Here is a 72,089-nt window from a genome sequence, read left to right on the forward strand (position 1 = left end):
CATCTCTCCCTGCTTTCGATTTCGTTATAAAGTCTCATCCTGCACGCCGACATCGTTATAACATTTCTCCCTGCACACCGACTTCGTTATAACATATCTTCCTGGATATATGTACGAAGTTAAACGCCGCACTCAGTAATATTCCAGCTGTATGAAGGCGGTGTGGTAATAATCGAGACAATCCAGTGATTGACATCATGAGCATAGATTCACGCCATTGGGACACGATGACATGCATCAACCGAGTCAGCGAGTCTGACCACCCGATCCTGTTAGTCGCCACTGACGACAAGCGTAGTCGCCTTTTACAGCAAGCATGGGTTGCTGAAGACCTATTCTACCCCGGATCTTCACGGGTCCTATGATTTAAAGGGCGGTCTGTTTGGACAGATACAGGTAAAACCCAATTCCCTCACCCACTTTTCGATCTACAACCAAGGACAAGTTACCTAAGCAAGTTACCTAAGGTGAGTTCCGATTGACTTCTCAGCGGTGCACATGAGCGGGCTTCAGGGAAAATAATTGCTCGCTCCTTAACCAATCAGCTAATATTTTAATGAAAGGTGAGATAAGTATTCATCGACCTAGGGACAAGACCTCCAAGTTCAAATAATGGAATCATACAGCGCCTCGTGAACTGCCCTGTGCAGCGTGAACACTTGAAGGGAGATAACTCTAGTGGCTATTATCAGTGAACTCTAGTGGCTATTATCAGTGGAGACCAATTCACAGAAAATAACTCATGGCCTCCCCACAAACGCGTTGTTGAAGGATTTCCACTTACTGACTGTCTTTTAACTCGAGGCCCCATGTGAATTTTCATGTGTTCTGCATTAACACCTATTTAGTGAATATTTGAAGAAATACAATTTTTATCTTTATTTGCTGTTAATTAAATTAGTACATACCGTGGGGTAATGGAGAGACTGGTCATTTGTCTGTCATCTTCAACACCAATATACTCCGTTGTCAGAATGATGAGATCTGATTGGTCCACGAGATCTTGATAAAATACTGTGTAACCCGCCTTGGGAATACATTTCTTTGCGGGGGAATCAATCTTTTATACCCCACCACGAGCACTACAGTCTGATGGTGCATTTTTTATAGACAGAATAAATCCTTTATACCCCGCTTCAAAGCAAAACGCCGCTAGCTTTTTCCGAGCCAGTGGATGACAAGTGAAGCTGACCTCAGTTTAATCGAATAGTTGTTTTCTATCAATTTGGAATTAATTTGAATTATTTTACAATGTTATATTAAATCATTTCGGTAAGTTAAATTCGTTGCAGCAGGATTACGGCGTCCCCCCTCGCCTCCAGCTCGTGTTATAAAACCTAACGCGGGACGCATAAAACCACATCAACACCGATTTAGTGACTATTTGAAGAAATACAATGTGTATCTTTTGGGGGTATTAATTAAATCACTCCATACCATGACCATGGGCCAATGGGGAGATTGGTCATTTGGTTGTGCATCTGCAACACCAGTATACTCATTCTATGTATTTCTGTTCTTTTCCAAATCGACCGTGATTCATTGAACATACAATCTTCACATCTTGACTATTGTAATGCTTTGCTTCTTGGCCTACCATAACATCTCCAAAGCTCCAAAGCTCCAAAGCTCCAGCGCATCCAGAACTGCCCTGCACGGCTAGTCACTAAGATCAAAAGACGAGATCACGTGACACCAATATTAAAGGACCTTCACTGGCTAAAGGTGGTGGACCGTATCAAGTACAAGGTCTTCACATTGATCTTCAAATCAAGACACGGTGCTGCACCAGCATATATCAAGAACATGATTTGTGAGTATGAACCTAGACGCAATCTGCGTTCAGGTGATCACAAATTACTGTGCATATCCACGTCACGAACAAGCAGATTTGGTGATCGCTGCTTTGCACGAGCAGCTCCAATGTTATGGAACAGCCTACCACTTGACATCAGAAGTTCCCAAGAACTGGGCAGCTTCCAGCGCAGACTGAAGGCCTACCTCTTAAGGAACACACTTACTTGCAGTAGAACTCCATCAGTGTTAGAGTTTCCTGCAAGCGCTTTCGAGCAGTTTTCTCAACTGGATAGCAGCGCTAAGGAAATGCTCAGTTATTTTAAATGTGAATTGATAAAACCTAACTGACGAAAGCAACTATTGTCGAGACTTTAGAGCTGCTTCGGTCAATATCAATTTTGATAAATGATGTTCAACGATCCCCTAAATCAAACTCATTCACGCTAATGATAAATACAGTGGATCAATTCGTTGCCAAACCTTTTCGAATCTGATTCGACTGGCACAACGCTAAATTGTGCTGTCACTGTTCCTTCTAAACTGAAGACCAGTGAAGATCCGGGGTAGAATAGGTCTTCAGCAACCCATGCTTGCCGTAAATGGCGACTATGCTTGTCATACGAGGCGACTACCGGGATCGAGTGGTCAGGCTCGCTGACTTGGTTGATGCATGTCATCGTTTCCCAATTGCGTGGATCGATGCTCATGATGTCAATCAATGGATTGTCTGGTCCAGACTCGATTACTTACAGACCGACATCAAACAGCTGAAATATTGCTGAGTGCAGCATCAAACAACAAACAAAGAAACAAATATGTTTTCGACATCATTGGCCCATGAGCAAGCCTTCCATCGCTGCTTTTACTTAAAAGTCCTTGCCACGTGAAACGGAATAACGAATTATCGGGATGTATAATTAACGAAGCTAACTGCATATGTGATATTATTATTCCTCAAAGTGAGATTGACCAGTCAGAGAGCAGAACTACTGATCCCACATGAGCCCATATACCGTCCGTTAAAATCCAAGATGGTTGATACTGACCTAATATGAGACTGTATACCGTCAGTAACAGCCATTTTGGATTTTCCAACACCCACCTCACATATTTCACATGAAAATTCGGGTACAGAAACTCGTAATTCGACACTGTTTTGTGTTTTAATATCATTAATGTTGATGTGCAAGGACGTTAATGTTTTTTTTCGGATCACGTTCGTGACTTTAATAAAGATGATATAAAGTTAAAATTATCAACAAAGTCTGGCCTCTGAGGTTTGAAGAGTAGTCTCCCTTTGACCCTTAACGTCCTAGGTTCTAAGTATTAAGTTTTGAGTTTCAATACTTATAAAGTGAAAACAAACCATTCCGCCTATAAGTACTATTACTTGCAGTAAACATTGGAAAGTGCGCTTTTCAAGAAATGTCCATTTTCGAAGCGATAAACATCACCATTGAGTTTTGATCACGTGGTTATAATCCGTGTAAGAATCAACAGTCAGATGACTGCGAACGGCTATATTTACAAGTGACCTTGGTCATTAGCGCTCTAAATATTACATCCATTTCAAGTATCGAGGGCAAAATGTGCATGCTCAGCACTTTTAGTGCTTTTAGCCAACAGGCAGAGGCCCCCAAATATGGCACAATTGCAGATCTGTATGATATCCGGTTATATGTGCGCATGCGTAATGTCCTCATGAACTGTGCCGATCTAGAGTAATTATTTAACGCTAATTTTTTATAAGATCTTAAAAGTAAACGTTGTGCTCTGCTCTGCTGTTTATTTTGGCAAGAGCACTTTACGTCACAAACAAATTTCACCTAGTCCTCTATTTCCTTTCATTCGATACCGACGACCAATGAAAGCTGTGTTTAGTGTCGTCCAATTGCACGTGGAGGCTACAAACAGGTGAGCTTTGTCCCACAACGACACGAAAAAGCTCATTTCTTGGCGTTTGGAATAGAGTTGATATTAATGTAAATGCACACATCGGAACATCGCCATAGGACGTATGCAAAATGTCTTCTGTTGCACGACTCTTCAACGTCTTCCACAACACCACTTGCCGCCTTTCTTGCCGGCCACTGCAGACCGTCCGAAAACCGGCCGACCAAGGGTTACCCCTGCACAGGATCGCGATATTCGACTGTTCCACCTACGTCATCGCAATGCCACAGCTCCGGAGACTGCAGGACGCATCCCTGGTTTGAGGAGGATATCGGACCAGACTGTCAGGAACCATCTTCGCGAGGCTGGAATCCGACCCAGAAGACCAGTTATCGATATCGTCCCTTTTTTTAAACAGATCCATCGACAGAGACGCTTGCGTTGGTGCCATACCTTACAGCCTTACATACCAGAATCTGAGAAACTGGAGACGAGTGTGGTTAAGCAATGAATTACGATTTCTTCTTCACCGGCAAGATGGGAGACAACGTGAGAGTTTAGCCCCACATTGCAATTGTGTACGTGAATTCGACAATTTCAGTTTTCAGTGGCGGTAGTGTGTGTGTTTGTGTGTGTGTGTGTGTGTGTGTGTGTGTGTGTGTGTGTGTGTGTGTGTGGTTGGAGGGCATATCCTACACCTCGAGATCTGACTTGGTTGTGGTTCAGGAAAATGTGACAGCAAATCGCTGTACTGTACTACACACTAAGGTGATCGCCATATGTTGTATGGGGGCAATACACTTCAGCTTCTTCACTGTGTCTGTGTTAAAACTGTCCTCAATTATTTGGTGCAGTATATCTCCATTCTAACTGGTCAAAATACCCTGAAATCATTCGCAACCACTCCATGGGGACTGAAGATTAGACTAGGACCCCGTCTTACAAGGTACGTTTATCCCTAAGGTGATCGTAATTGCCATGTTTAGCATAGGCTTGCGATAGTTGTAGCGCTGAGGTTGCTTTGTTGAACAGAGCACTGGTCGTCAGTTGCCTATACTGATCCTGTACTGGATTGTCTGGCCCCGTCTCGATTATGTTACAGGGTGCCATGAGAAAACGTAGTCATAAACATAGAACATAGTTTGTTTGTTTATTTGTTGATTAACGCCGCAGTCTGGCAATGCAAGGATTTATGGGTAGGTGAAGTGAGGTGAAATTGGGTTTTATGTCGCGTACAATATTATTGCACTTATATAGTGACGTGCATGAAACGTGTGTGTGTGTGTGTGTGTGTGTGTGTGTGTGTGTGTGTGTCTGCTTGTACTCGTCCGGATTTATGCCGATTTATAGTGCTAGCTCACTAAGATACCATGCCTCAGTTTTACATGAATACCCCACTCAGACACAGTATACTGACTCTGAGCCGACCAGTTTCAGCCCCTTAATGCCGAGCCCAAGAAAGGGTAACAACAAATACTAAATCTCTAACGTCTTTTGGTATGTTGCGGCCGGGTATTAAACCCCGGACCTTCCGCTCTCCAGGCGGACGCTCTGCCACTTGACCATGGAAGTTGTCTGATTTATGGGTAGACATGTCAGTGATGTTAACCATAGCAAAGACCTCGTTTGGGGTTAACCCGCTCCTTGAATCAGCACATGTTAAAGCCTATTAAGAAATCTATACTTATCACAAAGCATTATAAAGTATTATCACGCGTTAGCTTTATGAAACATAATCAGGGTGAATCTGGAATTCTTCCACGATCAAAGGTTAATTGTTAGCCTAATGGAAGCAACTCTGCATGGCGAATTGCAACACCTTTGACGTCTTGGTCACCCGTACTATCATAATACTATAACAAACATTGTACTGTGCATTGTATTCTGTATGTACGCGAACTTAAAGATACAGACTGTCTGATCAGAGAGTTCCGACAACAAGAGCAACACTTGACATCCGCCCTTCCCGATTGGGCAAAGTGGTACTTGGCCACGTTCTGGTTCTGCTTCAGGAACGAGACTGGAACTAGATATTGCATCGTCATACATATTGTCTCGTATTTACCGTTGTTTTGCCGATGTAGGAAATAAAATGAGTTGAGGGAATTGCCGTTAAGCTGCACCGATGTTGGTTTTGGATTGCCGGTCTTGTCACCGAGGCTAATGCAGACTCGCAGATACGCGTACTGGATATTGCTCATATGGCCAAGATTGATGCTGGTGGTGACAACGTTGTTCTGTATTGGTTTAGCAACATCTTGTCCGTAGTGGACAGTTTCCGTGATCGTCTTGCTGTGAGCAAAGTTGAAGGCAGTTTGGAATTTAAGATAGCAGCTTGCCTCAGTCGGCAGGCTGACGACTCTGTTGTTGAGGTGGACGTTTGATTCCTTGTCCCGTATTGTAACCTTGTGGGAGTTCAAGTGGACACAGGACATCACTGCCGTAGACGGATTCATCCATCCGTGATCAAACTTGACCTTGACCTGGGTCGGGTGCGTGTCAAAGTTATGCAGAAGAAGTACAACCCTCTTTGAAGTTGGATCCACTAAAGCATGCGATGCCACGAGTCTCTCAGCTCCATGGAATTGACTGTCTGTTCGCAGATACGTCATGCGATTTGAAAGCACCTGCCAGAAGTGATACGCCTCGGCTGTTTTTCTCTCGTGGTTGTTGGTGTCCAAGAGACTGTAATCAATGCTGGCTTGCCCAAAACTTTCTCTTTGTCCAAGCAAGAACGCCACAGCTCTGTCGACCACTCCACGATGATTCAGCATGGTAAACATTTCTGCATCAGTGGGTTAGGCTTCTGCATATTCACACCTATGATAGACCCCAAACCAAAGGCTGAACAGATGATGGGAATATCTTTACCTGTTTTCGAATGGGCATAACTTTCAATTAGATCTATTATCCCAACAAAGCGGGCTTCATTCGAACCTGAGAAGTAGTAGGATTCTCCTGTGATGTGCATATGGCTGAAAGGGTGAAAGGAAATGAAGTCAAGGTGTTTGACCGCCATGTCCAAAAACTCCTTGATATTTTCCCAAACCTTAAAGTCGTGTTTGTCCAGCTGACCAATGGCACCGGAATATGCCGGACCTCCAACTTTAACGTGTGGTAGAGTAGCCTTGACCTTTGCATTGGCGGCTTTGTGGTAGTCAGTAATCTGTGTCCAGTTAACGTTGTATTTCCACATACCGTCGACTTCGCTGATTGGTTCAAAGTATGGCGGTGTGTCAACCTTGGTTCCATCATGGACGGCCTTTAGCAACATGGCAGCCATATCAGCAGCGGCATCCACGTTGTTAGGGAAGTGGCCTTTGTGTTGAGATGTGTCCATCCAGTGTGGCCAGGCATCGGCTAGGGGAGATACATAAATAAAATTTAATGCATTTAACTATGGTGTTCATTAAGTATCTAAAAGTATCCCAACAGATTTAATATTGCTAACATTTCTTGAGGCCTTTTTTCTGTCTTTATTTCCTGTTACATTATACTATTGGCTGTGTTATATCTCGAGTTCGGGCCACTGGTTGTGGTTCAATGAGAATCTCTCCTGCATGAACGTCAATGTCATATCTTGACCACTTGAAAATGATTCCTTGGCTTGTTATAGACTAACGTTTAGTGCCGGATTTAGTCTTGTTAAGAAGATTATATGTACAAAATGCATGGTAAAAGGCGGTTGAGACTTGCTAAATCATTCTAGAATGAGTTTGATTAATCGTTCTATGGGACACAGACAAGCATAGTTTGTCTCCCAGACCTTTTAATTTCTGTCAAACATTAGTAACTACTTCGAAAACACAAGCTGAATGTTCACAAGCGAACCATCAGCTACACTGTCTTAAGATGAGTATTCTTATGTTCTCTCAAACAAATTATGCATGACGATATAATAGATATTATCATTTTCATTTTTGGTCTTTCTATTTCATGGGAATGATGTGTAAAAGCAAATGCAGCTTTTGCATCGTTAAAAGCTGTATGGAAATTAAAATTTTTCAGAATGTCATCAAGGTTAAAACTGATCTGACCTCTAAGATCCATCATGATTTCTCTCCCCGGGGTTCGTCCGTATCCATCTCTGTTGGCAGAATATATAGAAACTATGTTCTGCTGGAAGCTTGCATTCCGGAAGTAAGCTGGATCAGCATAACCCTTCCGGTGAGGATCTTGTGGTGCCTTCACACAGTGTCATGATCATGACATTGTTGTAACTCATAGGGATGCTAACGTGAGTGTGTTGTACGTCGGGGTGTGCTGACGTGTGTGTTGTACGTCGAGGTGTACCAATGTGAATGTGTCGTTCATCGATGTGTACTTCGGTGAGTGTGTTGTTCACCGAGGTATGCTACATTGTGTTGTTCCTCGAGGTCTGCTGACGTCTGTGCTATACGTTGAGGTGTGCTGACGTCAGTGCGTTGCACATTGAGGTGTGCTGACGCGTGTGTGTGCTGTACATCGGGGGGCTGACGTGTGTGTGTGTTGTAATATGAGGAGTGCTGACGTGTGTGTGTGTGTGTGTGTTTGTGTTGTACATCGAAGTGTGCTGACGTGTGCGTGTGTTGTACATTGAGGTGTGCTGACGTGTGTGTGTGTGTGTGTGCTTGTGTTGTACATCGAGGTGTGCTGACGTGAGTGTTAAACATCGAGGTGTGCTAACGTGTGTGTGTGTGTGTGTGTGTTCTACATCGAGGCGTGCTGACGTGTGTGTGTGTTGTACATCGATGTCTGCTGACGTGAGTGTTGAACATCGAGGCGTGCTGACATGTGTGTGTGTGTGTGTGTGTGTGTGTGTGTGTGTGTTGTACATCGAGGCGTGCTGACAGGTGTGTGTGCTTTACATCGGGGGGGGGGGGGGGGGGGGGGGGGGGCTGACGTGTGTGTGTCTTGAACATTGAGGTGTGCTGACATGTGTGTGTGTTTGTGTGTGTGTGTGTGTTGTACATCGAGGTGTGCTGACGTGTGTGTGTGTTGTACATCGAGGTGTGCTGACGTGTGTGTTGAACATCGAGGCGTGCTGACGTGTGTGAGTGTTGAACATCGAGGTGTGCTGACATGTGTGTGTGTGTGTGTGTTGTACATCGAGGCGTGCTGACGTGTGTGAGTGTTGAACATCGAGGTGTGCTGACGTGTGTGTGTGTGTGTGTGTGTGTGTGTGTTTCTGTTGTACATCGTAATGTGCTGACGTGTGCGTGTGTTGTACATTGAGGTGTGCTGACGTCAGTGCGTTGTACATTGAGGTGTGCTGACGTGTGTGTGTTGTACATCGAGGTGTACCAGCATGAGGAGTGTTACGTGTGTTGTACGGTGTCCTGACACTGATTGTGTTGGTCATCGATGTGTATCACCGCCAGTATGCTGTACATGAGTATTACCAACGTCAGTGTGTTGTACATCGAGGTGTGTTAGCATGTGCTGTACATCAATTTGTGCTGGAGTGTGTTGCATATCAAGGTGTTTTGACGTGTGTTGTACATCGATGTCTACTAACGTTAGTATGTTGTACGTTGATGTTTGTTGTCGAGGATGTGTTGTATGTAGGGGCAAAATAAAATATGTACATTTTTTTTATTATATGGGGCTGTAAAGGCATTCTTTTTTTTTTTTAATCTTTTTCAAATCCATTGCTAGGATTCGATAAGAGTTGCAGTGATATATGAACAATATCTGTCCATGATCCTAGCACACAAATAACGATTTGTAAAAATAAACTCGATCACAAAATTCAACGTTTGTATCAACACCTCGATCTTCATCCTCGTGTTTATTCAGGTTATAAAAGCTTGTACGTCCCAGTACTTACTCGGGTAAATATATAACATCAACACTAACGAATAACCGGTCTCGATTTTCCCACAAAACATGTTCCATTGGGGGAAAAAGGCAAAATTGCGGTGAAGATTAAATGAATGGATCACTACAAATCAATGATAACAACGGGTGTTCGCGAAAAGGGTAAGCATGTCTTGCCCTACCAGCAGCAGAACACTTAATATGACCACACCATCTACCTTCTCAAAGGCTCCAATATCTCCTTTGTTCCAGCGTGCAGCCCTGGCACCAGTTTTCTTCACGTACTGGATGATACTGGGCTTATCAAACCCCATCTTGCCGTTCCAGCGATCAGGATCAAACGTCTTCCGTCCTCCTTTGAGGACGAAATCCTGAAAGATTGTCACTTGATACTGACCAGTGACTAGGCACAACATATAAACTATGATTGCCACACAGAGTGACATCTTGGCTGTTGAGAACGACATTGTTTGCCGGAATGTAGGATAGACGGCAGTTGTCCTGTATATCAGGTGAGGAACGCAGGCGGGTCAAGGTTTATCTGATATAAAGTTGGCTGGTTGTGTAGGTCAAGATGACATTTGTACATGAGAAAGAGACATTTGTTTATGAGACTGTAATGATTCATGTTGTTTTTGCAATGAAAAAGTATGCAACTATCTAACCCTGATTGTAATTTTGTTTGTCAACACTATGCCATGTGTGTGTGTGTGTTTGTTTGTATGTGTGTAGTTGTGTTTATGTATGTGTGTATGTTTGAGTGTGGGTATGTGTGTATATGTGTGTATTTATGTGTTTGTGTGTGTGTCTTTGTGTGTTTGTGCATGTGTGTGTTTGTGTGTGTATGTGAGTGTGTGTATGTGTTTATGTCTGCATGCATGTATATGTGTGAGTTCGTATGTGTGTGTTTGTTTGAATGTATATGCGTGTGTTTGCGTGTGTTTGTATGTGTGTGTTTATGTATGTGTGTGTGCGTGCGTGTGTTTGTGTGTGTATGTATGTTTATATGTGTATGCGTGTAATTGTGTGTGTTTGTATGTGTTTATGTGTGTGCGTGTCGTGTGTTTGTGTGTGTATGTATGTTTATATGTGTATGCGTGTAATTGTGTGTGTGTTTGTATGTGTTTATGTGTACATATGTGTGAGTTTATGTGTTTGCATGTGTGCCTTTGTGTGTGTGTTTGTGTGTGTATCTGTTTATGTGTGTGTGTGTTTGTGTCTGTTTGTATGTGTGTGAATATGTGTGTGTTTGCCTGTGTCTGTGTGTGTATGTGTATGTGTTTTTGTGTGTGTTTGTTTGTGTATGTGTATGTTTGAGTGTGTATGTCATAGATTGTTCAGTGAGAGGAGGCGGCGACCATTTTCATGTGACCTCACAACTGTGAACTTACGCCGAGGGTAAACTTGAAGGTACAACTGTGGTGGGCATTCTTGTAATTTCGACATAAACACAAGTAAATAGGCCGAGAGTAAACAAGTAAATACGCCGAAAGTGCATAACACTTGCATTGAATTTTTCAAAAGCATAGCCCCTTGCAAGAAATACTATGTATCTGCACTGAAATGTCACCACTTTCTTTAGAAGTAGCTGACGAGGTTCCAGTTTGCTGTTTTTTAAAGGGTAGTGGTTTGATAACGAAATCGAGGTCACCAGCTGTCCCTACTGATAATGAATGAGATGTTTTCTTCAAATTGTTCTTCCAATTTATATGGAAAAACATATTTTGAGTTTGCCACAAGAAACTAATTTGGGGTGAACAAAACTTGTGACAAAATTCTAGGTGATTTCTTTGGCCTAATTTGCGGCATGACGTGGCTGAAATTTGCAAACCCTTCCACATATGTCCAATGATTGGCAGATCTAATCAGGATATCTCAGCAGCAACCTTGAAACACATGCCGGTAGGGCCATCATTGATTGCGTGGTCATTTTCTTAAAACTAGGTCAGGTAATCAGTCCATGCTTACTTTCATGTGTGCTTTCAAAGAGCTATCACTTTATGGAAACTTATGGCTCAGGTGATTATCTAGATAAAGTTCTTCACTATGGTTGGTTTTGCAACAAGCTATGCAACAGTTAGGCATAACTCAGTTTAAGTCTAGTGCCTCTCATCCCGAATCTCAGGGAGCCAAAGAGAAGTTCATATGATGAGGATTTACTGTTTTGAGACTGAGAAGGATTGGGGTGAAGGCATTTATTTGTTGTTGTTTGCTGTTTTGGAGTCAGTGTAGGTGTCCTTAGCTTGTCTTTGGCCACACTGTTCATGGACCTTTCAATCACTTGAAGGAGCATTGGGTCAATGATAGCTCTGAAAGGACTTTGTTGGAGTATGTGTATCATTCCAGGCATGGCTTTTTATCAAGCTTGTGAGTTGCTAGGAATCATATAAAATAATCTCAGGACAAAATGAAAGTACACTATGACAAAAAAGTCATATCTAATCAGAACAGGAGAGAAGTCACAAGAGAGGAATTTCAGTGATAAAATGTTGGTGTTTGTGCCTGGTCTACCATTACGTGCTAGGTACAAGGGTCCATGTGTCCAACTTGACTTTTGTTTGTTTATTTGTTTGTTGTTTAATACCGCACTCAGCAATATTCGAGCTATATGACGGTGGTCTGTAAATAATCGAGTCTGCACCAGACAATCCAGTGACTGACATCATGAGCAGCGATCCATGCAATTGGGTTGGTTGGTTGGTTGGTTTGTTGTTTAACGCCGCACTCAGCAATATTCCAGCTATATGACGGCGGTCTGTAAATAATCGAGTCTGGACCAGACACTCCAGTGATTGACATCATGAGCATCGATCCACGCAATTGGGACATGCATCAACGAGCCTAACCACCCGATCCCGTTAGTCGCCTCTTACGACAAGCATGGGTTACTGAAGACCTATTCTACCCAGGATCTTCACTGGTCCACTGCCTCGTGGACATTGTATCAGACTGTGATACTGATGAGAATTGTGGCTTTGTCAAGTTTGATGGCATTCTGGTGAGGATCTTCTGGTGCCTTGACGCAGTGGCATGATCATGACAGAGTTGTAAATCTTAGGGATGCTGACGTGCGTGTGTTTTACATTCAGGCGGGTTAACGAGAGTGTGTTGTACATCGAGTTGTGCTGACCAAATTATGTTTTATACTGAAGTATGTAAACGTCAGTGTTTATACTATGAATTGTGCTTACATGAGTGTGTTGTACATCGAGGAGTTTTAACACGGATGTGTTGTTTGTTGAGGCAAAATAGCACCTGTCAATTATAAGGTGTTCATAAAGGCATACATCCAGCAGGTTTTGTTACAGATTCATTTCTAGGATTCGATAAGCGTCATACAATCTGTCCATGGTTCTTGCCATGCAGTTGCCATCTTGTTGACGACTAGCAGAAAAATACCTTTATAAATATTAACTAATCGCATGTATAAACTAAGGCGTTCAAGGGATATTACGAGTTTAGCATGTGTGTCATCCCCTCGACCTTCATACTCATGTTCATTCAGCTTATGAAACCTTGAACGTCCAAGTGATGGCTTGGGTAATTATAGAAAGCCAAGGCAAGAGAATAACTAGTCACGACTTTCCTACAAAACAAATTCCATTGGGAGCAAACGGCAAAATGCAGTGAAGATGAACAGATCACTGGAAATGAGTGATACCACCACGACTTGTTCTGCATGTCCAGCCCCATCTTGCTGTTCCAGCAATCATAATCAAACATCTTCCGTCCTCCTTTCAAGAGGATTTCCGGAAAAAGTGTCACTTGTAATTAAACCAGTGACCAGACATATCATATAATCTATGATTGTGATCCATAATGACATGTTGCTTGTTGGGAGCGATATTATTTGCCGGAATGTGGGATGGACGGCAGTTGTAATATCAGGTCAAGGTTTATCTGACTTAAAGTTTGTTTTTGTAGGTCGACATGACGTGACATACATTTGTAGACAAAACTATCTATGTCTTATCATTGTGAAAGCATTCAAATATTTAGTTAGTGAGTGAGTGAGTGAGTGAGTTTGATAACGTCGAGCGCAAAGTCCGTCATCAGTGCATCCATCCCTTGAAGCTGAAACATTGCTTGGATGATTTCAGAAGAAAAAAAAATTCTCAAAAAGGGTTAATGGCTATTAAGTAATGATGCCTAACGTGTATGTTCCATTGTCTGCTATATAATGCATTTTGATCATGATTCACTCTTTAGGTTTTGACTGAACGCAGTTGGTGGGAATAAGTTCACCAAGGATTTATTGCACAGTAACCAATGAATACAATCGTAAGAAATCAACGAAAGATATAATTCATTATTATACAGTTATACGACACTATTTTGCTTACATGTGCTTTTTTGGGAGATGTAGAAATAATTAAATGGTATCATGCGGCTGTTGGGTTTTGTAACATGAAATTAAAGTATTCTTTATGCTTGAACAGGTAAGGCAGGTCTTTCAATACGTAAATGTCAGTCAAGCAAATTGGATCGGAATGTGTCTTTCCATCAAAATATTCCCCTTTTCTAAACAGAGTAGCAACGTAGTCAAATGTGCATTTCTCTGGGTAGTCCCCCCATCGGGGGAAGTCAGCATTAATAGCAGAAGTCAGCTTCGTGATAACCTCCCGTGGAGAGGAGAACCATGATGCATGCCACCCAGCATAGTTGTCAGGTGATCCGATGAGCCAAGTTTCAAACATGCCCCAGGGGTGATTTCCTTTCTGGAGCTGTCGTATCACTCCTTTACTTCCACGAATAGCATCACTACTTCCTTTATAGATGTCTCTGAGCATCTGAATACTACACACTCCTACAACCGTTTTAGGGTGCTTCGTCATTGACCAAAAGAATCCATACATAAAACTGTGAAGAACAAACCCAACAGGGAAGGGATAGCCATTGTGAAGTTTGAGGAAGTGCAGGAGGTTTACAATTGGCGTTTCGTCGGTGTCCATAAATACAAATAAATCATCTTTTCTGAGCCCTGAGACTCTGGCCTCTACTGCAGGTGCAAGGTGCTGACGGATGTAAGTTTCGGCTATCCAACCATTCAATCGTCCGCCAGCTGGGAATGTGTCCAGGTAGACATGCATTATCTTATGGTGGAATCGCTTCATGTAGCCTCTTCTCAAATTATGTAATAACCTTAACGGTCGTGGATCTCCATGTCCTGTATAGTTGGATTCCAGAATCACAAACAGATCCACGGCTGAGTGCACCTGTAACATCTTCAGCATCAGTACATGATGCTCAATATTGAATGTCATGGCTAGAATCAGCCGTCGTGGCTTTTCTCTTGGCGTGATGATGTAACTGCGTGACAGTTTGGACAAGGCAGTCTTCACAATGCTTGGCACAGAACAATGTTTGCCTGCATAACCTGAGCTGCACACACAGGTCACGTTAGGACCCTGCTCCTGCACTTTGGATGTACCTGGTTTAAAGCATTTTAGCTTTCCGTTTATAAACGTGAAATCCTCGTTACTAAGATCTGGAAGAGTAAATTTCCACGGCTTTTTCAAATCATAATCTTTATACAAATTAGGACCATCGTCTTCGGGTAGAGTCAGTGGTTCGGTGTTGTTTATTGAAAAGAAGTAGTCTATTGAGGAATACCACTTATCGAGATGGCTTATTTCTCCAGGTTCAAAAGGAAGCCATCTGTTTGTAGTATTCAAGTGACAGGACGTACCAAGATATCGGTGTGGATACAATGTATGATCAATGGTTTTGTTAAGACTTGACATTGACTTCGACGCCCCCAACAGTTTACTTGTGTTGAGCGAGTACACACGATGTGTTAAAGATGTAACCATTTTTAAACCATCGACAGGAACTTTCAAAGACACACTGGTGGATGTGTCGGTCATTCTGAGTAGCACTATCAAGAGGAAGACGATCTGTGCACAGATGACAGCAACGACTGCCCTTGACACCCCATATTTTATGAACATTCGTAAAATACCCATCTTTAATTTGACTCTGTAGTAGGTCACAGAACCCTTGATGATCAGGACATGTGAACGTTGATGGTCCTATCAGCAATTAAGTGCTTTATTGAAAACCTTCCAATGGTTCTATTTTCTTAAAGCTTCTGTGTCGATCATACACCTGTAAATAAAAACAACAAATATCAATACCAATTCATGATAGAAATAACGTTTGATGAAACCAGAAAGGGGGCAATACTCATGCCATGCAAATACGAAAACGTCGGTTGTTTTCGTATATGGCCATTGAACGAAAAATCGACGTTTTCCGGATGCTTTCTAACCATCGACTTTCGTCCAAATATCGTCGTTATTTGACATCGGAAGTTTCTCCAGGTTCTTGATTGACATTGTCAGTAGACAGCGTTTACCAGTATTTCTATTTCTTAGCTTCCATTTGACAGCTCTGTTTGTCAATTAAATACATGGTTGCATAGTTGCATGCGGCACATATAATTCTCTATGGTATTTATCCCAGTTCTGGTCGCTATACACGTGGTCCGGCCGTCTCACCTTACTAAGAATATGATCAACACTTTTAGAAGAGATATGCGTGTAAATAGAGGTTATCACGCGAGTGTGTTTGGGGATGGTAAATATCCTGCATTAGGAATAAACATAGCTAAACGAGCTAAATACATAGTGTTTATTCCTAATACAGGATATTTACCATCCCCAAACACACAAGCGTGATAACCTCTTTATCATATAATGTCATTCTTTAATTCTGTGCTTCAAAATTGCTTTCCCTCTCTCACAAACATTACCGAAACATTGCGAGTTTTCCTGGAATGCGCGCATTAATATATAATACGTCATAGGGTAAGTGATGGGTCAGTCGGACAGTGACAGAGGCCAATATTGTTCCAACTGAAATCTGTTTCTTATACAGTTGCGAAGGAACATATACGCAAAACAACAATTGTTTTGATTTGCCTTTCGCGGCAATCCATCGGTCTGTCCGCTAGAGTAACTGCCCTTTGTCAAAGGGAAGCTACTCTAACCCTAGTCTATGAGACGTCACGGCCACGGTCAGACGTTGTTGACCGTCGGTCTGTCATAACGTTAAGAAGTGTAGTCAGATGTACACACAGCCACAAAACGAAACAAGGTAACAATTCAAACATATTTGGTTCCAAATCCAACTATTTTAATTTGTGGAGAAGGTTTCAAGCCGCAGAGGTCTACAAGCACAGATATGGCTACTGATCCCGCTTGGCTAGGCCTCGTGCCCTCGCAAAATTGTTTCTAAATTTATATCTCCAAAGTTGCCAAAACTTATAAAATGCCTTAGCTATGTCACAGTTAGACACTGATTTTCAGTATATTAGACTGTTCTTTTGATAATAATAGCAATTATCCCTGTAGTTTATCCAGATTCCCGATGGTTAATTCTGACTCGATCGCTAAATGATGAGGGCGACGCCATGTTTGTTTATAAACAGTGAAAGTAGTCCCTACTTGACCTTTGATATTTGCATCTCTATCCGCATATGACCCCAACGGATATCGTTTTTATCCGTTGGCTTTATCCTGCCGAGAAACCTACTCATTATATGATAAATAGATAAAACGGATAAAAAACGATATCCGTTGGGGTCATATGCGGATAGAGAAGCAAATATCAAAGGTCAAGTAGGAGTACTTTCGCTGTTTATAAACAAACATGGCGTCGCCCTCGTCATTCGGCGATCGAGTCAGAATTAACCATCGGGAATCTGGATAAACTACAGGGATAATTGCTATCATTATCAAAAGAACAGTCTAATATACTGAAAACCAGTGTCTAACTGTGACGTAGCTAAGGCATTTTATAAGTTTTGGCAACTTTGGAGATTTCGAAACAATTTTGCGAGGGCACGACCCGAGGCCTAGCCAAGCGGGATCAGTAGCCATATCTGTGCTTGTAGACCTCTGCGGCTTGAAATCTTTTCCACAAATTAAAATAGTTTGGATTTGTTACCTTGTTTCGTTTTGTCGCTGTGTGTACATCTGACTACATTTCTAAACGTTATGACAGGACAGACCGACTGTCAACAACGTCTGACCGTGGCCGTGACGTCTCATAGACTAGGGTTAGAGTAGCTTCCCTTTGACAAAGGGCAGTTACTCTAGCGGACAGACCGATGAATTGCCGCGAAAGGCAATTAAAAACAACTGTTGTTTTGCGTATATGTTGCTTCGCCACTGTATAAGAAACAGATTTTAGTTGGAATTATATTGGCTACTGTCACTGTCCGACTGACACATCACTTACCCTGTGACGTAATAAATATTAATGCGCGCATTCCAGGAAAACTCGCAATGTTTCGGTAATGTTTGTGAGAGAGGGAGAGCTATTTTCAAGCACAGAATTAAAGAATGACATTATATGATAAAGAGGTTATCACGCTTGTGTGTTTGGGAATGGTAAATATCCTGTATTAGGAATAAACACTATGTATTTAGCTCGCCAAGGCTCGCTAAATACAATGTTTATTCCTAATGCAGGATATTTACCATCCCCAAACACACTCGCGTGATAACCTCTATATACACGTTTTTGAGTATACACGACAAACTAGACTTCGGCTGCTTGTGCCGAAAACGAAGCTGACAAGTTCCGCCAGTCTTCTCATACCGATCATCATTACATGTACAGCTGAAGCATTATTAATCTTCCCATCAAATATATTGTACAAATGTTGTTGTTTTTTAAAAAAAATTGTGACATATATCTGTTATGTATTGTATTTTTCATGTGTTTTTGACCCATGAAGATCCAGGGTAGTATAGGTCTTCAGCAACCCATTTTTACCGTAAAAGGTGACTATGCTTGTCGTAAGAGGCGACTAACGGGATAGGGTGGTCAGGCTCGCTGACTTGGTTGATGCATGTCATCGTATCCCAGTTGCGTACTGATGTCTGCTTGAGTCTTCTTGGTGTTCTACCCATTGAATACCATATAGATCAAAGAAAGTTGTATTTCCTGGAGCGCATCATCAACATGAACCCGAAGTTCCTGCCTCATCAGCTGTTCATGACCAGACTGATGTGTTACATTCACCAACTGACAACCTCATCATCAGGATTTGTTCCAGACGTCATCAGATTGTTATCCAAATACAATCTCATGGATCCTCTGCTGTCGTTCCTGCGGAATGGTATCTTCATAGGGAAACAGAGATGGAAACGATTAGTGAGTAAAGCACTAAAATCTCACCATGTCTCAGCCTGGAGGCAGAGACTTGCTGCTGATCCAGATCTCCAGATGTTTAGTCGAATCCATCGACTATATGATGTCCATCCAGCCTGGCAGATCTCCTTAGACGACCCAACTCTGGGACTGAACTCTAACTTTGTGAAAAGGACGTGTGCCACCGCAAAGGACATGTGTGATACAGGACTGTGCCACAAATGTGGTCTTGTGTATCGTGATCCAGTGACACATGCAGTTGTTGAGTGCGAATGTACGTGTGATATTCGGGATGAGCTCTGGATGGAGTTGATCAATATCGGTGATGTCGACTTTAGCTGCTACCTGCATAGTATGGACTCAGCAAAGCTCACTGAATGCATGTTGTCTTGTAGAACAGATTACAGACTATGTGACAAAGATGCTGATGACTTTGCAAGAGTGTGTGTTAAATATGTCAAGCCAATGTTTAAAATGGTGTTCAACTAACTCTCAATACATCAGCATTACCATTCTGCATATTTAATGCAAAATAATATGTTGTTCTCATAAATGTTCATCTATTATTTTCTGCTTTTTTTGTACTCTTCTTTATGGAGGAATAAAAGGTTATATATATATGACCCCAACGGGCATCGTTTTTATCCGTTGGCTTTATCCTGCCGAGAAACCTACCCATTATATGATAAACCACCAGTCAGTATGGAAGTGGAAGTTGAACACTAAACGCCAGGTAAGAGTTCACAATAAGACCAATAGAACCGGCAGACGGACTTCTGTTTTCAATTTAGGAATTGTCCGGTCAAATACCTACCACTACGGCGGATATGAGTTGGATACAGATTCCTTACTGTAACACTAGTGAGTGAGTGAGTATGATTTTACGCCGCTTTTAGCAATATTCCAGCAATATCACGACGGGGGACACCAGACATGGGCTTCACACATTGTACCCATGTCGGGAATCGAACCCGGGTCTTCGGCGTGACGAGCGAACGCTTTAACCACTAGGCTACCCGACCGCCCTACTGTAACACTAACTGAACACAGGTAAATGATATGTAATCACCATACATACATTTATAACGTTTGTCAATAAGATTTTACGAAAATTACGTTTTTTTATTTTCTTTTAATCTGTAATTCATGCATATAAAACCTAATTATGACAAAGAAACCTAACATGCTCAGTAAATGATATACTGTTAAATTAAACTGTAACAGCTTCTGATTTCATAGCTCGTCCATGATGATTACCAATTATGGGATGGGTGATGAGTTCAAATTTATGCCGATGTGGGAGTCGAAACGTTATGATTAACAAATGAATAATGCTCTCGGTGCTCTCGGTAAATAAATTTTGACATGTATTTCCTGTATTAATTGGAACATATCATTATTACATGTCCATGGTTTGTTCTATCTTCACAGGTCTAATGGTTGATGGATCAAGTAGTAACAGAAAGGAGCCAACTGGAACAGTATTCCAGTTATATGAAGGCGTGTCAGCTTAAAGTGGGAGGAAAGCCCGAAGTGATGCAGATCCCAGACGTTTACCACTTTGGTGAAACCCACAAGGACGGGAATGGTACTGACAAACCTAGAAACATTATCGGGGCGAACCGGGATTCGAACCCACAATCATATGTTTCTGGTGTGTCCAAGGGACGCAACTCTGCACAGCGAATCGCGGCGCCTCAGACGACTGGGCCACCCGTGCCCCCTTGACCATTAGTGAACGATATAAGATCATCCATATATACGAAAATTATCGTATAAACATACATATCTGTTGATGAAGTTAATAAATCTTATATAATCTTGTTCCGTGTGGGGGTTGTCGTTCGAGTCAACTTTCGCGATTCAAAATCCTTGACGTTCATGTTTGTTTGTCTGTTCATAATGAAATACATCGGATTATATTCAGATATGGTTCTATGTAACCGCCTAACCATTGGACATTAATCTTACTGTTGCCGCACGGCTCTATGCATACATACAGTCAAGTCCCGTTAATCCCACATGGTTGGTTGCATATGATTATGTCGGATTAACGAGTATGTCGGATAAACGAAATGAAGTAGAAATAGTATCAACGTTTGTGATCGAATATCGGACAACTACACGTCAGCTTCTATTAGTCCGGACAAACTTATAGATTTTAGTAGTGCTAGCCAACTAAGATACCATGCAGCAGTTCAACATAAATGAGTGAGTGAGTGAATATGACTTTACGCCGCTTTTTGCAACAATCCAGCAATATCACGGCGGGGTGCACCAGAAATGAGCTTCACACAATGTACCCATATGGGGAATCGAACCCGGGTTTTCGGCGTGACGAGCGAACGCTTAACCACTAGGCTACCCTCCGCCCCTTAACATAAATACCCAAATAGCTAGTATACTGAACAGTCCTTGTTTTAACCCCTTAATGCCGAGCGTCAGGCAGGGTAACAAGAAGTACGTCTTTTAACGTCCTTTGGTATGACGCGGCCGGGGATATCCGGTCTTGACAATGGTGACTTTCGAGCGTACATTGTAATTCAGTCTGGATAAAATACACGCCAACATCTGTGTCAGGAAAGTTACCACGGGCAACCTCCCCTTGTCATGTACGCATCTCGACAGCCCTTCTGCCTAGAACGTATCTTTTGTAAAGATGGACTTGAGTTCCAGTTGCTAGGGCTTTGATTAGCTTTATGACCTATTACGAAGTAGATTGAAGTATTTTTAAGGAGTAGCCCATGCCACTAAATCAGAAGTCTCACGAAACAGCTGCTATAGCGTCGCCTCTGACAAGAGTTGTTTGCATGGTCATCGACTGACAATCCTTTATGGGAACCATGTCAGTGATCTCTACGAGCTGCAGATGTATATATTGTAATTGTCAGACACTGAAGTGTACAACACGGCTCTTCATCGCGTGACCCATGGAACCTTTCCATAAGCATCATTAAACAAAAAGTCTGTGATCTGGCAAAACTTTAATCTCTATAATCAAAACCAATTGTCGTTTCTGCGTATTTTATTCATCTTCACCCTTCTCAATACCATGTCAACCCACATCTCCTGTATACGCATTTTACCAATGGAAACAGCCGATGACAGAAATGTGTTTAATACACTGAAGGTATTACATGGCGCAGGTTTGTCTATTTCTCGGTATTACATAAACTGTAACAGTCGGTGTTCAATACTGTGCTCTCCCCCTCTTGTTTCACAACACCGGACTCCCCACCTGGAATACCCACACACCGAGGTGTTGGCAAATCTTTAAGGGTCAACGGTGTGTGGCAGCAGGTGGATACACGACAATTAGCCTATCAACTTCAAAGCGATTGACTCTGTTTAGTAAGACTCACGAGTTAAAGACATTGGACAATTTCTCAATAACATCGCTACAATAAGCGTTAAAAGCCATTTCACAGCGGGAATAGAATACATTACCATCTGTGGTGGTCGTCGACACATGCCGTCTTGCACATGTTGGTTTTATCAGCATAATCGTGTAACACTTTTTTAAAACCAAATAAATTAATTTCCCCACGCCTCGTATACAAACGTGTTGTCTATATGCATGAAATAAATAAACAATTATCGCTCGGTGTTTACACATGTAGCAAGATTGACCGACCTCGACTGAATAATATATATTTCTTTCCTTCTTTAAACAAAAAGCAGTGTCTGATCCACACACACTTACAAGCATTTGCATACAATATGGAAACACCGCCCAATTTTAATATAGGTGTAAATAGAATGTTATTATAGATGTATATGAAATATCATTTTAGATGTAAATAGAATATTATTATAGATGTAAATAGAATATTATTGAAATGTACTGAATATCAAAGCGGATGTTAATATAATATTATTATACATGTAAATATATTAGTTTAGAGATGTAAATATAATATTAGTGAAATATACTGAGCATCAAAACAGATGTTAATATAATATTATTATATATGTAAATATAATATTATTCGAGATGTAAATAGAATATTATTAGAGACATAAATAGAACATTATTGAAATGTACTGAATGTCCTAACAGTTGTAAATGGAAGTTTTTTTAAATGAACTGAATATCAAAACAGATGTTAATATAATATTATTAAAAATGTAAATATAATATCATTAGAGATGTAAATAAAATATTATTAGAGATGTAAATAGAATATTATTGAAATGTACTGAATGTCAAAACGGATGTTAATATAATTTTATTATATATGTAAATATAATAGTTTAGAGAGGTAAATAGAATATTATAAGAGATGTAAATAGAATGTTATTGAAATGTACTGAATATCAAAACAGATGTTAATATAATATCATTATAAATGTAAATATAATATTATTATAGATGTTAATATAATAATATTATAGATGTAAATAGAATACTATCATTGGTGTTAGTAGAATATCATTATTGATGTAAATAGAATATTATTATAGATGTAAATAGAATATCATAATAGATATATAAAAATATGATATGATTATAGATGTAAATAGAATGTTATTATATATGTAAATAGAATATTATTATAGATGTAAATAGAAAATACTTATAGATGTAAATAGAATATTGTTATTGATGTAGTTAGAATATCATAATAGATGTATAAAAATATAACATTATTATAGAAGTAAATTGGATATTATTATAGAAGTAAATAGAATGTTATTATAGATGTTAATAGAATGTTATTATAGATGTAAATAGAATGTTATTATAGATGTAAATAGAAGGTTATTATATAAGTAAATAGAATATTATTATAGATGTAAATATAATAACTTTATTGATGTAGTTAGAAAGTTATTATTGATGTAAATAGAATGTTATTATTATGTAAATAGAACAGTATTATAGATGTATATAGAACAGTATTATAGATGTAAATAGAACAGTTTATAGATGTAAATAGAATAGCATTATAGATAAAGTTAGAATATTATTATAGATGTAAATATAATATTATTATAGATATAAATATAATATTATTACAGGTGTAAGTAGAATAGTATTATTGATGTAAATAGATTGTTATTATAGATTTAATAGAATGTTATTATAGATGTAAATAGAATATTATTATAGATGTAAATAGAACAGTATTATAGATGTAAATAGAATATTATAAGAGATGTAAATATTGATGTAATTGGAATATTATTATAGATGTACTTAGAATGTGATTTTAGATGTAACAGAATATCATAATAGGTGTAAAAATATAATATTATTACAGATGTAAATAGGATATTATTATAAATGCAAATACTGACAAGTATCCCCAGTCATGGAAAGGGAGAAAAGTGATGAATGATACCATAAATCAATGATTCTAACCCATTGTTTATTCACCCATTAACAATATATACAACGATCATAAATTTAAGTATTAGTAATATCGAACCAATTTACAATGTTTTGTGATTCATAGCCACGGGAATGATTGTAAATATAATTCAGTAGCAAGCGTAATTCTTTGGTCCGCACGTAGTAATTTCCTCAATCCAATTGACTTATCTAACTCGTCTGTCTGAGCAAGAGCGGCAATTCGCTATGCGGAGTGGCCACGCAAGAAGCCTATGATCATTGATTCGAATCCCGGTTCGACCCGTTTATGATTGTGATCACAATACCCGTGCTCTTGGGTTTCACCATAGTGATGAAACGTCTAAAACGTGCATCATTTTCCTCCCACATAAAGCTGACACGCCGTGATAAAACTGGAATAATGTTCAAAGCGACGTTAAACCCTACTCACTCTCTCACTCGTGTGTCCCACTGCAAAATAAATCCATATATACAAGCTTGTACATGTTTATGGTTTGGAAAGATTATATATCGAAAGCCTAAACAAGTTTGGATTGATGAGATATCCAAAAATATACAATTTTGTATATATGACATTTCCAAAAATATACAATTTTGTATATATCATGTATCCAAAATTGTTTTTCTTTGTATATTATGGTAAAGGGAGATAATTGCTATGTATTCGTATATAATTATTATGTATGTGCGAAATGAAGTGTTGTTTCTTTGTAAATGTTGGTAAAGGGGGATAATTAGCGGGAGTACATACTCTCCTTGCAATGACATTGACGGGTAAGCGATTGAGGCGTCTGGTACTTTTCCTGGCGCGGTGCTTGGTATGTGAGAAGACATTATGGTCAAATCCACAGAGCAGATTAGCAGTCGGAGGTGATTGCACTGGTGGATACTTCTATGTTATAATCACTTGAACTCGATTTGGGCTGAGCTTGGATTGGTTTGTACGGGAATGTTTCTTCAGAATCCGAAAACCCATAACACGGGGATATTATATGGTATTAAATGCTTTATGTTTACAGAAGGTAAGTAAGTACAAGGTAAGTGTTTCTCAATATGCTTCAACATAGGAAAAGGGTCAGACATTGCACGCTTGTGTCTGGGAGGCTGAGGTGGGGGTGAAGTTTATGGCGGTATTGCTCCCAGACCCGTACTTATAAGTACTGCTTTAACTTCGAAATTGTACTGCATCCGCCATCTTTGTTTATTTGACTTATTGACTTTTGCCACAAACTTATTACATTTCCAGGTGTGAATGTTGTCCAAACAGCACGAAATTGCTTAAAAAGCAATCTAAAGTTTCAATAAATTCGAGGGGAGGGAGGCATACCCCTACAGTTTTCTTCCCTTTTTTTTTGGGGGGGGGGGGGGGGGAGACATGCTCACATCCCTGATATTTTGTATGTGAATAGTCATCATGGTTGAATTTCGCTTATTATTAACTATATTAAAAGCAAGTTGAGCTTAGCCTAATATCGTTTGCAAAGTCAACAAACTACGACTATAAATGTATTGTACAACAGACGTAAGAAAATAAAAAATGTTACAAATACAAATTATTAACAAGGGGAAGATGAATACTAATACATATACATTTTAGAACAAGAAATTGACGTATTAAGATTTAATGGATATTCTGTTACTTATGTAAATGCAAATTGTTGTTTAACATAATAAAACAAATATTCATTCAGTGTGATACTCTGGTTACTGCGCAAAGAAGAATCCAGCACCAATGAAAGTGAGCAGCATGCAATCAAAAATATTAAAACTGACCCGAAAGCATTTATATATTACAATAATAACAACCAGGCCGTGAACATATGAACGGTTTCAGTGGGCACATCGTAGTTTTTGAAGATAAACAATGATAACTTCATACTTATGCTCATACAAAATGAACTCTTATATTTGCACAGTAATTGAGTTCATGCTTTCAATGGCAGCTTCAAGATATTGAATGAAATATATTGTGTATGATTAAAATAGATGAGAAATCAACAGTATCGCTCATTTCGTATATAGAATACTAAATGATCCCCCGTGTCGTACCATTTCTAGGAAACGAGTGAACAGTTTGGTATCAACTGTTTGGTTTCGCGAGGTTTATAAAACATGGTATTACACATAGGCTCGTGTCGTATTTTATTAATCGCCTCTTTTATGCAAACTCAATTATCGAAAACGAACGGATAATCCTATGCTTGTTTTTCTGCGTGAAGGAAGATACATTTATTTAATGTTTACTAAATTAGAAATTAGATTATTAATTTATCGTCCCATCAGAATTCACAAGTTGCATATGTTAGCAGTTTAGGAAGTTATACACAGCATCTTGAAAAAGAACCAAAAGAAGAAGAAGAAGAATAGTTTATTTATGTGTCACTATTTAAGCAGCCAACCATTTTGGCGTACGAGACACGGTAAAAATAGCATTTTTATAAATAGCACAGGTGATAGCATATGTAGACATAACAAATTTACAAACCGGTATCTACACAAAATGAACAAAATACATATGCACACACCGTCGCATATACATGTTTATGTACACCCATAGACGCACTACGAACACACACTTACGCAAATATACACATTCACAGTCACTAACCCACCCACATATGTTACATTACGTTACAAAAACTAGTAATTTAGATCTTGAAATTAGAACATTCATACATACATAATAATCTGATCATGACACATTCTTTCAAATACGCTACATAAAGCCACACACCAACACCCACACCCACACCCACACCCGATCCTCTTTGGGACTCATGTGTGTGAGTAGGTATAACCCTTAAGCAACGTGTCAGTTTTATAGCAGGATTAGTGTATTAGAACAACACTATTCGTTAATGACAGGTGCTACCGGAAGTGTTGGACATGCTTACCCTTTTTGAAGATACACTCTTTCTAATTCGACATGAAACGGAATATATCAAACTCTAAGTAAACAATGTCATTTAACCCTCAATTAGCTAATTAGTCTAGTTAACCTGCAGTATACTTGCTTATTTAAGGGGTTTAACGTCCGCTACACAGTTAATGTATTAAGCGGACGGGGCAGGTGGGGAAAAATAAATATAAATAATATGTGAATATAAGTAAATCACCATACCCCAAAACCGTACTTAGTGGGTCGTAAACCTAGTACTATAATATTTATGCTATAATGTAAACATCTAGTGTGCTTAAAATTTAAAAATATGTTTTTAAATACAGTAGATGTAGTCACTATCTGTGATCAGAACAGAACAGAAGTTTATTACTCATGAATCACGTATTGTGATATAGAGCATGCAATATACATATTTATATTTACAGACGTGTATCAGTGTGCATAAACATAAAGTAATTACAAACATAGTATATACAGTAATTGAATTCTTACTTAAAAAGTTGTAAACCATCCTTTAAGTATTTCGCCAGCTTTATAACAAGAGGTTTGTAGGAGCAAACCATAAGCTGTTTACATTTTTCAATAGTCGGATACTTACAATAATAACTCGGGAGATATTTATTTCTTAATTCATGAAGCGATGGACATTGTAAAAAAAGTGGAATTCTCCAATATAACTGTTGTATAATGTACGTAATCTCTGATCTTTATTAACATTGAACCATTTTCCCTTTTCAATTGGTAATCTATGATAAGCTGTTCTAAATTTGACTATCCACTTCGCTAAGTTGTATGGTAATGATAATAAATATTCCTCAAGGCGAGGCTTATCTTTGAACATTGTATACATTGTAAAGTATTTACACTTGGAAGATAAAGTAGCAGATTCATTCCATTTTTGATAAAAGTTATCTAACAAGATGGCTTTAGTATTTGGGGAGTTAAACTGGGGAAGGACTGGGTGTTCAAAATCAAATTCAAATCAACCTTATACAAAATATCTCTTACTCTTGTTAACCATACAAAATGTGTATTATTTGTGGAATTAATATATATTAAAAAGTAGATACATCTACTGGACAATTTTTCAGAATTTAATATGATCTTTCCCAAAAATGCAACCATTCTGACTTTTATTTGAATTTCTAGAGGATATCTTCCAAGCTCACCGTAAACCATGTAGTCAGGCGTGAATTGCTTTAATCTTAAGATAAATTTGCCAAATTTTAAGTGAACACGTTCTATAATTGTTACACTCTCATATCTCCAAATTTCAGCTGCATATAGAAGAATCGGTTGTACTAACTGGTCGAAGAGTTTAAGTTGACAATCAATTGGAATATCCAGCAATTGTGTCTTTCTGAAGATAGCGTACATTGCTTTTGAAGCTTGGTCTGATAATGTCTTCATCGCTTTACTAAATCTACCAGTGTTACTAAAAGTTAAACCAAGATACGAAAATTCTTTCACAATATCTAACAGACTTTGTTGAAAATAAAATTGTAAATTTCTAGTATTGTGGCGTTTGGAAAAGACTATTACTTTTGTTTTTGAAATATTTACCTTAAGTTTCCATAATTCACAATACTCTTCAAAAGCATTAAGTGCTCTTTTCAATTCACATGCTGATTCAGCAAGCAATACTGTGTCATCAGCATATACCAAAATAAAAAGCTTTACATATAAACTTAATTGCAAATTGAACTTTTCGCTTACATATTTTAAACCGGACACATCTTTATTTTCAAGGAACGTTTCTAGATCATTTAAGAAAAGGGCAAACAGGAAAGGTGACAAGTTTTCACCCTGTCTCACGCCAATCTTACAAAAAAATAAAGAAGAGTTATTTCCTTCCAGGGAAACATATGATTTTATACCTTGATACATATTATATATAACATTAAAATACTACCAAACCAAAATTTGAGTTAAACATTTTGAACCATAGATTGTTTCTACCAATCGTATCAAAAGCTTTACTAAAATCAATAAAAGCACAGTATAATTTCTTGTTCTGGTTTAAGTACAGTTCAATTAAGAGTTTTAATACAAAAATATTGTCAAGAGTTGAGTGATGAGTACCGATCGTTATTCGTGTGAGTGCGGGAGAGGTCTAAGCCTGAGGTTAAACCCGCCCCGGAACCTACCCCCTCTGCACCACGCCCGGTGTAGAAACCCAGGCCCCCCAGGAGGAAGAAGGCTCCTTCAATCACCACCATAGAGATAGAGGAGACCTTTCAGGGTGTAAGCATACCATTTATACGTGTACTGCATTTCACATTATCATATAAAGATTGAAGTGCTAGAAACATTTTCCCTTTCACGCCAATGTTACATAATTTCTCCCACAGCACACCTCTGTTAATGCTGTCATACGCTTTATGAAAGTCAATAAAAGCAGAAAAAGTGTTTTTTTAAAATACATTTTCTAGTTTCAATAAAAGAACAAACAGAGTGAATATGATCCGTAGTTGATCTACCCATTTTGTACATCATTTAGAGCACCTGTGCTTTCAGCCCAAGATTGCAGACGGTTATTTAAAATATTACAATATAATTTGTACATAGAATGGGTGAGGGTCAAACCTCTATATGATAAAGCATCCGCAGGATCTAAAGTAGAACACTTTGGTATGGGGTTAATTATGCCCTTTAACCACAATGCAGGGATTTTCCCTTTGCTAAAACATATATTAAAGATATTGTGCATCGCCGAAATAACATTTTGTGATTTAATACATTCCATCGGAATACCGTCAACACCAGGAGCCTTGCCACAGTGGCTTCTATCAACCGCTCTGGTTACTTCAAAGAGAGTAATTTTAGCGTGGAACAACATATGTGTGTCACCAGTCTCACTGTCACACTTAATATTCTGCATCCTGACGTCACCATTCAGCAGTTTACAATAATCTTTCTTCTACTTATCTAGTACATCACTCCATTTCTCAGATACATTTCCATCCTCCAAAACCACTCTCATGGGGATCTGTCTTCGTCTCTCCCCACCTAACCCAATCCTACCAATCTTCTTCCAGAACTCTCTATCATTATCCTCACACATTTCACGTTTTCTTTCCCCTGTCGCATACATTCGTTTAGCAATTTGCAATGTTTTGTCAAAATGTTTTTGCCTTTTAACAAACATATGTTTCAGAAACATTCTCTCATTACAAGGGCGTTTACATTTACACCACTTTCTCTCTGCCTCGCACATGTCATTCCACAACACACGCAGATCACCATGGCTTTCTCACACGACGTTTTTTATTGCTCTTACCACCAAAAACCACATGAGATCGTGGTTTTAACTTTTCATGCATCTCTCTCTGAACTAAGTCGGTGAGAGTTTCCGCACCTAGATCTAGGTCATTCTGAGACTGGGTCGACATCTCGAGCTGCAATATGATGTCATTCAAGTGTGCTATACATTTATCAGATGTTAAAAAGTCAGGAGGTACATCAGATGTAATAAAACGTGTAGCATAAACCGTGTCTGACTGGTTATCTGCTACCTGTGAGCCAATATTAATAGCCTCACATGACACTGACCACTGTAGCAACGAGTGATCAAGCTAACTATGTAAGTCTGTATTTACCTGTTCAACACCAGCGCCCTCTATTAACGATGAAGGTCTAAGTACCTGAAAACAGCTAAAATCACACAGCGATTCATGTGGTATTACGCAATAGTCAACTACAGAGGCACCCCTCGTAGATATGTAGGTAAAGTAAATGGATGCTGTATTTCTTCCATTCAGTATACAGAAATTTGCATCTATCAGAAAAGCAATCAGCGTCCGCCCATTGGCGTTAGTCACATAATCTACGACCTGCCTTTCGGGTAGCATGCCCACGCCCTCTATAAAATCATTCAGGTCTGAGACCCTGCTATTGAAGTCTCCACATACATACATAATTGTACCACATGACTGAAACTCTAAAATTTGCGACAGCAAGGTGTCGAGAAAGTCAGCTACACAAACATTTCTCGTTGAATTCTCAGGGGGTAGATAGCACACTGCCAAATAAAACTTTGACTTACAATGGTCAGTTAGTTCTAGCCATAATATGCCTTCAGAAGAAAAATCAGCAACTTTAATATCATTAAAATTACCTAGGAATGAGGTTTTAATGAAAAAACCTACACCACCAGATCCAGCCTTGGCACGGTTATGGTGTAACTCTCTATTGTGTCCAATCCACTTATAACCATCTAAATACAGTTCTTCATCCTTATGAAGTTCATATAATTCTCTGCGGGGGAACTTCGATTTTATGTTTAGTAATAATCGATGACCAACCTATCTCCCCTCTTACGGACAAATTAGGAGTAGTTTTTCCTACACCCAAGAAAAAGCGGCACGCTCTATTTTGGATGGCATTTATGCAACTAAATTCTCTGGTTCCCCAAATTGCTGCACCACAAGTTAAGATAGGTTGTACAAGATTGTCATACACATTAAAGTACTGAAAACATCATAGGTCATTCCTCCAACTAATTTACACTGAGGGCTCTTCCAGCAGATTTAGCAATTTGTTTAGCTGTGAAATTTAAATCTGTTCCTGGAGCCAAAGTCCGAAATATTTATATGCATTACAAATTTCAATATTCTCTCCTCCACAATGGAAACTGACACTGGAATGCGTAACAGACTGCTGTCTATAATGGACAATTTTAGTGTTTTTTTGGTATTAATTTGAAGACGCCATCGTCCGCACCAATTATCAACGCAATTTAGCATTCGTTGTAATGAGTGCTCGTCGCCGGCTATAAGAGCAATATCATCGGCGTATAAGAGTAAACTAAGCATAGAATCAGTACAGGTCATTAATTTCCTCAGCCAAGTCGTTAATGAACACGGGAAAAAATGTCGGTGATAACACGCAGCCCTGCTTCACTCCACTGTAAACAGGGAAATCCTCTGTCAAGTATCCGTTAACGGACACACAGGATCGAGTGCCATCATATAACGACTTCACTACAGAAAAATATTTCCCGTTAACACCAAGTTTAAGTAATTTGTACCAAAGACAATCCCTGTTTACTCTGTCAAACGCCTTCATTGCCTCTATATAGCATACAAATGTAGAGCGTTTTTGAAATTTCCTATTATTAATAACAGAATATAAGGAATATACATGTTCTACAGTGTTCCGCTTACTACGGAATCCATTCTGCTCCTCGGTGACACGTCATTGATTAGGATTTACGTCGTTGGAATACGATGAACGCTATACAACGCTAATATTCCCACTTAAGAGCAGTGTTGGTTTAAGGCTTAATCAGCTATGACTTCCCTGTTGCTCAACATGGCCTACTCCGGGAGAGCGCATGGATTAGTGAGAGTGAGAGAGAGAATATTGTTTATTAAAGTGTCACATGTCATATACACTTCGTGATAGGATATATACAAAACAGTAAAATATAACATCCGGCCAAATATGGCCTACGAAACACTATAAACCGTATCAATCATAAACTATTCAGTTGAAACAGAATAACAAATGTAGCACACGGACACCTACCTACGTGAAGCTACTTTTCAGCCCATGGAGGCGCGTACTCATACTTAACATACACCGCACATATACATATATCCATAGACACATATACATAAATACATACCTCGTGATGCAGGCGCGGAGCACGGCCGTGGGCGGCTTCAATGAGGAGCGCACCAGTATGCCAGAATATAGGGCAACTGACTTCGAAAGTCCTAAGTTAAAAAGTGCGCTCCCCCTTGACTCCCCCCACCGCGTTGCGCCGCCCCCGCTCCCCGAGTGTACAATTACTCACCCTGCACACACATACACACACACATACACACACACACACACACACACACACACACACACACTAAGTTGTATCTTAAATCATCATAAAATGGACATTCTATTAAAAAGTGACATTCATCTTCGACATAATTTACATGATCATTTATAGGATTGGCGTGACAATATTTACAAGTCCTATCCAACAGAAGGGTAGGTGGTTTGGCGTAACGGCCGGTCTCAACATGTAAAGGTAAAATATCACATCGAAACGATGACAAAAAAAAGTCTTCGATTATCTCTAAAGCGTACATGACATAAATAAGGCTCAGCAGTAGGTAATGATTTGCACATTCTGTATGTGCGTAATTTATTGCCATTTGGATTATTCTTGTCATTCCAAAGCGCAGTATACCACATATCACAATCTTCAGCTGTTAAGATACACTTTACACGGTCAACACACTGTTTAATGCTGTATCCACAATAAGGTAAATATGACAAATTATAGTGAGCTAAAATATTTACGATTTTTTTACGATAAGGCAATCTGGGCTCACCAGTAATTAGACAATGTGGGTATTAATTGGTTTAGGAAATTAGACGATCTGGGCTAACTCCGCATACCTAGTGTCACTTAATTGCCCAGTGTCATGTAACAACGAGACATAAAATGGGAAATGATAAAGAAACTAACTAAACTTTAATATTGTGGAAAATAACGCAAATGAATTGGAGTACACGCGCATGAATTCGTAGGATAAACTATCTACACGTTTTGAGAGTTAGGCCCGGGTTCATTGAAGATCGTTACAATATGAAAAAAGGTAAAATGTGTAAAACTTCTATAAAGGAAACATCCAAGCAAAATAGTAATGTAATGATATAATATAAAGTATATTTCACATGATACAATATACGTTGCACACAATTAGTTAATGCTTTAAAGGGACTGACAATATATTTTAATAAAGCCACAAATTAGTTGAATTAAGTTCAAATGAGTTGAATCATGTGTCATGCTTGTAGACACACCTTTACGTATTTTCGAAACTAAAACTGTTGAGCAAAGGAAAATACGGACTTCCTCGTCCAGGGCGAAATATTTCAATAACGCCCTACAATAGTTGAATTAAGTTGAAATGAGTTAAATTATATGCCATGAAATTTCTAAGAACACCTTTATGTATTTGCGAAAAAAAACCCCGAATTTTGAACAAAGGAAAATATTATCGCCCATGGGCCAAACATTTCTCGCCCATGGGCGAAATATTTTAGTAACGCTATGAAATAGTTGAATTAAGTTAAAATGAGTTAAATCATGTGACATGAAACTTGTAAGAACACCTTTAAGTATTTTCGACACTAAAACACGAGTTTTGAGCAAAGGAAAATTTTCTCGTCCATGGGCGAAATATTTCAATATCGCTATAAAACCGTTAAATTAGGATAAAATGAGTTACATTATGTGTCATGAAACTTTTTTAGAACACCTGTACGTATTTGCGAAACAAAATATGAGTTTCGAGTTAAGGAAAATAAAAGGGCCAAACCTTTTTCTCGCCCATGGGCGAAATATTTCAATATCGCTATAAAATCGTTGAATTAGGTTAAAATGAGTTAAAAATTTTGTCATGATACTTGAAAGAACTACATTTATGTGTTTGCGAAACAAATACAAGAGTTTTGAGTAAATGAAAATATTCTCGCCCATGGGCCTACCCATGGGCAGGTACATGGACCACACTTCCCCATGGGCAGGCCCATAGTGTAAATATTGAGTTTTTGAACAATATTTATTTCATTTTTTCTTGGTATGTTCCCATTAAAACGGCATGTTTAATTTTGTAAATACCTAGACCGAGACTGGGCAAAAAGACCGTAGACTTTCTGGACGATTGGGTTTCCAGAATTAAAATGGGACGTGTTATATACATAAATATTATATTACATAATACATATATACATTAAAACAGAACAAAAACAAGTGGTCAACAGCGAGGTGCGGTTGATGGAAAGGTGTTCAATTATTAAGAAAAGCTATTTAACTATTTAATAGTTAATACGTATCTTAAAATATGAACTAATTCATAAGTTATTACATTAGTGGAAATCCACCACGTAGGATGTACATTTAAAAAAATTTAAATTACAGTTTATTATTATTCATTGTGTATTTGACATGAGAGGGGTAGCGACAGAAATATATAAGCATGCTATATTTTATAATAATGACCTGTTGCATTAAACAAATATAGGATTTGATGTTGTCACATTGTGAATCAATTTATTTAATATTCACTTAATGGCTTTGCTGTGTACGAGTTTTGTAAGTAAATGTTATTTCTTCCAAATGATCTATTTCGAACACATATAGAGTCATATTGAGTCATGATTGCCATATCTATTGCACGAACGAATGAAAATAGCATAATTAATAAACTTACCTGAGCTCACTGTAAGGCATTCTGCACGGCTTCGTTCACATTCACCCTCAAATGTACGATAGAAACATCTGCGATGTTCGACCGCACATTTGTGACAGGTGTTCGTTTAGTTATTAAAATTCCAGAAAAATGCATCAATCACACTGAGTTACTCGCCTCTTCTCCAGTTGCTCACACTCTCCACTGATGCTAGCTGCCTTAGTTAACTGGAGTCCGGATATAACTAATTATAAACTCTAATTGTTCTAATTATGTTTATCGAGGAAGTGCCTCATACTAGATGACAAACTTAGTAATCCTGTCACACTCATCCTTGTTTACAATGAACGCATGTCAATATCAAGCAACAGTTTAAATTTAGAATCACCATAACATGAAATAACAGAAACATATATATTGAATTGTATATATTCATATTTGCCGGTATTTATGGTATATTTATTGTATTGGTATTGTTTAAAAGTAAATAAAACTACTCTGAACTACTTGTATGTGTATCGATCTGTCATCTTATTTGTAAAGAGGTGGCGTACGTATTATATATATTATTGATCTAACTGTTAGAAAAGTTTGCTCAAATGCTTTATTTCTTATTATGTAAAATACTGTCAACATAATTTAATACAAATTATTTCATAACACTCGAAATATAGTTGTCATAATGAGAATAGTATTAAAATATTATTGTCACATGCAATGTTCGTAATCATAAGTAATATTTTCAATATCAGGCACATATTGTAAAAAATCCCTGTATAAAGTAAGACGGAACTGAATGAAGCAGTGGTAAAATCTATCCATACATACAAAATTGTATATTTTTGGATATACCAAATATACAAAATTGTATATTTTGGATATGTTGGAATTTTCCATTGTGTTAATTGTTATGGATTATCACATAGCTGTGATCCAGAGAACAGGTTGACATTAAAAAAGAATACAGTTATAACAGGATTACAATTGTGTACCTATGCATATGTTCATCCAGAAGGATCAAGATGGGATGACGATAAGCGTTCGAAAAATGGAATTGACCTCCTCTTAGACTCGTATATTGATTTTACAGCTAACTTGTCAGCTATACTTTGTTGCGACTTAAATGCTAGAACTTGACGACTTGATAATTATACTGATGATAATTTCAGACATTTAACAGATGATGATGATTTAATAACGGAACTAGTATCAGTAGGTTTTTACAGACCTGGGTTCTCCCCTGACCTGCAAACTAACACATTTGGAAAATCTGTAATTGATGTGTGTCAATTATTGAATTTGCACATTCTAAATGGTCGATGTGATACTGACAAAGAAAAAGGTGATTATACATTTGTTGGACATAATGGATGCAGTGTAATTGATTATGTCATTGGATCATGCTGGTTATTTGAGAAAGTTCTGTCTTTTAAAATTATTTCAAGAAGTGGATCACAACATCTCCCTACAGCATTAAATTGTGGCATCCGCATCTAAATCTTGATTAATATTTGCAATAGTCACCTGATATAGGGGATTATAACACTTGGACAATGTTACTAATATTCAGTTAAACCATGAACCCAGATTTTGCCACATAATCCTTTATCGCCTCGGACACAGTTGTAGTGATATAAAACTTCCATCGGCTTGAAAGACACATCTGAGATAACGCATTATGCGGGCTCTGTGGATGCACTGCAATTATTTTTCACATGCCCTAACTACAATATCTTAAGAAACGATTCGTCTTTCTATTCTAAAGGTTAGAGTTTAAATTCAGTGCTTTATGGGACACAAAATCTGTCAATTTAGCTGTTTTGAATTCAGCCCATTTCCTACGTTCGGGTGGATTTGCACTAATGTGACAAATTCAGAATTAATTCATATTTTAAGATACGTATTAAGTTTTCAATAGTAAAATAACTTTCTTAATAATTGAACAACTTTCCATCAGCCGCACCGAACTCTTGACCATTCGTTTTTGTACTGTTTTAATGTGTATATGTAGTGTGTAATATAATATGTATGCATATATATTAACCAACATATATCAATATTGCTTGATAAATACAATTTTGTTTCTAGAGCAGTATTTACCAATCCAGATTCATTTACTGAATAAATATATGTTAAAATCATGAACAATACCCCATACACAGTAGGACATCTTCCAAAATCCCACTTTTGTTTTGTGTTTTTGTAAGAATTAATAAGAGGAAGTTTGGTGGGGGACTTTCGGGATGTAAGAAATGACTACAGACTACCATCTTGTCTGAGTGTAGATCTTAACCATCACTGGTGTGACCATGTAGACAGGATATCATTCGGGTTTCTGATTTTGACAATAAATCCGTGAGCATACTGAGTATTGGTGCTTCTGGATATCAAATGTGACAGTTTGTTATTAGAGGTACGGAACCGTAGAGGGGACATCGGATGAGAAAATAAATATCAATAGTAAGGCGTGGCCACGAGATAATAAGTCGAGGCCACGAGATAATAAGGCGTGGCCAAGAGATAATAAGGCGTGGCCACGATATAATAAGTCGAGGCCACGAGATAAATAAGGCGTGGCCACGACATAATTTAGCCAATGAAATTCAGGTTACGTATTTTCGATTTTAGGATTGAGGACCTCGAGCGTTTTCTCACAGACAGTGGAGTTCAGCTACTTGTTGCTGACAAGGTAGAAAGACGATAAGGTTTTCGTGTAAAACGTATTCTTCAGGTTTGCATGTAAAAATCACATTTATTACTGTATTTTCCCGGTAAACGGTTGACTTGGCCCAGGTGTATGTACCATTAGGTGATGAAGAAGTAAGCTCTGCTTTTAAGCGATTTTGTACCATATTTATGATTCTTGACCATTTCGCATGAAGACCTAAAGACGAAGTTCAGTGTTTTCATGCCACTCAAGTTTTGAACGGGCGAATCTTGAATATTACTGATATACATTGCAATAATCTTTGTAATGTTATCCTACATACAAAATCATTTTGACATCATCAGACAACCAAATATCTTGCTGTTCTCTTTGGGTTTTGTTTTTAAAAAACCCAAATAAACAAGTATAGAAATATAACGAAACAAACAAACTATTAAACAAAATGGGATATGCCATAGCTTAAATGTAATAATGTGCACAACATGCATTGGCAACATTTATCAGAAAAGAGCGAAGTAATAAGATATATCGTGAATATTGAAATAATAATTTGTGCTGACAATTAGCATCGATTTTCGTAGCTTATTTTCTATTTTGAACAGGCTTAAAGTTCTGGGATACAGTCCTTACCATTAGATTGTTAAATGATTTAAAATTAAATTATAAGATAAATAACAGGTAACATTAAGATGAGTTGCGAATTATTACTATTATTCATGTGATTTAAAATATAAGCATTGATGTGATTAAAACACTGACGAGATACAAATATTTATGTTAAGATCCACCCAAGCCTTATCCTTGAGATGAAGGATGAAGAGATTTCTAGATATATTCCTACATACGGGGACAGGCTTGCGACGGTAGTCTGGTGCAAGTCAAAGCAATCGGAAAACCCAGAAAAACAGACAGATTTGATATATCCACCAGAATTAAAAATTAAAGAAACCACTGAGAGCCAATGCTCGGTTTCCTATCTCGACTTATGCATTGAGATTGACAATAATGGCAGCATTTCTACTAAGCTATATGACAAGAGGGATGATTTTAATTTTGCCATCGTCAACTTTCCTTACATGTGTAGCAACATCCCTTCAGCTCCCGCCTATGGTGTCTGCATTTCGCAATTGCTTCTGTACTTAAGAGCATGTACCTTTTACTCAGACTTCAAAGAAAGACATGCGCTACTAACAAATGAGCTCTTCAAGCAAGGTGACACTGTCCAGGGCCTTGTCAGGTCTTTCCAAAAATTATGTGGCAGACATTCGGAAGCCTGCACTACATATGACAAGTCACACTTCATATGATGTGATGCCATCCCATTTTATGACATTCATGTTGAGTGTCCTAAACTCATGGCAAATTGGCATTTACTATTTTCTTGAAATTTTGTGAACGACTGGTGCTACCGGCAGGGCAGGAGAAGCTTACCATTTCGCGAACACCTTATCTCATCACAAGTCGGTTATTCATTCACAATTTTTCAACACGATTTTGCCTTTCACGTCCAATGGAATCTGTTTCGGCCGATATCGAGTTTGATTGTTCTTTGCCGTTGACGTTATTAAATTATCCATTCACTGATGTAAGTTTTCTTGTTTTAGCTCTACAAAGCGGTCTCTACTTGACAGCGGGGAAGATGATAGCATAATCTGTCGTACACAATGGACCTCTTCCACGGTTTTTCAGTCCACTGCTGTTCAGTACACTTGTTGGCGACAGCCAAAGATTGATTACATCCAAGATGTCGCACAGAGGGAAAGTCTACTGAAGGTCGATTCAAACTCAAATTCCCTAATTAGGTTTACATGATGCGTTACAAGATGCGTAACTGCCTTATCAACATTTGTGTGGTCCTTTAGTGTCATATATGTCCTTTAGTGTCATATATGTCCTTTAGTGTCATATATGTTTCATATATTCAAAAGCAAATGTATCAACTAGAATTATACTTCAGAAATATGTACTGTTTCAACACTGCTATATTTGGGATAGCACTATATGTAATAGTAACGATTCTAGTACTTTGTGGTTGAGTACCATTCGGGATTTGAACCCACACCGTAAGAATCAGGCACCAATTTGCAAGCATTGAAACTTCCACCATGTACCACCTCAACCACTCAGCCATCGGGCATCGAAGCGATTTGTTATCCCCAAAATAACATGTTTGCCTTTGTTCATCAATTAAATGGCATGAATTAACTGTTTGTATGAATTCAATAATTTCTTTTGTCTGAATTGTTAAAACTATAGAAATATGTAATGTTTTCCAGATACGAAATGCAGAGGATATGCGGTAGGTGGTGCTGATCAACTTATCCAACTTTCTGGATGTTACTCTCTTACTCTCTCCTTAGCAAAGAAGGAAGAACTTTGTGATGCCTTGATCCATTTTATTGTGCTTGGCAGAATCAAAGAGTGCCTAGATCAGTATGTACTGCTACCAAACTTTTCAACCAATGTTTAACCGTTCACTGTCTTGTTAAATCCTTCCAAAAGTTTTATGGTAGACATAATGATATTTCTACCAAATGTGACAGGCCGCTTGCAATATATGTGCATGGTGGGTGCTACAGGTAGAGCAGGACACGTTCCCCCTTTTCGCGAACACCTGGTGTCATTCCGATTTGTAATCAGTGATCCATGCATGTATTGTTCTCTTTACATCGCCACAAATGTCCCAATGAATCTGTTTCAGCAGATATGATAAATCACAGCCCTAAGGCGTTGACGTTTACTATTAAATATCATTAATAAGTGCAATCGGGTTCGTTAGTGTTGGTGTTTCTGAATGGTGTCATAGTGCAGTAATGGTTAAAGTAATTTTAGTATCTGCCACAATTTAATACGCAAAATAAAAAACAACAACATACACTCTCTCAAAAAAGAAACGCAACCCCTATATTTTCAAGATGTTAATCTCAATATTCAAGTTATTGTAACACATTTATTACTGAAGACAACAATATGAAATTTGGCATGGTGGCAGTACAGTTAAGTCCAGACTTCGACAGTTCTCTCACTAAGATTGACTTGACGCAATGGGGCGTCTTTCTCAGTACCTCGTATGAGCGCCACGAGCTGCGATCACAGCATTACACCTCCCAGGAACAGAACGGATTAGACGCCGGATTCTTTACTGAGGGATTGCTCTCCACTCCTCCTGCAGTGCAACGGCTAATGCATCCAAAGTCTGCGGCGGCGGTGTACGTGCACGTACTCGTCGGTCCAGATAATCCCAAAGATGTTCGATTGGGTTGATGTCTGGTGTTCGGGAGGGCCATGGTAACACGTTGACGTTAGAATTCTGGAGAAAATTCACTGTTGCATGAGCAGTGTGCGGCCGGGCGTTGTCGTGTTGATAGAACTCCCTCTGTTGGTCGATAATCGGCAGAAGATGAGGCTGTAAGCGTCATTGATATAGCGCTGGGCTGTCAAATTGCCACGAATGATAACCAAGTCTGATCTTTGGTTGTAAGACATGGCTCCAAACACCATTACGCTCCCTCCTCCAAATCTGTCGACCTGCCGAACATAGTTCGGGGCAAAACGTTCGTTTCCTCTTCTATAGACACGCTGTCTTCCGTCACGGCGTTGTAAGAGAAAACGTGATTCGTCACTAAACCAGACGCGCCTCCAGTTTCTTAGGGTCCTTATCCGAACGTTGGTACACCACCTGAGTCGTTGGCGTCGATGTTGGTGGCGTAAAACAGGTCCAATAAGTGGTCTTCTTGCACGTAGACCGGCCTCTCGTAGACGGTTCCTAATTGTTTGTGCGGACACTCTTCTCAAACCTGGCACCTGTGTTGCAGTGACGGTAGGTGTGGCTAGCCGATTACGGAGGTGGGTGACCCGAATGAATCGATCCTGAGGTGGTGTGGTAACACTTGACCTACCACTTCTGGGGCGATCTTCAGTTGCATGAAACTGGGTGTATCGGCTCCAAAGTCGGGAAATCGTTGTTTTATGAACATTTAGGTGCCGGGCAACGTTTCCAAAGCTTTGTCCGGCCTCAATACGACCAATGGCGATATTTCGATCTGCAGCACTTAACCGTGGCATATTCGACCTTGTCTTTCGGTGAAAATGATAGAGTGAACCGCTAATCAACACGTGCTTTTATTAACCCATACTTCTACTGCTCTGTCCATGAATTGCACGTGCATGAGGGTTTTAGCATGGGCCACGTGAAAATTGTGCTCACTATGATGAAAGAAACAATAAAATGCCCTTGTGCACGAAAATTGGTGTGTTTGGGCGCGTATGTTAATAAACAGTGTACATGGTATAAGTGCATATCAGAAAAATTGTATTTACAATCAATCTTTTTCTTCTAGGGGTTTTCTCACATTTTCAGACTGGGGTTGCGTTTCTTTTTTGAGAGGGTGTATTTGGAATGTTTTCACAGTTAATTCAGTTATTATTCATAACAACGATCTGACCGATGCACAATTATACACATGAATTTTGACATCTGAGAATTGATCGTTAATGGGATGAAGTATGAAACCGTCTTTAGAAGAATGTTCCAATGAAACAAACACATGCAACAACAAAATTATCAAACTCAAATTTATTTCATAAAGTGGATAATTTGTGGGTATTGTTCGAGTTAAGGTGAATAGTCTTATTTGTTTCCTTACACAAACTACTTTAAGATAACTAAAGTTAATGTATTCTGGGTTTTATGACATTCGTGTCTATTGCATATTGGCACAAACTATTTTCAATTGTAGATTCCAAAAAGGACTGGCCACTTTGGGAGTGCTTGCAGAAATGCGTGTTCACATCAAAGAAGTAAGGGAACTTTTCTGTTTCGATGAAAAGTATGAATTGAACGCTTCCGTGCTTGAAATGGTGTTCAGCGTACCATCCTTCTCAGAAACTGGGAGCAACAGACGCAGAATGGAAGAAGAGACAGTCAGTTATTGGATGGACTATCTTCTGGACGTAGCAGGTAATGAGATAAAAAAAAACAGTCGGACGTTAGTGTGCTTATAATAACTGTCATGGTGAACCATGTATATTTATAACAGCAAATTACATGGGGATATCCATATGTAAAGCTAGAACGTGTTTGAGAGTCCAGATAACCAGACACGATCAGGATTGAGAACATGGTCCCTCTTGTGTGTGTCTATATCACCTGTTAAGATCTAACTGCATTCGCAAATATGTGTAATGATGTATTGTCAAGTGAGTGTAATATGGTCGGTTACATATTGTTTTGTGAGTAAATGTGGTTGGGTACATATTGTTTAGTGAGTTCATATGTTTGGGTACTTTTTTTCAAACTATCTTTGTTTGACAAAACTGTATTTTCAGAGGGCACAGAATCAGTCACCCTGAGTGACATATTGGTTTTTGCGACTGGCGCGGGATCCATTCCTCCCCTTGGTCTCCATCCACAGCCGCAGCTGACATTCCACACTGCAATGGAACTCAACCCTGAGAACTTCCCTCGAGCTAACACATGTGCAAATGTATTAGACATTCCAATGATCAGTAATTATAACCTGTTCAAGAAAAACATGAATGCAGCAATCAGTGTGAATATCTTCACTTCCGAGTGAAAAGACGGGCATGAATGTGTTTGTCGTGAATTGTCTTCCCCCTTTCAGTTTTGTTTTTCATTTATTTCACTTTTACAGAACTGTTCTGCTATAATCGATTCAGCTTTTAGTCTAGTTTTATTGAATCTGTTACTATCAAAAAGGTTAAATGGTATTGACATCTGATTGTTTAAGAAGATTTTATTTACACGTGTTTAAAACATTTTTAGACGAATGTCTTATCGTATTATTTCTAATATACAAACCAGGTGTTGAATATTTAATTGTTTGATGAGGTATATTATTAAAGTTTAGTTTAAAGGAATTGCATGCTTTGATATTAACATGACAATGCCGTGTTCCCTGTAGGGTCAGAAGAGGGGTCGTTTGAATTATTTTACGTTTTTGTCCTTTTGGTACAAGGGAAACCTTAAATTACTATGACCCTTTTAAATGTGTTTCTTGATGTATCCATGATGGCTGACGTAGACATAATGAGATAGTTGTAGGGATAAAGGGGAAAGATGAATGCGATGTGCGTGCGCGTGCGTGCGTTGTGATACGAGGGTTGGCGAACATGTAGTGAGATAGTAAGTATTCAGTCGTTAAACCCGTTACTATCGTTCGTAATACCCCGTGTTAAAATTTTAGAGATTGCATGATTAGAAATCACATTCCGACTGTCACTGTCATAATCTGCTAAGCGACGCACTGATTAGTCGGATGAAAGGTCGTTCTGACGTGACCCCTAATGGGATGTCCTCAGATCTTTGTTTAGCGGTAGCGAGAACTAAGGTCTGATTTTAATGAGATTGGGACGACATCCACCTCGTGTCTGCAATCCGACTATCCCCTCTTCCTGGTAAGTTACCTCATGTCAAGAGGTCTTTGTGTGTCAAGGATGTAAGAAAATCAGCTGATGCACGATGCTGAAGAACCGTGTTCACAGATGACCGACTTGGTATTTTTGACAGAAACTGGATATACTGACACACAGCTATTATATATTTTTAAATACCCCCTGATCAAAAAGATGCCCTTCGTTAAACTTCGTTAAACACATGCAAATGCAAGCCAATTGATTACCCGAAAAGGCACGGAAACACACGGTACAAGTCAAAATAGAGAATTGCATCCGACATCATTTTGGTCATTGATACGTCAAACCTGGAAATGCCGTCTACACGTCCAACACAAAGCCCAAGCCAGGACCCGAATCCTTTGAACCCGCCCAAACAATATATCCAATACAGCCCAAAATTTGGCAAAATGAAGAAAGTCTCTTGGCTCCTTTTTATTATACTTTACAACTATTGTTTAACAACTGGGTTTTTTTTCTGTAAAATATGTTTATTTCTGAGATTAGATGTTATTCTGGCATCAGGTCTGTGGTACGTTCACTGCATCAGCGTTGACATAAAATGATATTTACATATATAAATACATACAGAGGAAATGCTTAGCATTTTTCTTTTAAGGAAGAATGTGGGACTTGCTTAATACATATGTATGTGGACATATATTAATGGACATTTGGATGAATATAGATATACCTCCTTATAGATAGTGATCGTAGATGATTGTAGAACGTGCATGAAGAAAATGGAATAATTATGTGAGTAATCTGGTAAATACCACGTTTAGCAATATTCAGCCATATTGCGATATTGGTTTCCAACATACAAGACGGACCATGAAATTATGACTTGAGTTTGGACCTGGCTTTCTGGTGTGATGTAACACCCCATAATCTCCTGTAGATAAAGAGCTAAACGCACGAATAAAGATCACGAGATGAAACTGATGTATACATCTGGACATATATTTGCCTACTCAGAGCATTACAACGTAATTCATCAATATTTATGTATTTTGCGCAAAATGATTTTGTAGGATCGACGCTGACATGCGCATATAACCTATTCAACAGTGCTGTAGTATTTAATTCATTTGTCTTTTGATACATATCGATGGGAACATGGAGAGTCTGTCTGAAGAAATATAGACATGTATGGGATCTTTTGGATAGTTGTACTTCACGGTTAGACTTACGCTTAGTCTCTGAAAACATATTATTTTGGTTAAAACGAGAAACTATATTTAAATTTAAAAGGAGCCTAAGTGAGATGGAAATTTCAACCTGAACCTGACAAACTACATCACGATCTGTATCGCCGTCGTGATCTTTAGAGCTACGAAATTAGAGCCATCTGAGACAGCGACTCGACACCTGTTTGCACCCATCAGATACCAGTCACTACTGTCACTACTTCTCTCTCCAAACGAAAGAAAATAGAAAAATGTCGGAAGCGTATATTTTTAATCCTTCTAATTTACGATTTAGATTCATGATTTAACCTTAAAGTAATTATATGTATCTCGTGTTCAAAAATGTATTATAGGTATCTGTGATGCTGGTACCGTTTTTTTCGCCATTGTGTAGCTTTTATGGAGTTATTATGAATATCAAATACATGTCTTGAAATATGGACTTGTAAAAGAGTTCATCAATGAACCATATGCATTCTAACCCATTTAATTGGCGTGTATGGATATATTATCCATTTACTTATACACACGTATTATAGACATATTCAGAATTTCATTGTACCTTATTATTTAAAAAAATACCCGTGAAGATCCGGGTTGGAATAGGCCTTCAACAACCCATGCTTGTTCGAAGGCGACTAAGGTAATCGGGTGGTCAGACTCGCTGACTTGGTTGATGCATATCATCGTATCCCAATTGCGTAGATCGGTGCTCTTGATGTGAATAACTGGATTGTCTGGCCCAGACTGGATTATTTACCACCCGCCGTCATATAGCAGGTATATTGTTGAGTGCGGCGTTTAACAACAAACAATCAAACAAAAACTATTATTAAACACCTTCCAACAATGAGAAATTAAACTTTTATTTTCTATATATTCAGTTTTATTTATAAAATAATTTGATTTATAATGTAGTCATTGCGTTGCTTTCTTGTCTGTCATTCAATGCACATGTTCAAACCCCTAAACTTTTAATATTTCATTTTTCACACGAACAGATTAAAATAATTTGTTTGTACTATCATATTTCAATTTATTTCATTCATAATACGAAATTAATAATTCATTTATCACAGTATAGATCATATTCGTATATATCACTATCTGATGTTAGGGTTTTATTGCAGAAATTACAATGAATTCAAAATGTAGAAAGTTACACAATTTGCCATTATTTGAAATTATTTGAAACTTTTAAACTATACAAAGTATAATAATTATGATAATTAGAATGCCTGTAACGGACAGTGTTTAAGAAAGAAATATTATTAGATTAGTCCCATTTTTCAGATATGCCCTTCAGTTGTATTATTGTATATCTCCAGATAGATGTTTACATTGTAGTTCTCATTATTTGTGGATAATTTAAAAAGCAACATAGAAAATATATATTCTACCATGACGAAAGAATACAGAGTATGCAATAACTCGCAATTGTTCAAAAAGAGATTTCAAATCACAATAACATATCTGATATAAACAGAGGTGGAGATGCTTTAATCTCTACATTGTGCCCTTGTCCGTGAGCCCTTGTTCTATTCAGCAAACAGCCCAAACCCGAAACTCCACAATATATCCGATTACACTAACCATGATGGCCCCTGCTGCATTCTCCCAAACGTCAGTTCTCCATGCGATACTGACACCCCTGTACGTCTCCCAGACCATAGAGAATACATTTAAAAGGATTCCAGCTCAAGTCGGCTCAAGAACGATTTGGCAAGCCCAGATTGCCTCAATTCCTATCCATGGAAGAAGCGTTAATAAAATAATATTGTTCTTGGCTCCTTTAGATTATATTTTTAACTACGAAATTTTTACTGACACCGGTACTGTCCCTGTTGAAGCTATTTATAGCTCGAATAAGAATTTCGAATTATCGTACATTGCTCGATGTCAATACATCGATGACAAGTTAGGATATCACATAGCAATCGTTGATGACGCGCTACACTATAATAAACATTATAATCAAGTTGACTAGTATGTACATTACTACAGTGAACATGTACCTGATCATGCCCTTCGTAATATCAAATACTAATATGTTATTGTGTGATGAATTTAACTGGATTATTGGTGACATGTGATATTAATATTCCATCAATTTCTTTCCTGGTTGGTCTATCCATGTCTACAAAATAAAATTAAAAAATTAAAAAGGAGGACAGAACAATTCTTAATTTCAGGCTAGAGCTGTGGAAATCTAGACTTTCCCAATCATTATAGCCTTGCGTTAGTCTCATTTTTTACTTTATTCTCTTGGGTCTACGTCACAGCTCATACCACACAATAACAAGACCAGTTTGCCCCCCGCCGGAGCTCCTGGATTATGGTTATATCGGAGTATACCCAGATCGCCTAATTTCCTAAACCAATAAATACCCACAATGTCTAATTACTGGTGAGCCCAGATTGCCTAATCTGTGTGATCACTAATCCATGCGCTCTCCCGGGGAGGCCAACGTTGAGCAACGGGGAAGTCATAGCTGATTAAGCCTTAAAACAACACTGCTCTTTAGTGGGAATATTAGCGGTGTATAGCTTGCACATGAGTAAAGAATCTTAAACCACTGAGATAGAGAGATCAGTAAATTTTGCCTTTCTCAAATGAAGAGAAGGATATACACAGATATAAAAGGAAAATGTCTCGCCCTGTTGTTCCACCAGTTGTGTCACAGGTCCCGTACTGTACGTTTCCATGACAACACGATGGACTTAGGTTCCAAACTCTTCTCTTTTTTTACAATTTCCATGACAAATTCAACCTCGGTTAAAAAAGGTTATGGTTTGTTTGGATGTTATAAATTCTGCAACAGGGGCGGGGGATATAGCCACGTTAGTGGCAAACTCTTGTTCTGTATTGTACGACATTGGATATATGCTCCTGTACCGCCGCTGATCGACTGAGAAAAAAAGCTAGACGAACATGCAGTGAACGCGATTTATCTAAATATAGAAAACAAAGAAATAAAGTAAACAATTTGAAGAAAGCTGCCAAGGAAAACTTTTATCTTAACTTATAATTAGATGAATTATTATCTACACAAATCAAGGAAAACAGTTCTAATTATTGGAAACTTTTACGTCACTTGATCAAAGAGTCTGGAGCCAGCACCGTGATCCCACCTCTGGTCACTAACAACAACACTGTACCTGAAGCATTTTCTGATTTTGATAAAGCTGAAGCTCTCAACGATTATTTTACGTCAGTTTTCCAATGTTGATGATAAAGGCGCCTCACTACCACCATTTGTTAAACTATGTGAACATAAATTGGGTTGTACCGTTATTGAAAGTCAAGAAATAAAAGATCTCATAAAGTCCCTACCGGTAAATAAAGCAAGCGGTCCCGACAACCTGAATCACAAATTACTTAAATATATATCACTATCCATAGCCAATCCTTTACGCTTGTTATTTAATTTGTCTCTTGAACATAGCACATTCCCATCACAGTGGAAACTTGCTAATGTTATGCCTTTGTACAAAAAGGGATATAAATCCCACCCTTCCAACTACAGGTATATTTCACTGTTATCTTGTCCTTCGAAAGTATTTGAAAGACTCATTTTTAAAAGAATGTATAATTGCTTTCTGGAGAATAAGCTACTTTCCAAATATCAATCGGGATTCATGCCAAACAATTGTACTACATATCAATTAATTGAAATTTACCATCACATTTGTAATTCACTTGATGATTATAAATATTTTTGTATGATATTCTGTGATATTTCTAAGGCATTCGACAGGGTATGGCACAAAGGTATATTGCATAAATTTCAACAATATGGTATAACTGGTAAATTATTAGCTTGGTGTCGTAGTTATCTGTCAGCCTGTTGCCAAAGAGTATTTATTAATTGTAGTTTATCAAGTAAAACATTCACTAAAGCAGGTGTCCCACAGGGCTCTGTACTGGGGCTGTTCCTATTTCTAGTTTACATAAATAATATTACTGATCAGCTTCAAAATATTACTAGGTTTTTCGCCGACGATACATGTATAGGAACTTCATCTACTGATATGGTCGTAATTGAAGACAGACTAAATCAAGACCTTCTCTCTCTCCACCAGTGGGCAAGCACATGGCTTGTTAACTTTAATCCAACCAAAAAGAAATACATGCTTTTTAGTCACAAACAGGTAAAGGATTATCCAACTATTTGCTATGCTAACAGTGCCATTGAACATGTTGAAACCCACAAACATCTGGGGGTCACGTTTTCTCAAGATACGAAATGGACTGCACATGTTTCAATTATTGCTAGGTCAACAGCGAAAATGGTTTCAGCTATGCGTAAACTTAAATATAAATGAAATAGATATAATCTGTCAAAAATCTATCTAACATTTATAAGACCTATTCTGGAATACTCGTCGGAAGTATGGGACAACTGTTCTGCTTATAACGAAAATAAACTTGAATTAATACAACTTGACGCTGCCAGAATTGTGACTGGCTTGACCAAATTTGCCTCGAGAGAAAGTTTATATTTCGAAACCGACTGGCTACCACTAAAAGAGAGACGAAAAATTAAACAACTTACGACAGTGCACAAAATAATAATAAATAAATGTCCCTCATATCTAAAGGATTTGTTACCCGAAAATAGATCAGCTGCTTCAAATTATAACCTACGTAACAAACAGAACATGTCTGTACCTTTTGCCAGAACAAGTACATTTCAGAAATCATTTATAATAGACTCTTTAAAACAGTGGAATTCACAAAATGAAAATATTAAAAATAATATCTCTGTAGCTGAATTAAAAACTAAAATTTTTCCAATTGTTATTAAATCTCCAAATTATTTCAATTATGGAAAGCGTAAAATTAATATTATCCACGCAAGACTTAGACATAGATGTAGCAATCTAAATGATGATTTATTTAGGGTTAATTTGTCAGACACTATTTCTTGCCTTTGCGGTTCCCAATGCGAAAATGCTTTTCACTATTTTCTTGAATGTAAAAAATATACCTTAATAAGACAATTTTATCAACTTTAGGAATATAGGGACTCAGCCAAATTTAGAAACAATTCTTTGTGGTAACAAAAATCTATCTGAAGAACAAAATAACTTAATTTTTAAATATGTCCATAAATTTATTGTAGAAACAAACATATTTTAAATTGTATCCTAATACAACAAGAACTATAACAAGAATTTTATATTTCACGAGCTAATTTCAAACTATCTGGATTTTACAAGTGATTGGTACATATAATACATGGTTGTTTCAACACTCGGATTTTGATGTAAAACAATAGCACACAAACAACTATCACAGCTTAGTTACATTCAAGATTTCCCATCCTTCACATACATTTAAAATGTCTATTACATGTAGTTTATTAACTACTGTGTTATTTTATAAATATATCATGTACCATTGTATACCAAAAATGTAGATTCATCATATGTATATATGTGGATGTATGTGTGAGTGTATGTAGGTATATGTGTTTGTGTGTAATACTGTATATATATATAGATGGATATGTGTGTGTTATTATATTTTCTCATTACTTGTAATTCCTATGCACTGTACATTTATTCTGCACCACAGAATTCACATACCACAATGTAATGAAATGTTTATAGGAGAAGGCCTCGTAAGTGTGTCACTTGTGCCTAATCCATTTGGTTTTCCGAAAAAAAATATGTTTAAATCAATACCGCCGCTGGTAGTTTAATTTGTGAAAAATAGCAGGACATTCAGCTGTCGGGGCTATGGGTCAGTAGGTGATTGACGGTTTGTGATGGCGCTAGCTGGGGTAGGAGACGACACACTTTCCAAATTATTTCTCAACCTTATCTAATGCTAATTCAACAAGAGACACAGAGACACATAGTTTTTGATAGAGGCTACTAGTTATAATATGTTGTTGATTAAAATATGTAAAACTATGTATCTCTGGCTGACTTGTCATCCCTTCATTCACTTGGTTGATTGGATGCATGTCATCTTATCCCAATTGTGTGGATTGATGCTCGTGATGTCAATCACTGGATTGTCAGGTCCAGACTTGATTATTTGCATGACCTCCGTCATATAGCTTGCATATTGCTGAGTGTGGCGTTAAACAAAAACAACAACAAACAAAACAAAACATTAACCGCTTATTTCAAATTCGAGATAAAAATACATAGCGCCATCTCGAACTCCCAATCTGACTTAACAATAGAACTGTGTACCATGATATCGAAGTTTGATATGTTTAAATCAATACCGCCGCTGGTAGTTTAATTTGTGAAAAATAGCAGGACATTCAGCTGTCGGGGCTATGGGTCAGTAGGTGATTGACGGTTTGTGATGGCGCTAGCTGGGGTAGGAGACGACACACTTTCCAAATTATTTCTCAACCTTATCTAATGCTAATTCAACAAGAGACACAGAGACACATAGTTTTTGATAGAGGCTACTAGTTATAATATGTTGTTGATTAAAATATGTAAAACTATGTATCTCTGGCTGTCTTGTCATCCCTTCATTCACTTGGTTGATTGGATGCATGTCATCTTATCCCAATTGTGTGGATTGATGCTCGTGATGTCAATCACTGGATTGTCAGGTCCAGACTTGATTATTTGCATGACCTCCGTCATATAGCTTGCATATTGCTGAGTGTGGCGTTAAACAAAAACAACAACAAACAAAACAAAACATTTAACCGCTTATTTCAAATTCGAGATAAAAATACATAGCGCCATCTCGAACTCCCAATCTGACTTAACAATAGAACTGTGTACCATGATATCGAAGTTTGAATTTGCCACCCTGACAGCTTTAAGAAATCTTAATTACAATTTTACTTAACTGTAAACAATTCTCCTCGATACAGGTTGAGGAATCCATAATGAAGTCAAAGAAAGTGATCATTTGCAACATTGTCAAACTTAGTTTCATCCACAGAAACCACGGACCTTTTTCGCAAAACTAAAATTCAACTCAATCCTTCACTTGTTTTTCTGTCACAATGTTTATTGATTATTAGCTGCGAAACACATTTCAATTAGTCATCGAGATACATTTCAATTAGCTACACCTTACACCTATTGTATTCTGAATTGATCATCTATGCAATCGTATTTATATGGATCTATAATACACAGTTTGTTATTTAGTTTTATTTCGCCTACTGACTTTCTACATAGGTGAACAGGACATTTATTTTATATGCAAACAACATGTTATTCAGGAAAATATAATTACATGATAGAGGTTTGTGAACACTTAAATAATTATTTCTTCAAACACCTCTTCCTTTAAAAAAACATATATATATTAACACACACAAATGGTTTTTACAAACAATAGTTGATTTTATGCTTCCAAACAAACCACACGCAAGCTATTGTAGAATTTTAAAATATAGCCAAGGTAAATGTATCCACAATCATATTTCATCACAAATATCGTTCTGTTCTATATAAATGTAACAAGTGAACCAACCATTTCAGTGGATTTCAACATGGACAAACATGTTGGAGATGTTCAATGAGTGAATGTTTATTTAATGAAGTAAAAACGTAGATTCTTTCTTTTGGTAAATACATGTAGCTGTACATCTTATAGATGTTCCAAGAGAAAATAATATAATATCTAGTATGAGTATACTGGTGTTGCAGATGCACAACCAAATGACCAACCTCTCCATTGCCCCATGGTATGGAGTAATTTAATTAACACCAAATAAAGATAAAAATATAGTCACTAAATACATGTTAATGCAGAACACATAAAAATTCGCATGAGACCTTGAGTTAAAAGACAGTCAGTAAGTGGAAATCCTTCAACAACGCGTTTGTGGGGAGGCCATGAGTTCTTACGAGTTGATTTGTATATTTTATGTGAATGAGTCTCCACCGATAATAGCCACTAGAGTTATCTCCCTTCAAGTGTTCACGCTACACAAGGGCAGTTCACGAGGTGCTGTATAATTCCATTATTTAAACTTGGAGGTCTTGTCCCTAGGTACACTGTACATGAATACTTATCTCACCTTTCATTAAAATACTAGCTCCTGATTGGTTGAGAAGCGGGCAATTATTTTCCCTGAAGCCGGCTTATGTGCACCGCTGAGAAATCAATCGGAACACACCTTAGGTAACTTGCTAAGTAACTTGTCCTTGGTTGTAGATCGAGAAGTGAGTCAAGTGGGTTTTACCTGTATCTGTCCAAACAGACCGCCCCTTTAAATCGTAGGACCCGTGAAGATCCGGGGTAGAATAGGTCTTCAGCAACCCATGCTTGCTGTAAAAGGCGACTAGGCTTGTCGTAAGTGGTGACTAACAGGATCGGGTGGTCAGGCTCGCTGACTTGGTTGATGCATGTCATCCTGTCCCAATTGCGTGGATCTATGCTCATGATGTCAATCACTGGATTGCTGGATTGTCTCGATTATTAACACACCGCCTTCATACAGCTGGAATATTACTGAGTGCGGCGTTTAACTTCGTACATATATCCCCGGGTCTGTATGAATGAATGGAGATGAGATAAATTCGTCATCAACAGATCCCCCGGGACATATAGTAGATGTACCCTGTGTGTGAGCCTATGTGCCCCGAGCCGTAAAGTTGGGTTATATAGGTTCATACACAGGGTACATCACACCGTATGCCCCAAGGGATCTGTTGACAACTCATAACACACCTTGTTGGTACAGCAAATACAAGATATATTGAAGAAGGGTATTTTTGAAAAGTCATAAGGAAGTCGATGTAAAGAGAGAGAGAGAGAGAGAGATGTTATAACGAAATCGATTGCATGGAGGGATGTTACAATGAAGTCGAGTGCAGGGAGAGATATTATAACGGAGTTGGTGTGCAGGGAGAGATGTCATAACGAAATTGAGTACAGGGAGAGATGTTATAACGAAATCGCGTGCAGGGAGATATGTTATAACGATGTTAATGTGCAGGGAGACATTTTATAATGAAATCGGTGTGCATGGAGGGATGGTTAAATCGAAGTCGGTGTGCAGGGAGATATGTTACAATGAGGTCGGAGTGCAGGGGGATATGTTACAATGAGGTCGGTGTGCAGGGAGATATGTTACAATGAGGTCGGAGTGCAGGGAGAGGTGTTATAACGAAGTCGGTGTGCAGGGAGAGGTGTTATAACAAAGTCGATGTGCAGGGAGAGGTGTTATAACAAAGTCGATGTGCAGGGAGAGGTGTTATAACAAAGTTGGTGTGCAGGGAGAGATGTTATAACGAAATCAAGTGCAGGGAGAGATGTTATAACGAAGTCAGTGTGCAAGAAGAGATGTTATAACGACGATGGTGTGCAGGGAGAGATGTTATAACGAAGTCGGTGTGCAGGGAGAGATATTATAAAGAAGTCGGTGTGCAGGGAGAGATGTTATAACGAAGTCGGTGTGCAGAGAGAGATGCTATAACGATGTCGGTGTGCAGGGAGAGATGTTAAAACGAGGTCGAGTGCAGGAAGATGTGTTATAATGAAGTCAGTGTGCAGGGACAGGTGTTATAACGAAGTCAGTGTGCAGGGGGAGATGTTATAACGAAGTCGAGAGCAGGAAGATATGTTATAACGAAGTCGGTGTGCAGGGAGAGTTGTTATAACGAAGTTGGTGTGCAGGGAGAGATGTCATAACGAAGTCGGTGTGCAGAGAGAGGTGTTATAAAGAAGTCGGTGTGCAGAGAGAGGTGTTATAACGAAGTCGGTGTGCAGAGAATGGAGGTTATAAAGAAGTCGGTGTGCAGAGAGAGGTGTTATAACGAAGTCGGTGTGCAGAGAGAAATGTTATAAAGAAGTCGGTGTGCAGGGAGAGACGTTATAAAGAAGTCGGTGTGCAGAGAGAGGTGTTATAACGAAGTCGGTGTGCAGAGAGAAATGTTATAAAAAAGTCGGTGTGCAGGGAGAGATGTTATAACGAAGTCAGTGTGCAGGGAGATATGTTATAAAGAAGTCGGTGTGCAGGGAGAGATGTTATAACGATGTCGGTGTGGAGGGAGAGATGTTATAACGAAGTCGAGTGCAGGAAGATGTGTTATAAAGAAGTCGGTCTGCAGGGAGAGATGTTATAAAGAAGTCGGTTTTCAGGGAGAGATGCTTTAAAAAAGTCGGTGTGCAGGGAGAGATGTTAAAACGAAGTCGGTGTGCAGGGAGAGATGCTATAAAGAATTCGGTGTGCAGAGAGAGGTGTTATAAAGAAGTCGGTGTGCAGGGAGAGATGTTATAACGAAGTCGGTGTGCAGGGAGAGATGTTATAACGAAGTCGAGTGCAGGAAGATGTGTAATAAAGAAGTCGGTCTGCAGGGAGAGATGTTATAAAGAAGTCGGTGTGCAGAGAGAGATGTTATAAAGAAGTTGGTGTGCAGGGAGAGATGTTATAACGAAGTCAGTGTGCAGGGAGAGATGTTATAAAGAAGTCGGTGTGCAGAGAGAGGTGTTATAAAAAGGTCGGTGTGCAGGGAGAGATGTTATAACGAAGTCGGTATCCAGAGAGAGGTGTTATATCGAAGTCGGTGTGCAGGGAGATATGCTTTAGAAAGTCGTTGTGCAGGGAGAGATGTTATAACGAAGTCGGTGTGCAGGGAGAGATGCTATAAAGAAGTCGGTGTGCAGAGAGAGGTGTTATAAAGAAGTCGGTGTGTGGGGAGAGATGTTATAACGAAGTCGGTGTGCAGGGGGAGATGTTATAACGAAGTCGAGAGCAGGAAGATATGTTATAACGAAGTCGGTGTGCAGGGAGAGTTGTTATAACGAAGTTGGTGTGCAGGGAGAGATGTCATAACGAAGTCGGTGTGCAGAGAGAGGTGTTATAAAGAAGTCGGTGTGCAGAGAGAGGTGTTATAACGAAGTCGGTGTGCAGAGAATGGAGGTTATAAAGAAGTCGGTGTGCAGAGAGAGGTGTTATAACGAAGTCGGTGTGCAGAGAGAAATGTTATAAAGAAGTCGGTGTGCAGGGAGAGACGTTATAAAGAAGTCGGTGTGCAGAGAGAGGTGTTATAACGAAGTCGGTGTGCAGAGAGAAATGTTATAAAAAAGTCGGTGTGCAGGGAGAGATGTTATAACGAAGTCAGTGTGCAGGGAGATATGTTATAAAGAAGTCGGTGTGCAGGGAGAGATGTTATAACGATGTCGGTGTGGAGGGAGAGATGTTATAACGAAGTCGAGTGCAGGAAGATGTGTTATAAAGAAGTCGGTCTGCAGGGAGAGATGTTATAAAGAAGTCGGTTTTCAGGGAGAGATGCTTTAAAAAAGTCGGTGTGCAGGGAGAGATGTTAAAACGAAGTCGGTGTGCAGGGAGAGATGCTATAAAGAATTCGGTGTGCAGAGAGAGGTGTTATAAAGAAGTCGGTGTGCAGGGAGAGATGTTATAACGAAGTCGGTGTGCAGGGAGAGATGTTATAACGAAGTCGAGTGCAGGAAGATGTGTAATAAAGAAGTCGGTCTGCAGGGAGAGATGTTATAAAGAAGTCGGTGTGCAGAGAGAGATGTTATAAAGAAGTTGGTGTGCAGGGAGAGATGTTATAACGAAGTCAGTGTGCAGGGAGAGATGTTATAAAGAAGTCGGTGTGCAGAGAGAGGTGTTATAAAAAGGTCGGTGTGCAGGGAGAGATGTTATAACGAAGTCGGTATCCAGAGAGAGGTGTTATATCGAAGTCGGTGTGCAGGGAGATATGCTTTAGAAAGTCGTTGTGCAGGGAGAGATGTTATAACGAAGTCGGTGTGCAGGGAGAGATGCTATAAAGAAGTCGGTGTGCAGAGAGAGGTGTTATAAAGAAGTCGGTGTGTGGGGAGAGATGTTATAACGAAGTCGGTGTGCAGGGAGAGATGTTATAACGAAGTCGGTGTGCAGGGAGAGATGTCATAACGAAGTCGGTGTGCAGGGAGAGATGTTATAACGACGTCGGTGCAGGGATTGGATTTTGTATCGAGAATAGAGATGTTTCTTTTTATTTCAAAAATATGAGCCTGAATTCGTTCTTAAGAAAAACAGGCCCATTAAGATCCGGGTAGAGAAAAGGCATCCAGCAAACCATGATTAACGGCACAGATCTAATAGAAAATAGAATATTACACTAGCCTCAGTTCAATATTAATACACCATGCAGCTATGTAAATGTGTTACAGGCACTTTCTTTCTTTCCGACAGTCTGAAGTCTGATGTAGCTAGTTGACTACATGATTATGTCTGATGTATCTAGTCGACTGTGTGATGAAGTCGGATGTACCTAGTTGACTACAAAAAGTCTCATGTAGCTAGTCGACCGTATGATTAAGTCGGTTGTAGCTAGTTGACTACATGATGAAGTCTGATGTAGCTAGTTGACTACATGATGAAGTCTGGTGTAACTAGTTGACTGTAATGTTGAAGTATGATGTAGCCAGTTGACTACATGATGAAGTCGGATGTAGCTAGTTGACTGTATGTTGAAGTCTGATGTAGCCAGTTGACTATATGATGAAGTCGGATATAGCCAGTTGACTGCATGATTATGTCTGATGTAGCCAGTTGACTACATGATGAAGTCGGATGCAGCTAGGTCACTACATGATGAATTCGGATGTATCTAGTTGACAACATGATGAAGTCGGATGTAGATTGTCGACTGTGTGATGAAGACGAATGTACCTAGTTGACTGTGTGATGAAGTCGGATGTACCTAGTCGAATGTGTGATGAAGACGAATGTACCTAGTCGACTGTGTGATGAAGTCGGATGTACGTAGTCGACTGTGTGATGAAGACGAATGTACCTAGTTGACTGTGTGATGAAGTCGGATGTACCTAGTTGACTGTGTGATGAAGTCGGATGTACCTAGTTGACTACATAAAGTCTGATGTAGCTAGTCGACTGTATGATGAAGTCGGATGTAGCTACTTGACTACATGATGAAGTCGGATGTAGCCAGTTTACTACATGATGAAGTCGGATGTACCTAGTTGACTACATAAAGTCTGATGTAGCTAGTCGACTGTATGATGAAGTCGGATGTAGCCTGCTGACTACATGATGAAGTCGGATGTAGCTACTTGACTTCATGATGAAGTCTGATGTAGCTTGTTGACTACATGGTGAAGTCGGATGTAGCTTGTTGACTACATGGTGAAGTCGCGTGTAGCTACTTGACTACATGATGAAGTCGGATGTAGCTACTTGACTTCATGATGAAGTCTGATGTAGCTTGTTGACTACATGGTGAAGTCGCGTGTAGCTACTTGACTACATGATGAAGTCGGATGTAGCTACTTGACTACATGATGAAGTCTGATGTAGCTAGTTGACTACATGGTGAAGTCGCGTGTAGCTACTTGACTTCATGATGAAGTCTGATGTAGCTTGTTGACTGTATGATGAAGTCGCGTGTAGCTACTTGACTACATGATGAAGTCGGATGTAGCTACTTGACTTCATGATGAAGTCTGATGTAGCCTGCTGACTACATGATGAAGTCTGATGTAGCTTGTTGACTACATGGTGAAGTCGTGTGTAGCTACTTGACTACATGGTGAAGTCGTGTGTAGCTACTTGACTACATGATGAAGTCGTGTGTAGCTACTTGACTACATGGTGAAGTCGGATGTAGCCAGTTTACTACATGATGAAGTCGGATGTAGCTAGTCGACTGTATGATGAAGTCGGATGTAGCTACTTGACTACATGATGAAGTCGGATGTAGCTACTTGACTACATGATGAAGTCGGATGTAGCTTGTTGACTACATTGTGAAGTCGCGTGTAGCTTGTTGACTACATGATGAAGTCGGATGTAGCTACTTGACTACATGATGAAGTCGGATGTAGCTACTTGACTACATGATGAAGTCGGATGAAGCTTGTTGACTACATGGTGAAGTCGGATGTAGCTTGTTGACTACATGGTGAAGTCGGATGTAGCTACTTGACTACATGATGAAGTCGGATGTACCTAGTTGACTGTGTGATGAAGTCGGATGTACCTAGTTGACTACATAAAGTCTGATGTAGCTAGTTGACTACATGATGAAGTCGGATGTAGCTTGTTGACTACACGATGAAGTCGGATGTAGCTACTTGACTACATGATGAAGTCGGATGTAGCTTGTTGACTACATGGTGAAGTCGGATGTAGCTTGTTGACTACATGATGAAGTCGGATGTAGCTACTTGACTACATGATGAAGTCGGATGTACCTAGTTGACTGTGTGATGAAGTCGGATGTACCTAGTTGACTACATAAAGTCTGATGTAGCTAGTTGACTGTATGATGAAGTCGGATGTAGCTACTTGACTACATGATGAAGTCGGATGTAGCTACTTGACTACATGATGAAGTCGGATGTAGCTTGTTGACTACATGGTGAAGTCGGATGTAGCTACTTGACTACATGATGAAGTCGGATGTACCTAGTTGACTGTGTGATGAAGTCGGATGTACCTAGTTGACTACATAAAGTCTGATGTAGCTAGTTGACTGTATGATGAAGTCGGATGTAGCTACTTGACTACATGATGAAGTCGGATGTAGCTACTTGACTACATGATGAAGTCGGATGTAGCTTGTTGACTACATGGTGAAGTCGGATGTAGCTACTTGACTACATGATGAAGTCGGATGTACCTAGTTGACTACATAAAGTCTGATGTAGCTAGTCGACTGTATGATGAAGTCGGATGTAGCTACTTGACTACATGATGAAGTCGGATGTAGCCAGTTTACAACATGATCGTGTCGGATGGAGACCATATGGGACGCGCCTGTTTTATTAGGCCAATAGTGTATGCACCGTTTCTTACATCAACAAGCATATCTGTGATACATATATGTAGCATAAACTTTTGAAATTTACATAGTGTGCGCATATAACCTTTGTTAAGATTCTTGGCATTTGATTGGATGATTGTGAATCCTGACATTCAGTAAAACAGCTGTCAATCAATTTACAATCAGCATTCTCTACATTCAGTCGGTCATATTTCGATCACTCGAACAACGTTTATCTTGGCGTTGGTTTGGTCAACAAACGTTGTAACCATGACTTTTCTCTTAGCTGCTCAATAGACTGAAACGGTTTCCTTTGTTGATATATCTTCAAATTTCATCTGGGGTAATAAATAGAATATTACACTAGCCTCAGTTCAATATTAAATGTATGTCCGAGGTGAAATAATTTTCAGTTCTCCTTTGGTAAACCTCGGTACACCTCGGGTAAACTGATATATATTTCTCTCGGACATAGACTTGACATTAAATCGAAGCGAGTGTAGTATCGAATAGTACTACTCCAATAATGGTTTCCCACGAGAAATATCGCCTGTGTGAGATAACAATATATTTCTGAGATGATATTGATATCATCATCGTCGTCGTCGTCGTCACCATCATCATCTCACTCTGGTCATTTGACGTACATGTAAGTTATGAATGGCTACAGCTCAGATCCAAAGGTGTGTTGGCAGGTGTGCCAAAGAGCTCGGTCTTGGGGCCATTATTTTTTATTATCTATATCAAGGAAATTGTTGAAGGAATAAATAGTAACATCAGACTTTTTGCCCATGTTACATCTTTATACGTGATCATAGAAGATCCTGATCTAGCTGCTCTTAAGCTCAATAATTATATAATGACTTGGACAGAATTAAAGAATGGGCTGCTAGATGGCAAGTTAAATTCAGTCCCGAAAAAAATGAATCTATTCAATTTACCCGTAAATTACAACCTAACTTGTATTTGAATGGTACAGAAATTAAAGATTACAAAGTCATAAGCACTAAGGTATTACTTAACAAAGTATTAAAGCAAGGACATGTTGTCCTCTGGTTAATTGTCTAAGAAGTTACTAATATCGTCTATCCCGAACTACCTTAGAAATATGTACAAGTCATTTATTTTACCAATTTTTGATTATTGTTGTCATATCTGGGTCAACTGTACTATTGAACAAGCTCATTTATTGGAAAAATTAAACTTAGATGTTCTTAGAACCATATGTGACGCTGCCCGGGGTACGAGTCATCAGAAGATTTACAATAAAACAAATTGTAAGTCATTAAAAGACAACAGATACAATTCACAATTGGAAATGTTTTACAAAAATGAATAATCATTTCTCTCCGGAATACCTTTGTTGGCTTATTCCTAATACAGTTTCGGAAAACACAAATTATAACATAAGGGATATAACTAATCTTCAAACAGTGAAGTGTAAAACAAAAGCTTAATCATTTCTACCCAATCAGCTGTATCCAAACTTTGGAATATGTTAGCAGAAAACCTAACGGGGGCGGAGACCATTACACAATTTGAGAATTTGCTTCACGTAAGGGGAGATAATGTTATACGCTGGGATTTAAATTATGGAAGCAGGTTATGTCAAATTATTCACAGTCACAAACTTAACGCAGTTCAGTATGATAGATATTATTTGGATACAAAAACTTATTCCTGTGAATATCATACCGAAGATGCTTTACACTTCTTGTTTGTGTGTACAAATTACTTTGTTCTTCGAAATGAAATGTATCTTTACCAACATGGTATTCTTTACAAACAGGGTATTGCGGAAATTCGTATTTGAGTAACGAAGAGCAAATCCAAACATTTGATTCTATTTAAAATTTTCCATTAAAAACTGGAAGATTTTTAATAAAATGAATTGTTTAATATAAACTGCAAATATATTTATTAAATATACACATCTTGCTTGGCATGTACAATTCATTTATTACATCTAACCTTCACTGATGTATCTATTGTATAATGTCCTATGTGTAATGGAGCGATATTAACATAAGCCTTCGCTTGTTTACCAATCCATTGTCAGATTTTTGGAAAAATAAATATGTTTAAACAATACGGCATATATACAGTACATGACCGAGGTAAAAACCCAGTTCGTTATAAACGTAGTTTACTGTACTCTGAAATAATTTAATGGATTTGATAATATTAGGACATGGATAATTGGTGCATGATTAGAATTGATATACATTACTGTAATGACAGTCACAAGCCACCCCTATTCCTACCAAAAGTCAGAGGCCTTATCGGAGTGAGTGAGTATGGTTTTACGCCGCTTTTAGCAATATTCCAGCAATATCACGGCGAGGGACACCAGAAATGGACTTCACACATTGTACCCATGTCGGGAATCGAACCCGGGTCTTCGACGTGACGAGCGAACGCATTAACCACTAGGTTACCCGACCGCCCCCCTTATTGGAAGCAAGCCCTTTAGGGAAGACGAAGCGTCGAACACATGTGTATATTATCTTCTATGATTAAATATATATTACTAGAAAAGCAATTGACGATTGCCACCGCTGGGGCAGGATACGCTCACCTATTCGCGAACACCTGGTTGCATCACTATTAATAAACACATGATCATGATACTGTATGAATCGTACAATGGACTCTCTTTTAAGCAGAGATTTCTTAGATTATTTAAAGGGTTTTGTCGCTTTCATTTACCGAATGACCAACGTTTCATAGTCATGAAAGACCACCTTCAAAACTTCAGCTCTATTGATAAAGACGACAGCTATGTGAGTGTTGCCATATGTCTTTAACGTTCTAAAAACTAATACTAAAACATTAAATATAGCGAGGATTCATGTTTTCGGATTCAGGTAATTCCCGGACTGTTTCAGCGTTTAACTTTCAGTTACATGTATCTGGCCATGCACTGGAGCGAGAAACGCGTTGATGTAAAACAGCTGTCAATCAATTTACAATCAATAATGCACAAAATGTACCAATCTGTTACAGATTATAGAGCTTACCTAATCAATATTGTCAGTTGTAAACCATGTTATAATATCGTTCACATTTCAATCAGTGTTGGTCTCGTGAGTAACGACCATTAGTAACTGCCGTCTTTTTAATGCCAAAGAGCGTTCTGTAAAAAAATGTTTGAGTGAGTGAGTTAGTATGTTTTTACGCCGCTTTTGATATATTTCAGCTTAATATCCCTTAAATATTGAGATATATACTTTTAGTAATGAGCGATTTGACTAATATTTGTGTTTAGGCTCGAATGATTTTCTCGGGTGAGTGAGTATATCTGAACTTCAAAATGAATAATTTAGTCATAATCTCAGCCAAATCATATTTGGTGACAAAAGAGTTTTTGGAATCCACATTGTGTTAATTTCTCCAGACACTCTCCAAAATCATAAGACATCATGCAAGTATTTATGAATCACAATTAAAAAGTGATGATACCGTTTGTTCGTGAAAAGCCGAGTGTACATTGTGTCATTGGTGGCAACCATCACAAACACACGCAGAGGCAAAAAAACATTTCACCCGAAAAGAAAAAACGCATGAACACGTGGTACAAGTCAAAAGAGTGAATTGCATTGTATATGATGTTGTTCACCGATGCCCATCAGTTTCGTCGAAATTAAAAAAGAAAATCCTCCTCACCTTCCTGAAACATTCGCTAAGGCCTTAAAAGTTGTAGCCCTGATGAAACAACTTTTGGGCAAGAGTCATATGACGCTCTTTGTCATTTCCGTAGAAAGAGCTTGTTCGATTATACCCCAAAATTCGTAAAATAAAGAGTGTGTTGACGATTGTGGTTAGTTTTTGAGCCAGTGATATGGTGGAATATTTGCTAGACTCAGCAATATCTTTCTTTGTACGGATTTTCTTATGGAGCTTAGTAATCCAGTAGGACTTACCAATATTTGAGCTGTCTCGGACCACACCAGCAATGCAAATATATGTGAGTCTTCAGAGTGTATTTTAGCTTCAGCACTAAGCCAGTGTGGCTGGCAACAAATAATATACGACTGATCCATTAGAAAGATCTTTGGGTAGTTAAAAAATCTCTAGAATCAAGCGATGACTAGAGGACACACAATTAAGTGCCCGCACCCATGACAGAGAGACGATGAAACCTTTCTAGTCCATAGATCAAAACATTGATGAAATAGCTTTGGCCTCAGCGGTGAAAATTGAGTCATTATTTGGGACTCTGGAAGATACAGTTTTGGATCCAATGAGACATTGGCACTTGCAACTTTGCCACTGTCCTTGGAACCTTCAATAAGCATGGATCTATGGGAATCATACTTGGCTCGTAACTGTTTCTAGTTATAGTCTGACACTTTGTAAGTGAGTGAGTGAGAAAGTGGGCTTCACCAACTGCAAAGGACGAGTCGAAATTGTGATATGATATTCAGATCAATTTGTATGGTTGCATTCTGATCCCAAGCGGTGAAATCGTGGGTATCTTTGTAATCAGTTCTTCTTAAAGAGGTTTAAAACTCCTATAATATTCTGAGTTTGAATGATTGTAATGCAATTTAGTGATGTGTTATGTATATAATACACAAGCCTTTTCCTTTTTTTAATTTATGAAATGAAAAAGATAATCATTCTAGCAAACTCCTCAAGCATGTAATGGATTAAGCAAGGTGGGACTGTGGTCCGAAGATGACAAAGCAGATAATTTCTGATGCCATATGTTCAAAACAAAACAGTCACATTCTGGCGAACCGATAAAGCAAAGTTCTCTGGCTGTCTCGGCGCCTCCTATGACCTCTTACACATAAACCAACCGGACGTCGGCAAAATCAATACTCCCGGCGTGTCAGTCAATGTAACATGTTGACCATCTTTCATAGTTTCTGTTTCATCAATACACGGCACTAGCAAATTCGATGAATATATTGTTTAATCATTATAGCTTCAAAGGACGTGTCACATGCATTCTTTTATAGTCCCAAATTATTGTCATAAATACAAGCACAACGTCATTTCATCCACATGTTTCCTGCGTCTCTAAAGTGAAACATGTCGTATCTTAAGCTTAGAACAAGAAGGAGAAAATTGGCATGGTGCATGTTATTTCTTTGTGTGATAACATTCATACTATTTTCAAATTATCGTGGACAAATATCAAGGGGTTTAAGAAAACAAGACACAATGGTTGATCGTAGTGGAGATGCTGTGCCGTCAATTTTCATATCTATTCCTCACATGCCTGATATGTCTCTGGTGAAGACAATGTTCAATCTGTCTCGCCCAGGGGATAAAGGACTACCTGTCCTCATAGACAAACTGAAGCTTCCCACAGAGGAAAGACTGAAATATGACATGAGCGAAAAGGAGAATGGCTTCCGGGAATACGTGAGTAATCTGATTCCTCTCCAAAGACGCACGCCTTTTCCTAAACCTGACGAGTGCCAAAGAATAACGTATGATATCTCAACACTTCCACAGACAAGCGTTGTTATTATATTCATGAATGAGACTTGGTCAACTTTGCTTCGGACTGTCCACAGCGTCCTTGACAACACACCTCCGAGTTTATTGAAAGAGCTTCTCCTCGTGGATGATGCATCAGAGAGGGAACATCTCAAGGCACCACTCGCGGAATATATGGCTGGGTATCCTAAAGTCCGACTTATACGGAGTAAAACCAGAGTTGGGCTCATGAAAGCAAGGGTAATTGGATTCGATGCTGCAACTTCCTCAACTGTGACATTCCTGGATAGCCATTGCGAATGTTTCCAGAGATGGTTGGAACCTCTTTTGGCAAGGGTTGCCACTGATCCCAAGATCGTTGCTGTTCCTGTTACAGAGATTATAAATAGTGAAGATTTTGGAATCCAAAACTCAAATCCTATTCACGTAGCCGTACTGTCTTTCCCTTTGTTATCGTATGACTGGGTATACATTCCTAGAAGAGAAAAAATACGAGTTCATTCAGTCACTGATCCAATTTACACACCTGCAATGGCGGGTGGGATGTTTACAATAAGCAAATCGTGGTTTGAAAGACTTGGGAAATACGATCCGGACCTTTTGATATGGGGTGGGGAGAATATAGAGCTAAGCTTGAAAGTATGGACGTGTGGAGGTCGTATAGAAATGATACCCTGTTCCCACGTCGGGCATGTGTTTCGTACTCATTCTAATTATCATTATGGAAATGTAACAAGTTATTACTCCTATCACCGTAACACAGGGCGGGTTGGTAATGTATGGTTGGACGACTTCAAGAAATTCACCATGAACTCCGACGGACAATTGGTTGATATAGGAGATGTTTCTGATAGGAAGAAACTCAGAGAGGGTTTGGGATGTAAGTCATTTCAGTGGTACTTGAACAACGTCCATCCAGAACTGTACATAATGGGCGATGGTGTATACAATGGAGACATACGTTCTGTTTTACAACCGTCGATGTGCGTAGATGCTAGAAACCATTCTTATGGTGTGGCGTTAGAAGTGTGGCCTTGTCATGAAAACGTAGGAAGTCAGTTCTGGGATATGAGCGAACTGGGTGAGATAAGATACAGCCTCCATTGCATGGATTCTGGGTTCTCGAGGGAAGTCCAAATGGCCAGATGCCATGGTGAAGGGGGGCATCAGGCCTGGAGGTACGACGGACGGTCTATCCAGACAGATCATGGGGAATGTATTGCCATAGAGGGACACATTCTCGTCCGACAGACATGCGACGGAAGCATGCGTCAACTGTGGAAATGGCACAGAAACAGAGAGCCAAGAAATTTGAAGACACACACATGACATCAAGGACGATCAACTGTGGACATGGCACGGAAACAGAGAGCAAAGAAATTTGAAGACACACTTATGACATCAAGGACGATCAACTGTGGAAATGGCACAGAAACAGAGAGCCAAGTGAGTGAGTGAGTGAGTATGGTTTTACGCCGCTTTTAGCAATATTCCAGCAATATCACGGCGGGGGACACCAGAAATTGGCTTCACACATTGTACCCATGTCGGGAATCGAACCCGGGTCTTCGGCGTGACGAGCGAACGCTTTAACCTCTAGGCTACCCGACCGTGAGAGCCAAGAAATCTGAAGACATACATATGACATCAAGAACGATCAAGTATGTTTTAGTCATAAAGTTTGCCCCCATGTGAATGGGAAAACAATACTTTATTACGCTTCACATGGGAGCAGAGCAAACTTTATTACATTTCTTATATGCCAAATTTCAGAGATCAACCTATGTGATGTAATGGTAACGTGTTGAAACCGAATCTGTCATAAGCGACGCTGTAAATTGAAACAAGGCTGACTGATTGGCTGTTCCACAAACAGTCCCTGCATCAATACGGAAAGAAGTGAAATATGGTTTATTTATAATAAAACACCCATCTGTGTGTAGTTTGGTGTTAAATACGTCACATTTTATTTTCCATGTAACGCATGAGTATCCAAAATTCAACACAGCGATACAATAAGTAAGCTCTGTATACATGATTTTATCAGTTTTTTGTTGTTGATTTAAACATATTCTATTCAGATTGAAATGGATTGGGAACAAGTTATCCAACTAAGGACTCCCTCTCCATGAGTTTGGTTCAGTTAAAGACACGAGACTAAGTAAGGACAAGGCTTTGTACTCCAATTTCGAAATGCTTTTCATAGAGATTACGTGCCACTAAAAATTTAAGAAATGCATTGTGATTCTGAGCTAACCCATTTTAAACATAAGCGAAGTTTTGTGCCACTGGTTATTGTGAATTTGGGTGTTTTCCGTCGTAAAAGTTAAAACTTATGTTCCCACCATTAATATTAATTAGGAGACTTTACCCAAGACATACTAGACCCGGGTAGATCCGGGGTAGGATAGGTCTTCAGCAACCCATGCTTGCCATAAAAGGCGACTATGCTTGTCGTAAGAGGCGACTAACGGGATCGGGTGGTCAGGCTCGCTGACTTGGTTGATGCATGTCATCGATCCCAATTGCTAGATCGATGCTCATGATATCAATCACTGGATTGTCTGGTACAGACTCGATTATTTACCGACCCCCGTCATATAGCTGGAATATTGCTGAGTGCGGCGTTAAACAAAAAACAAACAAACAAACAAGACATACTACTTACCGAGGAGGATATCGTACAACTGACGTTAATCGACGGCCTAGGCGAAGGGACTTGACGTAAAATGGCGGAGAAAGAGCAACAGAGGTCGTATGGTGTGGGTGCAGTATGCTGCTACTTGTAAATGCCCTATGCTGAGCAAGAGAAGTATGATTTTGTCATGTTTAAGCATTTGTCATTCTTGGGTCAGTTAAAGGCATAATTTATAGTGGACCAAAGCCCGCCGCTGACAACTTTGTCTCCTGTGTGTATGTTTAGGGTAGCTTTCAGAGTGGTTGACATCATCTTTGTGAGACCGATCACGCCAAAAGGCTGCTGAAACTATACTGAACCGCAAAAGAAACGTCACCATGGATAGATATATGAGAACCCTTATTTTTCCAAACACTGCAAACATACTTTGAGACATATTAAAAAGATGAAACGTGGCAAAACTGATCATCAAGGTTGAAATTAAAGTGTCAAATGTTCTTAAAGTGAAACACAACACTAGTCTCTGAGAAAATGGCATCACAAGTCGGTATCTCGTGTGTCCTCCATGTGCATTGATGACTTCCGTGCAACGTCGCTACATGGAATGGATAAGGCGGTTGATGAAGGCCATAGGCACTTGAGCCCACACTCTGAGGAATGCCTGACGCAGTTCAGCTGCAGTTGTCGGCCTTGGTCGGACGTCATTCAGCCGTCTTTATATCTCGTCCCCCAGGTGCTCAATGGGATTTAAATCGGGACTGATGGGCAGGCCATTGCATGGTTTTGATGCCATTCTGCTAGTGGAAGTCTCTTGTTGCTCTCGCAGTGTGGGCACGGGCGTTATCCTGCTGAAACTCGTGGTTGCGGCGACGTGACGAATGAGGTACGGCTTGGGTCTCAAGACTTGATCAATGTACCGAGCTGCTGTGACACCATTGCCTCTCCCTGGACCGATGTTCTGGAAGACCATAGGGCCGACCCTCTGTGCAAGACCAATTCCACCCCGGACCATGATGCTCGGATCACCCCACGAGTCTCTCTCAACAACACAAGCATCCGAATAACGTTCCCCACGGCGTCGCTCAGACTCTCTCTCTCTGCCATCTGCTGTTGAGATACAGTAACGGCTTTCGTCTAAGAAGAGAACTCTTCTCCACTTCTGGTGGCACCAATGCTGGTGCTGTGTTGCCAACTGAAAACGGTCCCGCCGATTACATGGTGTCAGAATGGGTCCCCGGTGTGGCCTGTGACAGTGGAGGTGTCTGCTCGTCAATCGTCGACGCACGGTGTCCGCACTAATGTGTTGCTAGTGTGTCCTCAGTCAGTTTTCGCAGCAGTAACAATGCGATCTTGAAGAAGCTGTTGCACAATATGACGATCCTGATGACGTTTGGTGGTGACCCTTGGTCTTCCACTACGTGGTCGGTCATCTGTAGTGTTGATGACTGGTACCGTTGTAGGATCCTGTATATGGATACGTTACATCACGGCCGGGATACATCCTTTGAACATTATCGCAGGATAAATACTGTCGCGCTCTTGATCTTAAATAGATATACTGAGTCCAATTAAAAACTTCACATTTTTAAAAGTAATCCCATATATGATATACAACGGACAAATGTATAAGAGAAGGTAATTTTTAATCATTAATGTCCAAAGAAGGATTTTAATTAACGGTGGTAACCATAATTTGTTCCAAGCACCTACGCTATCCGGTAGTAACATCAACAGTTTAAATCATAAGTCCCAAGCACGAAAATCAGATGGCACACAAGTTCAGTAGCGTGTATGGCCACCATGTGCGTTGACAACTTCCACACAACGCCTCCGCATGGACCTTGTGATGCTTGTGAACACATGATTCGGAAGACGACGCCATTGTTGCTGCAAAATAGTGCCAAGATCTTGCAAATTCTGTGGTTGGTTCTGGAGAGTGCGCAGACTTCTGCCAAGAGCATCCCAGACGTGTTCGATGGGATTGAGGTCAGGAGACGTCCATGACGTTGACTCCCGCATTCCGAAGGAAATTCCTTGTCAAAATTGCTGTGTGGGGTCTGGCATTGTCATGTTGGAAGATCAAACCGGGACCATGTGCTGCCATAAAAGGCAGAAGTTCTGGTGCCAGTACCTGGTCGCGGTAAGCAGCAGCGTTGAGGTTGCCACGGATGACAAGAAGCCTGGAACGTGCATTGCCACAGAAAGCATCCCACACCATGACACTTCCGCCTCCAAATCTGTCAACTTCCTGTACACAACACTGGGTGTAACGTTCATGACGGCGCCTCCATACCCTCGCCCTACCATCAGCAAATCGAAGATTAAATCGGGATTCATCACTGAAGACGATTTGATTCCAATTCCTCTGAGTCCATCGTAAGTGTCGCTGTGCCCACAATTGACGTTAACGCCTGTGTAATTGAGTCAGAATCGGCCCGCAGTATGGCCGTCGTGCTTGAAGGTGAGCAGTTCTCAGACGGTGTCGAACAGTTTGCGCACTCAGTCTACCCCTAAACAGTTCATTTCTGGTTGATGTAGCCGTCAAAAATCGGTTACGGAGGTGACGTAAGACAATCTGACGATCCTCTGCATGTGACGTCACACGTGGTCGACCTGGCCGAGGGCGATCAGCGGTGGTACCCGTTTGCTGCTGACGCGTCTGTAAATCATAAACAGTCCATCGGCTACAACCCATCGTCCTTGCGACTTCAGCTACGGACGTTCCCATCTGCAACATGCCGATGACAAATGGCCGTAAAGACTTTTGTTTTCTTGTGTGTTTTTTGTTTTTTTAATGACTGCTAACAAGTATGGCTGAAAACACGTGCGGTATTATGGCCACGTGACAAGTTGCACGTGAAAAAACACTTTTGCCACTATAGTGCTGTGCACATGATTCTGATCAATTCACCTGCACAAAAACGGGTGTTATCTGAAGACAATACGTGACCATTACTGTTTAAATACACAATAAGGGCCAACAATGATAACTGGTCAAAATGTGAAAAATTTTAGGATTGTGAAGTTTTTAATTTGGTTCAGTATATATATTTACCATGAATTTGGAAGTAATCGATACTGATAAGTCAGTCAAGGTGTCAAAATCACAGTAACGACCTCTGCAGGGGAAAACCGCGGCCGCATTACCGAGGAAGCTAATATTTATCGAAGTACTGACTTCTTAGTCATTATCGGCAGGCATTTTGAAATAATGTTATGATTCATTGTTTGTAATAAAATGCAGACTGGCGGTTAATACAAAATTAAGTTTATGTGTGGCAATTTTAGTTTTGACTCAAAACACAATAATTATGCAATATTGAAAGAAACTTTAAATGTGACGCATCTGTATCCGACTAGCGTCACAGTTAGCGTTGTGACGTCATAAAAGTGACGTCAGTGTCGAACTAACACTTGCAAGGCTTGCTAAATTCCTTTTAAGGGTGTACGCTTCATGTAGAATTACGGAGAAACAGGCTCTGCAATCGGTTCCAAGATTACTTCTTGCAGGGGGTTAAATCTTAAGGTAACCTACATGTAGTTCTACATTGAAAACACTAAATGTTTCTCTCCTAATTTTGCATTATAAGAGAGTATACGTAGCTATATGACTGTTTGAAATTTGTTGTTATTTGGGATTAAAGACAGGAGTGTTTTGTTCTTTTTCACTGTCTATCATGTAGTCCTAAATATGTGGCATTCTTGGCATTCTTCATGGCGATATGAATATCGCATCCATTGTATATTTATTAGGTAAACCTAGTATTATGTTTTAACTTTTGAGGTGGTTCATCGTTGATTAAAGACCGCTAAATGTCATTTAATACCATGTCAAAAATGCGTTTTTAACGCATCCAGTGCAGTGATCACGATAAGATC

The 72,089-nt window shown here is 39.1% G+C and overlaps 3 protein-coding genes across 3 annotated transcripts in view; all 3 read right to left on the reverse strand.

Annotated features, from left to right (window-relative positions):
• Positions 1–5,202: 5,202 nt before the first annotated feature.
• LOC124132934 lies at positions 5,203–8,482 on the reverse strand. The gene is made up of 2 exons (XM_046497115.2): positions 7,728–8,482; positions 5,203–7,050 (listed from the first exon to the last, which is right to left on the reverse strand). Exons 1-2 carry the CDS (start codon positions 7,741–7,743, stop codon positions 6,458–6,460), a joined length of 609 nt encoding a protein of 202 aa, XP_046353071.2. The 5' UTR covers positions 7,744–8,482; the 3' UTR covers positions 5,203–6,457.
• Positions 8,483–13,725: 5,243 nt separating this feature from the next.
• Positions 13,726–35,172, reverse strand: LOC124132988 (beta-1,4-mannosyl-glycoprotein 4-beta-N-acetylglucosaminyltransferase-like). Its single transcript, XM_048398471.1, has 2 exons — positions 35,132–35,172; positions 13,726–15,597 (listed from the first exon to the last, which is right to left on the reverse strand). The coding sequence occupies exon 2, from the start codon at positions 15,453–15,455 to the stop codon at positions 13,872–13,874; it is 1,584 nt and encodes a 527-aa protein (XP_048254428.1). The 5' UTR covers positions 15,456–15,597; positions 35,132–35,172; the 3' UTR covers positions 13,726–13,871.
• A 31,420-nt stretch (positions 35,173–66,592) lies between these two features.
• Positions 66,593–72,089, reverse strand: part of LOC125381439 (serine/arginine repetitive matrix protein 5-like) — a 44,103-nt gene continuing 38,606 nt past the window's right edge. Inside the window, exon 4 of the mRNA XM_048397973.1 lies at positions 66,593–66,847. Coding sequence (XP_048253930.1) covers positions 66,593–66,847 — 255 coding nt within the window. The remainder of the gene's footprint in view (positions 66,848–72,089) is intronic.

This window comes from Haliotis rufescens, unplaced genomic scaffold (genome assembly GCF_023055435.1).
Source record: "Haliotis rufescens isolate VD_foot unplaced genomic scaffold, xgHalRufe1.0.p SCAF_18, whole genome shotgun sequence".
Taxonomy (NCBI): Eukaryota; Metazoa; Mollusca; class Gastropoda; order Lepetellida; family Haliotidae; genus Haliotis; species Haliotis rufescens.

Bases quoted from the DNA above. Each gene is read 5' to 3' on its own strand.
- LOC124132988 (XM_048398471.1), bottom strand. From the start codon at position 15,455: ATGGGTATTTTACGAATGTTCATAAAATATGGGGTGTCAAGGGCAGTC.